Below are 72,089 nucleotides of genomic sequence, written 5' to 3'. Positions count from 1 at the left end.
GAACATGAACCATACTTGAAATATCAACTCTAAATTTGTTAAAAGAAAATAAAGTTACAATCTTGTCAACCACTATAATATATTTCAAGAAGAAAGAGAACATAGATCTTGGTGATTAAAAATAATTAATCTTGAAATCATGAGACAAAAACAAGAACATGAACCATGCATACTTGGAAGATTAACTCTAAACTTGTTAAAGATTTTTTTAAAGTTGCAATCTTGTCAACCATTATATCTTAATAAAACAAAAAAAAAGAATATTGAAATCATGGGATGCAAATCATGCAACCAAGAAAATGAACCATACTTGGAAGATCCCATGGATCATGTTTGTAGATATCTAACTGCTTGATGAGTTCAATGGAGAGTGGCCTTTGTTGGATCTTCCTTTTTAAATAAAACCCAACAAGCTCCTCATCAGTAGGATGAAACCTAAAACCTGGCAACATGATTTCCTCTATTTTCTCACCATTTTCACTTCTCTCCTCCATATTATCAAACTTTCTAAATCCTACTCAAAAATTTAAAAGAAATAATGAACATAAAGATCTTGAACACCAACTACTAAACTAAGCAAAACCCACAAACTAAATGATGATAAAAGTAGTAATATATGATCAGTGTGAGAGATGAACTTGAAACTAGGGTTTCTTTGTTTTAGGGTTTGGTATTTATGAAGCATGAAGACAAGGAGATGATGATGAAGATATGCTTCCTAAATAGGGTTCTACTTCCGAAGGATCAGCCGTTATTTTAGGTGACCTTAAAGGAGCTGGTTTTGCTAAGATCTTGCTGTATTAACCCAAAAGTAGTACGTTTAAGAGAAATGGGAAAATATTATTATTAAAATTATTGTTTGAAAAGAGAAAAAAACAACTACCAAGAAACACTCCATTTAAGTCATGGTGGTTTATTTTATCAATATTTTGTCTTCAAGAACAAGGTTATTGATTTGGAAACCATCAAGTTGAAATTAATGTGACTTTTATGACTTAACTAAATGATTCATAATCTGGTATTCAAATTTATCATGTCTTTTAATTAAATGATTCAGGTTAACAAAACTTATATTATAAGGTAGTCATTAAATGTACTATATGTGTTATGTCATTGAGTGTACTATATCTAGTTTTTAAAAATCTGATTTCAAATATATTAAGACATGTAATAGAGAGAACAATGAAAACAAAAAATGATTTGGACACAAAAACAAAAATGTGTTTAAATATTAAGAACGACTAGAAACTTATAATGGTCTAAAAGGCGTTGTCACGTAAGCAGCTATTAAAACTGCCGTCTCACAACCTAACAAAATCAAGCATAAACTTCTCTCCTCTTTTCTCATTCTTTCACTCACAAGTCACAAAACTCATTCTTGGTTAGTTTTACACAATAACACACATATCCATCTCTCCTTCACATCATGCCGTCTTTCCTTGACATCAATATCTCCTCTCTGAAAATTAACTTAAAAAACACAATAATTTAACAAATATTTGATATTCTAGGCATAGAAACTTTACATCATTTTCATTTTCATTTTCATTTTCAAATAGAAAATTTCTAATTTCTAGATAAAGAAAGTACTATATTTTGAAGACATAACAAATAATACTAATTATTAATCTCTTTGGTCTTTTTGGGAGAAAATCAGAAAAAGACTCCACATCTAACTTTAATGCATGTATCCATGCAACCCTTTTATGGGGTCATGTTTCAAAGTCCAAATTGATGAATCTCAAGGGCTTAGTTTGGTTTGTTGGGATAATGATTTTGATTATAAATTAACTAATTGTCACCAACTACTTAATATTAATCTCATGAAAGTAATAAATATAATCCAAATATATGATAAGCAGATGAAGACAAAGCAAAACTCCAAGAAGAGGTGTTTAATGCTTTGTTTAATGAGCTTTGGTTTGGGGTCTGTGAGTTGTGTAAATGTGGACTTTGGAAACCCTCAATAGCTCAAAATTATATATATATTTACCTGCCAAATTCTATGCACACACAGAGTCTAAATCTTGTATTTTAATTAATGTTTTCATAAAATTTAGGAATCTTTTTTAATGATTTAATAACTCAAGTATCGAATAATGCAGTTTCTATTCCATTCCTTCAAAGCTTCTATTCCACAGATTTGTCAGGATTATATGAATATGTTAAGGGCCATTTGCACCAGTCAAGATTCCCCTTGCATTATACTTAAAACTTATTTTAAGGATTCATTCAATGGGCTACCGCCTATATATCTCAAAGACCTACATGATAATAATAATAATAGAAATAGTAGATTTTATAAATTTATAATGTATACGATGAATTAGTGAATTACTATTTGACCATTTGTTTCTTCACACTTACTATTCGTACGCTATATACTAACACATTAGTAGATGTTGTGGGTTATGGTTAAAAAGTAGAGCAAATGACCCAACAATTACTTGGCATAATTATTGGTGTAACTTTAATTTTTCTTTCTTAATTTTTTGTAACCTTGTAATGTTCTTGAGTTACAGTCATTTCCGTTTCTTTTTATTTATATATACTAGAGGTGTCATTAAAAAAAATAATTTGTTTGACTCTTCTATATATATAAACCCGAAAATTGAAAACCGCATATATTAAGCTAATACATGACGTCCTTATTTATACTTGACTCATACCCGAACCATCTATGAGTCAGGCTATTACTATTAAGCAACACAATAATAAACAAAAATAATCATCACTAACTCAACACAATTCTGACTCGATAATTTATAATTTATGTAGGTCGAGGGTTTGAACCCACAGTGAACATATTGGCGTGGTTTTATTAGGAGTAGATTAATTAGATTCTCGTTCAACAAGTTAATAAAATCCAATTATTAAGGGTACATTAAAATGATTAGTGTGATAGTGTGTGCAATTAGTGGTTTAATTTTTCCCTTTAGTTTTTGACTTTAATATCAAGTAAGCTTAAGTAGTTTCAGTGGCGAAGCTTGGACTGATGTACCGGGGGAGCCGAGCTCAAAATGTATACAAAATTTCATAAATGAGGGGGGCGGACTCAAATTTTCGGTCAAAAAAGGCTAAACTTACACTACGTATAAAATTTTTTGGCCAAAAACGGGTAAATTTACACTACTGCGCAAAAAAGCAGAGGGCCGGGGCCACCCCTGGCCCCAATGAAGATTCGCCCCTGAGTAGCTTTAAACGAATTCTTTTACATCATTCTATCATGTGATTGAAAAAGGATCTATCACTTACCATTGTTTTTGCTACCGGATTAATTAAGTCGGTCATACTTTTTTGTTCATAGCGTGGTATATTTAGTAAGTGTAATTAATTAATTGGATATTACAAATTTAATTTATACTTGGATATACTCGAGTATAGATCAATCATAATGTTTAAAGTTATAAGACCATACGTAGTAAAAAGACTTTCACTAACAAAAAAGTACCACATGCCAATGTCACATAGACGAAGGTGCATTCACTAACTTTATAATATAAAAACATGTAATTTTTTAACTAAATAATTATTATTATTTAATTATTTTATATAAAAATGTGGGTGGGGTCTTTTGCTTTGTTGGAATCGGGTGTGGGCCTATCTTCTTTCTCTTTGGCGTTTTGGCGTTGTTAACAACCTAGCGCCCAAAGGGACTCTACACCCTTCGGCGTCTCCTCTTCAACCGATTGTAATGGTGTAATAATCACAAGTAGGATGGATTGACTGTTTCGAATTGGATGTGGGTCCACCCTCTTTCCTCCTTGGTGTCGTTAACATACCTAGCGCCCAAAGGGGATATACCCTTTGGTGTCTCCTCGTCAACCAGTTGTAAGGGTTTAACAATCGAATGTAAGGTGAGTTAGCAGAGAGTAACCCCACACCCCCGTCTCTCCATTACACATAGTCTAACGATAAAGATGATTATCTTCGCTGCATTACTTAAAACAAATTTAGATTATTCAAGACACTTGACTAAATTTTATGGAAGCATTTATTAAAAGTATGAAATTGACGGTCATGTTGACAAAAATCAAGTGTAACCTTGTAAGTGCATGCAATATTCCTAACATAAGATATATATTGAAAGAATATCAAGACAAACACCAAGCCAAGAAAGCAGGGCCAGTCCAGAAGGTAGTCTGACCTTAGCCATCGTTGAGTGCCCGTTATCAAGAAGGGCCCGGAAATTTTGAATTATATATTGGCCATTTTTATAACTATAATTCTATAAAGCTCACTCTTTTTATAATAGACCATTTTAGGCCCTATAAGTAATAAGACCTATAACAAATATGAGTAAGTAATAAGCCCATCATAAACAAGTGGCCTAGAAATTAGTAAATAAGGGGAAAAAATATCTATGCTTTTTTTAGTATTAGTTCGGTACACCCGAAATCTCATAGACAGCCCTACAAGAAATCATGTTAAATTCTATGTCAAAATCGCTAAAGTGGCTTTAAATGTATCTTAAAGCCTTAATGCACACGTGGATTTTATCTATCCATTTTAACAACTGTGATAAGCGAAATAAAATACCAATCCTACGTACTATAGTCATTTTACGCTAGAAAATACACCCAATTAATTCATTAATTGTTCTACTTTTATAATTTGATAGCCTTTTGTTTCTGATATATTTTTGTTTCACTTAATTTGGTTATTAAAATATTTATATGCCAGTGTGCCACGTAGACTATCATGTAACTCAACACACGTAGATTATCATGTAACTCAATGCCCGCTTATGATTAATCGGGCAGTAGGTTTTCAAAAGGCATAGGTGGAACAAAAATCATCTATATAGGTTAGACTATATGAGGCTAGACCATATGTAGTTTAACTAATTTTGCAGGGATACACATGGTAGATTTAAAATTTTGTAGGGATGTAATATATTTGATATTCTTAATTTTGTAGGGATATATAAGAAATTGACCCAACCAAAGAGTGAAAAAGTAACTATCACATAGACATTGAGACTTTCACTAACTTTTATTAAAAAAAACGGCTTAATGTATTAACTAAAAACACACTTATTTTTTAATCCTTCTTTTTATAAACTTTATGAGTTTGGTGCTTTGATTAGTTAGAAAAAAGTTTGGTCCTACACTCAAGCCCCTCACCCCCGTTAAACCTCTAGCGCTTAAGCTTCTTTGTCGACATGGGTCTTATGCGTTTTAAGGTTTAACATCCCTGCCTAGTGATTTGACAGAGGTGCTAATCGACTACACATGGTCTAATAACATCATTCGTTATAGTTTTTAGAGTTCATTCTCTAATGTGGGCCACATGGTAAATAAAATACATGGGCATTGGATATTTTCTGGCTTCTAGTTTTTTTTATATGAGTCCTTAGTTTTTGTTTGTTCTCACCTATAAAAAAGAACAAATTGTCCCTTCACAAAATAGAAACTTATCAACCGACTAAAAATGAAGTTAATATAGATTAATGAAGCACTAAAAGAATATAAATATGCTTAATTTAGTCCCTTAAAACAAGAGCAAGAACATTTTCCTTCAATTTCGCGTCCATTTTGAAAACAATGATCATGGGTTTCATCAATTTTCTAACTTTGAAAAGTAATAATGCCAAGTGATGTTACCCTTGCTTGATTTTGATAATTTTGTTGCAAATTTATTTTGCTAATTACCGATGTTTACTTGGTGGAAACCCTTAAAGAAAATTTACATTTATTTTTCACAGTTTTCTATTATGTTTATGTAAGTGGAAAGTTTATGCACCGAGACTAACTTACCGGTAGTGTAGAAATACTTAAACAGTAAAACTAACTTGTATCAAAACTGAAAACAAAAAAGATGAATACCGGTAATTGGTTCAATACTGGCTACATAGCTGAGTTAAGTTCGTTTAAAGTTTGTATTGGTTGGTTGCCCGTTGAGCTGGCAAACTAAACCGGTTGTTTGGACCAAATTTGAGTCTTCTATGTCTTTATATATTTATAACTATATATTTTGTTATCATTTCAATTGTAAATGCACATCAAAAGATAAAATAATAACATATTTTATTGTTAATTAGTTTATATATTATTTATAACGCCATCTTACTGTTAAACTGACTTGACTAATGAACGGGTAAGATGACTATTCAATTATTGATCCAGTTATATATCTAAACTCTAGAATCAGGCTCTCAAGTGGCGGTAATGTTTGTCTGTATCCTTCCCTTCTTAGATATTATCAATAGTGTTTGCTATCTATGAGATTTATTAGATACGTTTGTTGTTTGTTTAATAAAATGGTCTTTTAAGATAAAAGGTATGTATGTATTTTGTATTTTTGTAATATTAAAATACAAGACTTTCTAGAGTCAAACATGATATCTTGGGAAGTTGAAAGTTGGTGAAATTTACGAAAACAAGCCCTCGTTATAAACCCTTTTTGTCTAATCTTTGACCTTGGTTTTGCCTCCCAAACGTGCGGCCTTAATGGATCCATACTTGACTCTTTTCATGTAATCACGCATTTGTTTCATTTTCTTAATTAAATTTGTTTTTCTTGGGTTTCCCTTTAATGAGTTTGGTTATCTTAAAACTTTATGGTATTCAATGATAAAAAGATAAGAAAGATTATGAAAGAAATTATGGATAAGAAACCGAGTAAGGTAGGGCTAAGCATGGTTCAGTTCGGTTATTAGGCGAAACCCAAACCGAAACCGAAACCGAAGTAATCGGTTATTTAAATATACAAACCGTTCGGTTTTCGGTTTTCCCGTTTTTCAATTATCCGGTTATTTTTTATTTCGGTTCGGTTATTTTCGGGTTTTTTTCAATTATGTGTAGACGTTGCAAAAAAAAAATTAAAAAATTAAAATGCATATTTTAAGCTTGTATAAGAACGTATTAGAGTACCACATATATATTGAATTAAAAAAACAAAAGTAGACACGTGTTACGTGGAACTATATGAATACAAAGTCGCTAAATAAAGTTTAAAATTCGACAAAGTTCTTAATTTGAAAACCATATAAGTTTAGTCTCAATCTTCATTTATCATCTTCTTTATCTTCAAAGTTTAGTTCATTGCTCATCATCTTGATAATCTTTATCACCGTCAATCGGTTCAGTTCGGTTATTTCGGTTTTTTAAAAATGGATAACCGAATCGAATCCGAAAATTCGGTTTTTCAAAAAAAACAAAAAATTAACCATCGGTCAATGCTTCGGTTCTGTTTTTTCGGTGCAGTTCGGTTAATTCGGTTTCGGTTCGGTTAATTCGGCTTCCTGCTCACCCCTAGAGTGAGGTTCAATTTGTTAGAGTGGTCACTATGACGTAAATTTGATGTTGTATGTAACATGTAATTCTTGCTTCTACATCCTTTCAAATGATATAGTTTTATTCGATGTTAAAAAAAATAATTATAGTATGGAAAATCATCAAAATAGGCATGTAAGCTCAAATAGGCAAGGGAGCTATTGAAGAATCGACTCACTACACTAATGGCTATGAGAGCCAGGTGGTACCAACACTTCTAGAATCCGGCTCCTTCATAGCCCACACACTTCAAAAATCCGGCTCCTTCATAGCTCACTTGAAAGTTAATGCATATTTGAGCAAAATCATGGTCCACAATGTATTTACTCCACATTAAGGACAAGTTTGGAACAACACATGTATTTGTATTTATATCCATATATGTACACAATTGTATCCGTACAAAAAAATCAATAAAAACATGTATCAATATATCAAATTTTTCGGTATGGTACGGGTATTTCGGTACGTACCCGATTTTGTACCACTTCGCTTTTCTATTTTCAAATCTTCGACAATCTTGAAACCAGTACCAGTACGAATAACAAACAACCTGAATTAGTCCGGGTACCGGTACTTGCACAGGTACCAAATTAGTACAAGTACCAAATTCGTTGTCGATTTAATGATGAGATGGTACTGAAGAACCATAATTCGGTCGTCGAATTTAAATGATTTGTTTGTTGGTTCGAGTCTTGGATGTTATATTATTTAATATTGAAGAAACGTTTGGTACTTGTTCAATAATAAAATATGAAAATCCCAATTAATCCCCTATATATTTCAGACATGTACAAAATACCAAACGTACCCGTACATGTACCCGATTGTATCGATACTGAAATTTAATAAAAATGAGTACCAATACCCGTACCAAATAAGCTAAATCGATACGGGTACTGGTACAGGTACATGTACAGATGCGGTACGGGTATTTGGGACAAAATCCCTACTCAACATGCCTATTTTGGTGATTTATATTTGTTTGGTGATTTTATACTTGCTTGGTTTTTCTTTTTTTGATAGTCGTTATTGACTGTTAAATTGAAGATATTTGTTTGTTCACAACACCCGTTTTCTTTTTATGTATTTTGAGTGAAGCTGTATACTTTTTATTAGTCTTATTCTTATTATTATTATTATTTTCGTCTTACACTACATAATTACTATTTAAGGAAATTACATTTTATCATGTTATACCGACCATGTCGCTAAAAAATTAAAATTCATTTTCATTAGAAAAAAATAACAAAATATATAAAAGGCGATAAACAATTTCACTAGAAAATATATAACAAATAGAATGTCATTATAAATATAGCTTTTCTTTACGTGTTTTCATCTTTTAAAATGATCCATTGCATTTTCTTCATGACGAGCTCCACAAGTCGAATTCTTCTCAACAACTCATGAGATGATCTCATGATTGCATCTAGTAATTAGTAGCCATCATATTCACTCTTCCTCTATCCTCGCTCTTCCCTTAAAATAATCAAACGCCATTTTCAATTGTGTGTTCCAAGTGTTCAATAAAATGTCTATCCAAGTTTTTCATCCTTTTGCCTTATTTTATGACAACTCTTTTTTCTTCTTTGAAGGGCTCATGGTCGTGTCTGATCCATATGATTCATTGTTATTCGGATGGTCGAGCGGGAAATAAGGGGATTTCTCACTTGATATATCATCTCAAGAGTTTACACATTTCAAAAGAAGAATGTAGAAACGTGTTGTGGGAGGCGATTACTATGGGTCATGGGTTGTTTTTAACAGTATGGAAACATTGAAGGTTCATGGTCAATGGTTATATGGGGAGTGAATGAGTCTTCATGCCTTGTGCCATGTTTGTCATCACACTGATGGCCTTGTACGATTTACCGTTTGTGCAAATGACTCGGGTGGACACATTATCAGGATTTTGAAACTTTCTACCAAGGTGAACGAGGCCACTGTTCAAGAGTACTTCATATTGGATGTTTCCCTCTTTGATCGGGTCGTTAACGTGTCTATTGTTACCGTCAAGAGTACCCCTCATAGTTGTCGTTAGGCTTTCTCACAAGCGTTGAAAAAACACTCTATAAAGTGGTTGCCCATCCAGGATTTGTTGGAAACAACACTGATATTCAAAAGGAGAGTAATCTTGGCAACGGGAACATTAGGTAGTGTCTTCGGAAAGTTGCAGATGGTCATTTTACAGCGGTAGTAAAGGTGTTATGCTCGTCTAGTGGTGCACCATACAATGGTGATACCACAAAAGCTTTAGAGGCTAAACATCCGCACAATCAACCTCAATCTATACCAAGCATGAGATATCCTGAGCCTTCACTTGTGGCAGAGGTTAATAGTGTCCTTGGTTGCATTAAATTGTTTACTAAAGGAACCCCGTGTGTAAGCCCGTTACCGGTAGCCCTACTTTGTATGTTGGATTTACTCATGAACGCAGTTCTAAATTTCAGAGTTAATAAAAACTTTCGCGGAATAATAAAACTTCAACCATAACATTTTACATAACCATCAAATCATGTCTTATAAAACATTCGTAGTCAATTAAAACAAAACGTAATCTTTAAAATATCACAACATTTCTCCGAGATGCCAGCATCTTCGATTCCATGCCATGTGTCTTCAGTCACGCGAACTGCCTCAACCTATTTGCCTGCGTGCATACTAAAAGTCAGCTATGCTGAGTAAGTTCTAGTTAATCACATAACTTACTTTTCATACACATATACGTGCCCGAAGGTACGCATTACATACATATCAAGATCAGCATTCGTCCATACACATTCATATTTAACCATACATTATAAAGGGCGTTTCACCCTACATAACTCAGATATTATTAGGGTCCGGTACCCTCCATCCTCGGATATTATTAGGGTCCGGTCACCCTTCATCCTTGGATATTATTAGGGTCCGGTCACCCTTCATCCTCGGATATTATTAGGGTCCGGTCACCCTTCATCCTCGGATATTATTAGGGTCCGGTACCCTTCATCCTCGGATATTATTAGGGTCCGGTACTCTTTCTTCCATAGCTTTATACTATACATGTCCTTAAATACTTTTCCTGACAATACGTGCAATCTCCGAAGAGCGTTCACATACCATTAACATATCATTCGTACATTATGCATACATCATGAATATTCATACATGCATCTTATCTTACATCATACATAGCAATCACGTCTTTAGCTACCACCTGACGGTACATGCAATATCCGAAGATCGTTCACGCACCGTCAAGCAATCATCATACATAAATCGTACAAGGCATACACTTACCACTTAAGGTAAGTGTATTAACTATCACATCGAGTATGCACACAGCCCCGAAAACATAACAAGGAAGTGGGGCTAGAAACTCACCTCAATGCGGTTGCGTTCACCGTTTACGGTTATTCCCTTCTTGAGCTGTGCACGACTAACTGTATAATAATTATACGCTTCAGTAAACTATCACTACACATATCGCCTTTCTAGTTTAATTATTACCCTCAGCGAACGGGGGTCCGAGGGGAGCGCCCCTGGCAGCGGGGTTCTAGGGGCGGCGGCCCCTAGTGGGGTCCAAGGGGCAGAGCCCCTGGCTGGGGCTAAGCGGTGTTAAGTTTTTTTATTTAGCTTATAAATTTGTCTTTAATTAGTTTTTTTTACTCCAGCTTTTAAATATAGATCTAGATCGAAAAAGGTTTTAGGGGACATGGGTATTTGGGTTACAATTGAGCTTATTCAAATTGGGCTCATTTTAGTTTTAGTAAAAAAATTGTCAGTTGGGCTTAGCATTTTCAAATAAAAACGGGCCCCTATTTTTAATTTTTTGGCATTTGGGTGTCATTTAATTTTGTAGGGCTTAAAAAACATTTATTAACATAAAATAAAAACCAGATGGGTTTGTCCCAATGGCCAGAATCATGATGGATGACCCGGATGCTCGTGTTCGAATCCTGATTCCGACCGGATTTTACCAGAGCATTAAAATCTGTCGTGCCTTCGGGCGGGGTGAGCCAACTGGGTTTTACCGGGAACGCCAAGCCAAACTCAGATGCCAGCGTGGATCCCGATCATGTCAACATAGTTGGCCTGAGTGGGGTGGCGGGGCGCAACGTGTTCGCGCAGTGAGATAGCTTAACTGTGAAAGTCATCGTTTGAAAAAAAACATAAAATAAAAATATAAAAAAAATTAGTTGAGTCATAATTTTTTTTCATAAAATCATAGGAGTCTTCAATGATTTAAAAAAAAAAACAAACAAACAAACGCTAATGTGATTTTCGGTAATATATGCAAATACATGAGTTACTAGTAATCACTAGGGACATAAATCGAATAAACAAATGCATATAACACTAGCAATGCTATTAATATTAATTATGTTCTAAGTTAATTATGTTAATATGTGATATTATAATAACTTAAAATGTGAGTTTGAGTCTAATCAATAAAACAAGAAGCTCAACTATTATACTTAGGTCATTCGTAGTGACTTCACTAAAAATATAAAACATGTTCGGTCACGTCACAACCATGTAAATGAAAAATGTCCAATAAAAAAGATGTGTAACGGTTTTACTAGATCACATTAAATAAAATAAAGTATGTATGTATGATGATGATTGATGGAAAGCGGGAATCAAGATAGGGCAACGCCCATTTTCTTGGGAATGTGTACTGGTATTGGGGCGTTTTTGTGATGACACGTACATGGCAAACACCTCATTATAGTTGCTGGGGCAAATTTATCCGGTTCTAGTTTTTATTGTATTTTGGAGAATTCGTGCAAGAACAAAAAATAAATTGTGAAAAATCATTAAGTTCTGAATCATGTCTTGAAGATGAAGTTTGGTGTGAACACAACCATGATATTAATGTGTATCAATACTTTTAGCCATTCGAGAAAAATTGTCCTTTAAATTTATTTATATGTATGAAATCTAGAAGTGATAACTTTGATCCATTTACTTATGACAAGAGTCAATTGTGGTTATATTTTGACATTGTCTCCAAATATTCAAATAAGAAAGGCTAGCTAAAAAGTAAACGGATTAAATGTGCCGAACATATTCAAAAAGGCCTAAAGTGTAATATTAATGCATAAAACCTTATTTTATGCAAGAAACCAAAATATTACTGAACTTAATTCGTGACAATCAAATTCGACAAGCTAGTTATGTTTATAGATAGGTAAAACTTGGATGCGAAATGTTTTGGAACAATTCAACCTCACCCATAAAGAACGTACCGATTCTGACCCAAATTTGTTTTGACTCTTTAACCAGCTTGTCCGTATTTTGTGACATCCGGTTTAACCCCTAAATATTTTAAACAAGAAATATTGCGGGTCAATCCAAACCAACCCACATAAAAAATAATTAAAAAAAAAACATGTCCTACCTACTATTGTTTAAGTTGAATAAAATTGCATGCAAAGTTAAAAATGTTGTTTCTTAATTAAAAATTAAAAAGAATTGCATGGTATTTGAATGTGTATAAACTGTCTTAACACATTTTCCATTAGGATTTTGAATCATTAAATAATTTGCTACTTAAAATCTAAGGGCTTCTTTGTAATTAAATCATTCTTTTCTAAGTCCAGGGACTGTTCTGTCATTCTATCAAACTTCTGGTTCGTTACTTGGTTCTTAACGAATTGTGTTATCTTAACGAACTGATCCATGCAGCGAATTGAACCCTTTAACGAACTAGTTATTAAGCGAACTGGATCTTATAACGAATCAGTCCATAGCGAACCAGTCCACATAGCGAATCAGTCGAGGTAACGAATTGGACCTTCTAATTCGTTGTTTCCTTAACGAATTACTATAACGAATTGGGGGTTAATTCGTTATCTTCTCCTTAACGAATCTGGACGCGAACTAAGGCCAGTTCGTTATTCTTTCCTCAGCGAATCAACTTAACGAATTGAACAAGAACTGTAGTTAGTTCGTTATGTTCCCATAGACGAACCAGCTGGCGAATCACCTTTAATTCGTTAAATACTCGTAGTGAACTAGGGTTAGGTCAGGGAATGTCAGAACATTCCCTGACATCCTCGTATTAACTTTTCCGGCGCCGCCGCCGGAAAGCCACTGGAAAACCGCGAAGACGTCGGAAAAACGAGTTTTAACTCGTTTTTCACCGTTTTTCGTCCCGTTCGATCCAGATCTGAGCTAGGGTGACCCCTAAGCTCATCATAGGTTCGGATTATACCCGATTCCACCCGGATCTCGTGACTTAAACGGTTTAACGGTGTCGGCTCGTCGTTTCGTGACTCTATCTAACGGGTTTAAGCTCATACAATAATAAACTATCATTACCTCGGGTCGGTGCTCGGATTCTTTCTTGGTTTCGGCTAGAGAGAGAGAGAGAGCTTAAGTATGTGTTTTGAATGGTGTATGGAATATGTGTAAATGAGGAATTTAGTGGTGTTTATGGTTTACATATTTAGGGATCATGGGCTTAAGCCCATGGTCTTTCCTTCTTTCTTTTCATAACCCAAGTCCATAACCCATATCCATTCACCCAACACTAGCCCAACTCATATTCTAATCATCTAAACCGATAACGACCCACTATCAAATAAACGAAATTTATTTTATCATTATAACCAAAAGCAGGATGTTACATCGTGTGGGAAGGTCGGTTTGAGGGCGCAACATATTTTAGATGCTCTTTGTGAAGAAGGGCCTGATATTGCCACTGACCTTATATGTGCTATCACTGCAGTGGTTAATTTATGGTTAGGAAGGAGATGCACTTCAACTTTGGCAGAGTTGGTTGTGTCTGCTCCTCTTAATTAGCTTTTAAAACCCGACAACGACATCGTCCTATTGCAGTGAGTACTGTATGGAGGCGCCTGATTTATATGGTTACTATGAAATATGCTGGTAAAGAAATGACCAGAAACTTTAATGACTTCCGGTTTGGAGTTGGCGTGTTGGGTGGCGCAGAGGCCAAATTAGATAGCGCCTACAGGGTTCTGAGTGAGTACCACACAAATGGGTTCCTCCTGCAATGCTTGCAACGGATTTTTCTAATGCATTTAATATAGTGGATAGACCAACTTTACTTCATGAGGTAAGGATCAAGTGCCCTTTTATTTCCCGATGGGTAAAATTTTTATACGGTAAGCCATCGAGATTGTATATTGGAGATGGCACATTTGGTCCGTCTCGGGGGGTTTCAACAAGGAGACACATTAGGACCACTTCTTTTCGCCCTTGTTTTACACCCCCTTTTTGCATCAGATTCAAGACTACTACAAGCTTCTTGATGCACAAAGGTAGGTGTTAGATGATGGGACTGTTATTGGAGATTCAGATGAGGTAGGTGTTAAATATCATTAAGGTGATGGGTCCAACTTTGGGTCTTGAACTAAATATTAAGAAAATTGACATATTTTGGCCTTCTTGTGACGGTAGGAAGTCTCGTGACGATTTATTTCCTGTTGACATCGGGAGACTGTCATTAGGAATAAAGCTCCTACGGGGAGCTATTAGCAAAGAAACCGTTTTATTAGGGGGTTGGCAAAGAACATAAATGCTAATGTTGTTGATTTGATGTGTCTTCTCCCAACACTTGGTGACCCACAAAGTGGGCTACTTTTTCTTCGATCGTGTATGGGTATTGCTAATCTTTTCTTTGGCTTGAAAACATGTCAACCTATACACATGATGGAGGCATCGTTGTTCTTTAACAAAGGAATGCACGAGGCAATTGAGGACACTGTAGTTTGTGGAAGTCCTTTCTTTGAAGATCTCAAATGGTGACTTGCTTCCTTGCCCATTAAGAATGGGGCGTTTAGGGTTGTATTCGGCAGTTTTATGGCCTCGATGGCCCTATCGTGGGTGCTTCAGGACCACATCCTACGAGACAGTGTATATGTGGTATGAATTCTGATTATTCTTGTGCTTTGGCTTGTTTTCATGATATGATTCCAAGCTTCAAATTTAGTGTTTATAAAAATAAGGAAACCGTCTCCTAAATCCCAACACGCATTGGCGAGTGCTCTTTTTAGTAAAAATGTTCACGACTTGGAAACACACTTTGACATGACAAGTAGACAAAAAGCCTTTTTTGAGTGTCTACGAGCAAAACATGCTCAAAATTTTCTTCTTGCTATCACTACATACAATGAATTGATGGTGGTATGAATCACATTTTATTTAAATCCCTTAGACATTAAATTAAATTGTAAATGTATAAAAGGAGTATTGTACTTGAAAGGAGTCGTGCCACTAACTCGAGTGGTTCAGAGTAACATTGGTAAAAAATGATTAATTAGCAATGCAATTGCTAGCACTGCTAGTTTCCTTAGAAGAATAATCAAGTTTCCTACTTAGGAGATGTTTGGGATTTCTTATTTTTGCCTCCTTATGAATTATAGCAATAAGTTATAAGTTTGTAAATTATCAACTTATCCTCTCACATAATAAGTAATCCCATGCACCTTTTCTAACTTTTCATAAGTTATAAGTCATAAGAATGTAAAAATAAGGCTTCCCAAACACCCCCTTAATTGGTTGGTATACAAGTACTATCAAGCCACAATTAGGTGTCTGTTGCGATTTAATTAATTTTCAAACCAACCAGCCAAACTTTTCTCCTATATATAGTACGCATAAAATATTGATGAATCACACTCTCTGGAGTCTTTACATGGAAATGGAAAGCATGATCGAGTCTTTCGCAAACAAAAATATTTTAGTCACCGGAGCCACTGGATTTCTAGGAAAAAGTATCCTTCTGGGCTACTAATCTCCCTAACAATCTAAATTGGGATCATGGTTTCATACACCTCTTTTAGAAATTATACACCCTTGTGTGTGTATGACAAAGACAAATGTTGTTCGTCTTTTCCTCTTTGAGTGTGTATGAACCCCATATCCCTTTTTTATTAATAATTATTTTGATCCGTATGTATAATTTATGTAGTTTTTGTTGAGAAGATACTTAGAGTACAACCAAATATAAAAAAGCTCTATCTACTTATAAGAGGTTCAGATTCAAATTCGGCCATGCATCGGTTACACTCAGAGGTACTATATTTACATGTAATATGTATAAATGTGATAAAAATTTTGACATGGAGTTTAGTTGCATTTGCAAAATTTTGAACCTAATATCTCAAATTTAGATATCATACCACTCGACCAATAGGTCATTGGTACAATGTATTCGAGTACGTGATGTGATCAGCCATATATATAGGTAATCGGAAAGGACCTATTTAGGGTCATAAAACAGAAACTTGGTACGCATTTCCATACATTAATATCCGAAAAGGTAATACCGGTGGCTGGAGATATGGCCATGGAAAATTTAGGAGTGACAAACATGGAATTGTTAAATGAGATGCGAAGACAAGTGGATATTGTTGTTAACTCTGCTGCCAATACAAACTTTGATGAAAGGTATCCCTGACATGTCTTGTAACTAAGTTTTAGAACTCGCGTGATACACAGGATTATTCAAATAATGAAAAGTTAAGCAATAAATACATAATGTATGTGGAAAAAAATTACACTCTTGTAGATATGACGTAGCATTCGCAATTAACACTCTTGGAGTTAAGCATGTTTCCAGCTTTGTCAATGAATGTACTAACATCAAGCTAGTTCTTCATGTATCCACAGGTATGTATGCTAAAGAAAAATTAACATAGTTCGATTTACTGACACTTTTAAAAAAAATGTTTCATAAATGGTCTAAACACGTTTTATGGCGTACTCGCTTAAATTGATTTTTAATTTCCTGTGATAAATGGAAACTTGATTTTATTTCAGCTTATGTCATGGGTGAGAAGTCAGGAATCATTATGGAAACGCCATTTAAAATGAGTGAGACGCTTAATGGCAAAAACGATCTCAACATCAACGAGGAGAAGAAGATGATACAAGAAAGACATAGGCAACTCATCATTGATAAAGCTAATGAAGAAGCCATTTCATCTTACATGAAGGATTTTGGTATTCAAAGGTTTCTCACTATTTCTCTTCAATATCATTAGACATTTTTCCAATAGTGAAGAGAGAACATTAATTGTTGTGTATTTTTTTATAAACGACAAACTAGAATACTCCTAAATTACATAGATCAAACAAGGAGTTCATCAATAGAATAATTATTTTGAATTCACTTTTTAAAGGGCAAAATTTCATGGATGGCCCAATACGTATACATTGACAAAGGCGATGGGGGAAATGTTATTGCTTGAGGGACGAAGACAAGATGTGCCATTCGTCATACTACGTCCTACCATCATTACCAGTATCTATAAAGAACCCTTTCCTGGATGGATCGAAGGCATCAAGTAATTTAAATTTGATCTTGCTATGGACATGTTTTTGAATAGATATATCGTGCTTTAGCTAACCTTTTTCGCCTAAATTCGTTCTAGAACCATCGACAGTTTCAGTGTTCCATATGGTAGAGGCAGGACTTCTACCTTTCTTGGAGATCCTTCCAAAGTACTTGACTTGGTAAGTCCCATTGTCATCATCAAGTTTGGTAATTTACAAAACATCATGATACCAACTTACATTTTTGTTATTGAATTTACATGTAGATTCCAGCGGACATGGTGATTAACGCTATGCTCGTAGCAATTGTAGTTCATCTCAATAAACCTTACTCAAGGACCATTTATCATGTGGGATCATCCATGTCAAACCCATTGCAAATTTCTAGACTCACAAATTACATATGCGATTACTTTGCGAAGTATCCATTAATAAATCGGCAAGGAAACCCCATCAGACCACCTAATACATTTACCTTGTTGAGTTCCATGTCTAGCTTCAACATATATATGGCAATCAGATACATGATCCCCTTAAAGGTGTCCTCTTGTTACTTTAAGATTTATAGTGAAAAAAAAAGCCAACTAAAATATTTTTTGTTAACATTTTACTTGTTCTTTTGAAGGTAGTCAAGTATGCAAACATTGTACTTTTGGGCGCTTTTAATGCTTGGTATTTCAATGCTGACCGAGAGATCAAAGTTATACTAAGACTTGCAGATCTTTATAAACCATACGTTCTCATCAATATGATGTAATTCAATAGTTCTTTCATTCATAGTATATTTAGCAATTTTTGAAAACTATAAGTTCCACCAAATTTTTTTAAAATGAAAATGTTATTAAAAAAAGAACTAGTCTAGCAAGGAGCTCGACTAGAACATTTTACACACCATATAACACACCCGAAAACAGTTCCGCACCTAACAATATTACATTAAAAACGAAATTGAACACCTTATAACACTCCCAAAAAAAAAAAAACAGTTCCACTAACTGATTAGGTGTAATGGTGTTGGTTATAATTAACTAGTTTGAGGCCCGTGTACTACACAGGCAGTTCTTAAAAATACAATATTTAATAAATAATCAGTATACAAGAAACAATAAACCTGTTAAACGCTATTAACATAATTGTTGTACAATATTCTTTAAAACAATTTTAAAGTAAAAGATAATTATAAATATCAAATGCTTGAAAAAAAATATGAAGTAAATATTAAATTAACAAATTTTGAAGCAAAAATTCTAAGAATTGTAACTATTATTTCATTAATATAAATTTGTTAAAAATGTGGAATTTAATGTAGGAGTGACAAGTGGCAAAACTTGTAGGCTTTTATTAGAGAGTATAGATACTGTTGGAAAAATTGAATTGGTTTTAAAAGAAGTGATGGAAAGATGACCAAAAATATAGAATACCTTTTATTTTTTATTATCAAATTCAGAAAATCCTTTCTAAATTAATAATCCAGAGATTTAAACCATACTTCCAATTAGGGTATCAATCATACTGGGTTGATGGGTTTCGGGTTGACGGAATGGCGGGCAATTAGTGTGTTGAGATTCTTTAACCTTAACCCAACCCATATATTTATTTGTGTCGTGTCGACCCATTAAATTTGTGTCACTTTCAGGTCGTGTTTTGGGTCAACCCATTTTACGTTCATTTACATATGTGAGTAATACCTAATGAGTTAGTAATAAATTAAACAATTAATTACTCTTATTCATATAAAACATTTTAATAATTTGTGATAGATCTAATTGTTTTTGTGTATTAATATCTCATTCCCAGTTAACAAACTTAAATTCACATAATTAGCTTAAGATAAAAATAAACGAATGAATATAATCTGAGAATAATCAGTTAGACCTAATAAAATAAAAATATTGAAAGTAAAATGTAGATAAAAGTAGTTTAAAAAGAAATTATTTTTATTTTTAAAAGTTAATTGATATATGAATATTAAAAATCAAAGTATTTAACTTTAAAATTTAAAACTTATAATCTATAAAATCAAATTTTTAACTTCTCAAAAATTCTTAAAAGGATTAACAAGCCAACCTTTTTTTAAAAACATGTCGGGTTCGGATGTTGTGTCAGCCGACTTGAAACCTACATTTTTTCGTGTCAGGTTTCGGGTCATGTCAGGAATTGACACCCCTGCTCCCAAGTCCCAAACTTGTAGTGGAACTTAACTAATTTCCTAAAGTCTCAATAAGCATTGTGTTTATATATAGATGATCTTTTTGAATAATTATATGTTTCACAATATATAGTTTTGATGATACCAATCTCAACAAATTACTTTGCATATACAAAGAGAGCTTCAAAGATGGGATGGAGACGTTTTCTTTTGATACCAGGTCTATTGACTGGAAAGACTACTTTATGAATATACATTTCCCTGGCTTGGTGAAACATGTATTAAGCCGCCCATAAGTAATAATTTTATTAACCATGTGTTATTTAATATTTCCATGTATTTCTTTATCTTCTCTTGTAATAACAGAATTTAAATGTAACAAAAAAAAAACTCTAATAATAATATTCATATACACTATGTGTTACATAGCTATGGAGCAGTGAGTTTCAAAAATGAATTAATTAGGGTAGACAATTTCAAACTAAATTGGAGATGTTTTCAATTAAAAAACAGTACGCTATAAGTACTACTTTAGTTACAAAACTTTTACCAGATTCTTCACAAAACCCTTTCTATATACTAGATTCTTTCGAAAAAAAATATGTAGTCCATGGATCCAATCAACCCCTATTAATTTTTATTTATTTTAATGTGTTAAGTTTTTTTATTTAGCTTATAAATTTGTCTTTAATTAGTTTTATTTACTCCAGCTTTTAAATATAGATCTAGATCGAAAAAGGTTTTAGGGGACATGGGTATTTGGGTTACAATTGGGCTTATTCAAATTGGGCTCATTTTAGTTTTAGTAAAAAAAATGTCAGTTCGGCTTAGCATTTTCAAATAAAAACGGGCCCCTATTTTTAATTTTTTGGCATTTGGGTGTCATTTAATTTTGTAGGGCTTAAAAAACATTTATTAACATAAAATAAAAACCATAGGGGTTTGTCCCAATGGCCAGAATCATGATGGATGACCCGGATGCTCGCGTTCGAATCCTGATTCCGACCGGATTTTACCAGAGCATTAAAATCTGTCGTGCCTTCGGGCGGGATGAGCCAACTGGGTTTTACCGGGAACGCCAAGCCAAACTCGGATGCCAGCGTGGATCCCGATCATGTCAACATAGTTGGCCTGAGTGGGGTGGCGGGGCGCAACGTGTTCGCTCAGTGAGATAGTTTAACTGTGAAAGTCACCGTTTGAAAAAAAACATAAAATAAAAATATAAAAAAAATTAGTTGAGTCATAATTTTTTTTCATAAAATCATAGGAGTCTTCAATGATATAAAAAAAACAAACAAACAAACGCTAATATGCTTTTCGGTAATATATGCAAATACATGAGTTACTAGTAATCACTAGGGACATAAATCGAATAAACAAATGCATATAACACTAGCAATGCTATTAATATTAATTATGTTCTAAGTTAATTATGTTAATATGTGATATTATAATAACTTAAAATGTGAGTTTGAGTCTAATCAATAAAACAAGGAGCTCAACTATTATACTTAGGTCATTTGTAGTGGCTTCACTAAAAAAAGAAAATATGTTCGGTCACGTCACAACCATGTAAATGAAAAATGTCTAATAAAAAAGATGTGTAACGGTTTTACTAGATCACATTAAATAAAATAAAATATGTATGTATGATGATGATTGATGGAAAGCGGGAATCAAGATAGGGCAACGCCCATTTTCTTGGGAATGTGTAGTGGTATTGGGGCGTTTTTGTGATGACACGTACATGGCAAACACCTCATTATAGTTGCTGGGGCAAATTTATCCGTTTCTAGTTTTTATTGTATTTTGGAGAATTCGTGCAAGAACAAAAAATAGATTGTGAAAAATTATTAAGTTCTGAATCATGTCTTGAAGATGAAGTTTGGTGTGAACACAACCATGATATTAATGTGTATCAATACTTTTAGCCATTCGAGAAAAATTGTCCTTTAAATTTATTTATATGTATGAAATCTAGAAGTGATAACTTTGATCCATTTACTTATGACAAGAGTCAATTGTGGTTATATTTTGACATTGTCTCCAAATATTCAAATAAGAAAAGCTAGCTAAAAAGTAAACGGATTAAATGTGCCGAACATATTCAAAAAGGCCTAAAGTGTATTATTAATGCATAAAACCTTATTTTATTCAAGAAACCAAAATATTACTGAACTTAATTCGTGACAATCAAATTCGACAAGCTAGTTATGTTTATAGATAGGTAAAACTTGTATGCGAAATGTTTTGGAACAATTCAACCTCACCCATAAAGAACGTACCGATTCTGACCCAAATTTGTTTTGACTCTTTAACCAGCTTGTCCGTATTTTGTGACATCCGGTTTAATCCCTAAATATTTTAAACAAGAAATATTGCGGGTCAATCCAAACCAACCCACATAAAAAATAATTAAAAAAAAACATGTCCTACCTACTATTGTTCAAGTTGAATAAAATTGCATGCAAAGTTAAAAATGTTGTTTCTTAATTAAAAATTAAAAAGAATTGCATGGTATTTGAATGTGTATAAACTGTCTTAACACATTTTTCATTAGGATTTTGAATCATTAAATAATTTGCTACTTAAAATCCAAGGGCTTCTTTGTAATTAAATCATTCTTTTCTAAGTCCAGGGACTGTTCTGTCATTCTATCAAACTTCTGGTTCGTTACTTGGTTCTTAACGAATTGTGTTATCTTAACGAACTGATCCATGCAGCGAATTGAACCCTTTAACGAACTAGTTATTAAGCGAACTGGATCTTATAACGAATCAGTCCATAACGAACCAGTCCACATAGCGAATCAGTCGAGGTAACGAATTGGACCTTCTAATTCGTTGTTTCCTTAACGAATTACTATAACGAATTGGGGGTTAATTCGTTATCTTCTCCTTAACGAATCTGGACGTGAACTAAGGCCAGTTCGTTATTCTTTCCTCAGCGAATCAACTTAACGAATTGAACAAGAACTGTAGTTAGTTCGTTATGTTCCCATAGACGAACCAGCTGGCGAATCACCTTTAATTCGTTAAATACTCGTAGTGAACTAGGGTTAGGTCAGGGAATGTCAGAACATTCCCTGACATCCTCGTATTAACTTTTCCGGCGCCGCCGCCGGAAAGCCACTGGAAAACCGCGAAGACGTCGGAAAAACGAGTTTTAACTCGTTTTTCACCGTTTTTCGTCCCGTTCGATCCAGATCTGAGCTAGGGTGACCCCTAAGCTCATCATAGGTTCGGATTATACCCGATTCCACCCGGATCTCGTGACTTAAACGGTTTAACGGTGTCGGCTCGTCGTTTCGTGACTCTATCTAACGGGTTTAAGCTTATACAATAATAAACTATCATTACCTCGGGTCGGTGCTCGGATTCTTTCTTGGTTTCGGCTAGAGAGAGAGAGAGAGCTTAAGTATGTGTTTTGAATGGTGTATGGAATATGTGTAAATGAGGAATTTAGTGGTGTTTATGGTTTACATATTTAGGGATCATGGGCTTAAGCCCATGATCTTTCCTTCTTTCTTTTCATAACCCAAGTCCATAACCCATATCCATTCACCCAACACTAGCCCAACTCATATTCTAATCATCTAAACCGATAACGACCCACTATCAAATAAACGAAATTTATTTTATCATTATAACCAAAAGCAGGATGTTACATCGTGTGGGAAGGTCGGTTTGAGGGCGCAACATATTTTAGATGCTCTTTGTGAAGAAGGGCCTGATATTGCCACTGACCTTATATGTGCTATCACTGCAGTGGTTAATTTATGGTTAGGAAGGAGATGCACTTCAACTTTGGCAGAGTTGGTTGTGTCTGCTCCTCTTAATTAGCTTTTAAAACCCGACAACGACATCGTCCTATTGCAGTGAGTACTGTATGGAGGCGCCTGATTTATATGGTTACTATGAAATATGCTGGTAAAGAAATGACCAGAAACTTTAATGACTTCCGGTTTGGAGTTGGCGTGTTGGGTGGCGCAGAGGCCAAATTAGATAGCGCCTACAGGGTTCTGAGTGAGTACCACACAAATGGGTTCCTCCTGCAATGCTTGCAACGGATTTTTCTAATGCATTTAATATAGTGGATAGACCAACTTTACTTCATGAGGTAAGGATCAAGTGCCCTTTTATTTCCCGATGGGTAAAATTTTTATACGGTAAGCCATCGAGATTGTATATTGGAGATGGCACATTTGGTCCGTCACGGGGGGTTTCAACAAGGAGACACATTAGGACCACTTCTTTTCGCCCTTGTTTTACACCCCCTTTTTGCATCAGATTCAAGACTACTACAAGCTTCTTGATGCACAAAGGTAGGCGTTAGATGATGGGACTGTTATTGGAGATTCAGATGAGGTAGGTGTTAAATATCATTAAGGTGATGGGTCCAACTTTGGGTCTTGAACTAAATATTAAGAAAATTGACATATTTTGGCCTTCTTGTGACGGTAGGAAGTCTCGTGACGATTTATTTCCTGTTGACATCGGGAGACTGTCATTAGGAATAAAGCTCCTACGAGGAGCTATTAGCAAAGAAACCGGTTTTATTAGGGGGTTGGCAAAGAACATAAATGCTAATGTTGTTGATTTGATGTGTCTTCTCCCAACACTTGGTGACCCACAAAGTTGGCTACTTTTTTTTCGATCGTGTATGGGTATTGCTAATCTTTTCTTTGGCTTGAGAACATGTCAACCTATACACATGATGGAGGCATCGTTGTTCTTTAACAAAGGAATGCACGAGGCAATTGAGGACACTGTAGTTTGTGGAAGTCCTTTCTTTGAAGATCTCAAATGGTGACTTGCTTCCTTGCCCATTAAGAATGGGGCGTTTAGGGTTGTATTCGGCAGTTTTATGGCCTCGATGGCCCGATCGTGGGTGCTTCAGGACCACATCCTACGAGACAGTGTATATGTGGTATGAATTCTGATTATTCTTGTGCTTTGGCTTGTTTTCATGATATGATTCCAAGCTTCAAATTTAGTGTTTATAAAAATAAGGAAACCGTCTCCTAAATCCCAACACGCATTGACGAGTGCTCTTTTTAGTAAAAATGTTCACGACTTGGAAACACACTTTGACATGACAAGTAGACAAAAAGCCTTTTTTGAGTGTCTACGAGCAAAACATGCTCAAAATTTTCTTCTTGCTATCACTACATACAATGAATTGATGGTGGTATGAATCACATTTTATTTAAATCCCTTAGACATTAAATTAAATTGTAAATGTATAAAAGGAGTATTGTACTTGAAAGGAGTCGTGCCACTAACTCGAGTGGTTCAGAGTAACATTGGTAAAAAATGATTAATTAGCAATGCAATTGCTAGCACTGCTAGTTTCCTTAGAAGAATAATCAAGTTTCCTACTTAGGAGATGTTTGGGATTTCTTATTTTTGCCTCCTTATGAATTATAGCAATAAGTTATAAGTTTGTAAATTATCAACTTATCCTCTCACATAATAAGTAATCCCATGCACCTTTTCTAACTTTTCATAAGTTATAAGTCATAAGGATGTAAAAATAAGGCTTCCCAAACACCCCCTTAATTGGTTGGTATACAAGAAGTACTATCAAGCCACAATTAGGTGTCTGTTGCGATTTAATTAATTTTCAAACCAACCAGCCAAACTTTTCTCCTATATATAGTACGCATAAAATATTGATGAATCACACTCTCTGGAGTCTTTACATGGAAATGGAAAGCATGATCGAGTCTTTCGCAAACAAAAATATTTTAGTCACCGGAGCCACTGGATTTCTAGGAAAAAGTATCCTTCTGGGCTACTAACAGGGGCGGACCCATATAGGTCCGATCGGGGTCCCGGGACACCGATGTTTTTTAAAAATTACTTAGAGACGGTATATTAAATTTTGTAAGGACCCCATAAAAAATAATACTTGGAACCCATACTATTAGGATTGAACTGGTACAGTGGAAAGTCCCTTGTTTTACTTGTGAGAGGTTGTAGATTCAAGCCCCACCATACTCCTTTTTTGTTGTTTTTTTAATATCCTAGTCTTAGTTATTCAGTTAGGGTATTTGTGCTTTTTGTTAGTTTCTCTCATATAGTCATTATCACCATGCAACATATATAATGTTAACATGGATTTTGCATATTCTTTTATTATTTACCTTGTGTATGTATATTTTAATTAATCATTTATTTGTGTTAGAGTTATTTTTTCATGTTTTGGTCAATTATGTAAGACCATATATATAGATTACGTTCATGTTTTTCGGGTATGAATTAAAAGTGTATGTTTCATCTAATTTCTAATTTAGATTCTTTCTACTTACTCGTTTCCAATGACACCATAGTTCCGTGTTTTATTATGTTCCTCGCCTCGACCCAACCCGAATAACGACCGACCCGAAAAATTTTGTAAACCGAAAAAATTGGGACCCCATTGACAAAAAATCCTGGGTCCGCCACTGGCTACTAATCTCCCTAACAATCTAAATTGGGATCATGGTTTCATACACCTCTTTTAGAAATTATACACCCTTGTGTGTGTATGACAAAGACAAATGTTGTTCGTCTTTTCCTCTTTGAGTGTGTATGAACCCCATATCCCTTTTTTATTAATAATTATTTTGATCCGTATGTATAAATTATGTAGTTTTTGTTGAGAAGATACTTAGAGTACAACCAAATATAAAAAAGCTCTATCTACTTATAAGAGGTTCAGATTCAAATTCGGCCATGCATCGGTTACACTCAGAGGTACTATATTTACATGTAATATGTATAAATGTGATAAAAATTTTGACATGGAGTTTAGTTGCATTTGCAAAATTTTGAACCTACCATCTCAAATTTAGATATCATACCACTCGACCAATAGGTCATTGGTACAATGTATTCGAGTACGTGATGTGATCAGCCATATATATAGGTAATCGGAAAGGACCTATTTAGGGTCATAAAACAGAAACTTGGTACGCATTTCCATACATTAATATCCGAAAAGGTAATACCGGTGGCTGGAGATATGGCCATGGAAAATTTAGGAGTGACAAACATGGAATTGTTAAATGAGATGCGAAGACAAGTGGATATTGTTGTTAACTCTGCTGCCAATACAAACTTTGATGAAAGGTATCCCTGACATGTCTTGTAACTAAGTTTTAGAACTCGCGTGATACACAGGATTATTCAAATAATGAAAAGTTAAGCAATAAATACATAATGTATGTGGAAAAAAATTACACTCTTGTAGATATGACGTAGCATTCGCAATTAACACTCTTGGAGTTAAGCATGTTTCCAGCTTTGTCAATGAATGTACTAACATCAAGCTAGTTCTTCATGTATCCACAGGTATGTATGCTAAAGAAAAATTAACATAGTTCGATTTACTGACACTTTTAAAAAAAATGTTTCATAAATGGTCTAAACACGTTTTATGGCGTACTCGCTTAAATTGATTTTTAATTTCCTGTGATAAATGGAAACTTGATTTTATTTCAGCTTATGTCGTGGGTGAGAAGTCAGGAATCATTATGGAAACGCCATTTAAAATGAGTGAGACGCTTAATGGCAAAAACGATCTCAACATCAACGAGGAGAAGAAGATGATACAAGAAAGACATAGGCAACTCATCATTGATAAAGCTAATGAAGAAGCCATTTCATCTTACATGAAGGATTTTGGTATTCAAAGGTTTCTCATTATTTCTCTTCAATATCATTAGACATTTTTCCAATAGTGAAGAGAGAACATTAATTGTTGTGTATTTTTTTATAAACGACAAACTAGAATACTCCTAAATTACATAGATCAAACAAGGAGTTCATCAATAGAATAATTATTTTGAATTCACTTTTTAAAGGGCAAAATTTCATGGATGGCCCAATACGTATACATTGACAAAGGCGATGGGGGAAATGTTATTGCTTGAGGGACGAAGACAAGATGTGCCATTCGTCATACTACGTCCTACCATCATTACCAGTATCTATAAAGAACCCTTTCCTGGATGGATCGAAGGCATCAAGTAATTTAAATTTGATCTTGCTATGGACATGTTTTTGAATAGATATATCGTGCTTTAGCTAACCTTTTTCGCCTAAATTCGTTCTAGAACCACCGACAGTTTCAGTGTTGCATATGGTAGAGGCAGGACTTCTACCTTTCTTGGAGATCCTTCCAAAGTACTTGACTTGGTAAGTCCCATTGTCATCATCAAGTTTGGTAATTTACAAAACATCATGATACCAACTTACATTTTTGTTATTGAATTTACATGTAGATTCCAGCGGACATGGTGATTAACGCTATGCTCGTAGCAATTGTAGTTCATCTCAATAAACCTTACTCAAGGACCATTTATCATGTGGGATCATCCATGTCAAACCCATTGCAAATTTCTAGACTCACAAATTACATATGCGATTACTTTGCGAAGTATCCATTAATAAATCGGCAAGGAAACCCCATCAGACCACCTAATACATTTACCTTGTTGAGTTCCATGTCTAGCTTCAACATATATATGGCAATCAGATACATGATCCCCTTAAAGGTGTCCTCTTGTTACTTTAAGATTTATAGTGAAAAAAAAAAAGCCAACTAAAATATTTTTTGTTAACATTTTACTTGTTCTTTTGAAGGTAGTCAAGTATGCAAACATTGTACTTTTGGGCGCTTTTAATGCTTGGTATTTCAATGCTGACCGAGAGATCAAAGTTATACTAAGACTTGCAGATCTTTATAAACCATACGTTCTCATCAATATGATGTAATTCAATAGTTCTTTCATTCATAGTATATTTAGCAATTTTTGAAAACTATAAGTTCCACCAAATTTTTTTAAAATGAAAATGTTATTAAAAAAAGAACTAGTCTAGCAAGGAGCTCGACTAGAACATTTTACACACCATATAACACACCCGAAAACAGTTCCGCACCTAACAATATTACATTAAAAACGAAATTGAACACCTTATAACACTCCCAAAAAAAAAAACAGTTCCACTAACTGATTAGGTGTAATGGTGTTGGTTATAATTAACTAGTTTGAGGCCCGTGTACTACACAGGCAGTTCTTAAAAATACAATATTTAATAAATAATCAGTATACAAGAAACAATAAACCTGTTAAACGCTATTAACATAATTGTTGTACAATATTCTTTAAAACAATTTTAAAGTAAAAGATAATTATAAATATTAAATGCTTGAAAAAAAATATGAAGTAAATATTAAATTAACAAATTTTGAAGCAAAAATTCTAAGAATTGTAACTATTATTTTATTAATATAAATTTGTTAAAAATGTGGAATTTAATGTAGGAGTGACAAGTGGCAAAACTTGTAGGCTTTTATTAGAGAGTATAGATAATGTTGGAAAAATTGAATTGGTTTTAAAAGAAGTGATGGAAAGATGACCAAAAATATAGAATACCTTTTATTTTTTATTATCAAATTCAGAAAATCCTTTCTAAACTAATAATCCAGAGATTTAAACCATACTTCCAATTAGGGTATCAATCATACTGGGTTGATGGGTTTCGGGTTGACGGAATGGCGGGCAATTAGTGTGTTGAGATTCTTTAACCTTAACCCAACCCATATATTTATTTGTGTCGTGTCGACCCATTAAATTTGTGTCACTTTCAGGTCGTGTTTTGGGTCAACCCATTTTACGTTCATTTACATATGTGAGTAATACCTAATGAGTTAGTAATAAATTAAACAATTAATTACTCTTATTCATATAAAACATTTTAATAATTTGTGATAGATCTAATTGTTTTTGTGTATTAATATCTCATTCCCAGTTAACAAACTTAAATTCACATAATTAGCTTAAGATAAAAATAAACGAATGAATATAATCTGAGAATAATCAGTTAGACCTAATAAAATAAAAATATTGAAAGTAAAATGTAGATAAAAGTAGTTTAAAAAGAAATTATTTTTATTTTTAAAAGTTAATTGATATATGAATATTAAAAATCAAAGTATTTAACTTTAAAATTTAAAACTTATAATCTATAAAATCAAATTTTTAACTTCTCAAAAATTCTTAAAAGGATTAACAAGCCAACCTTTTTTTAAAAACATGTCGGGTTCGGATGTTGTGTCAGCCGACTTGAAACCTACATTTTTTCGTGTCAGGTTTCGGGTCATGTCAGGAATTGACACCCCTGCTCCCAAGTCCCAAACTTGTAGTGGAACTTAACTAATTTCCTAAAGTCTCAATAAGCATTGTGTTTATATATAGATGATCTTTTTGAATAATTATATGTTTCACAATATATAGTTTTGATGATACCAATCTCAACAAATTACTTTGCATATACAAAGAGAGCTTCAAAGATGGGATGGAGACGTTTTCTTTTGATACCAGGTCTATTGACTGGAAAGACTACTTTATGAATATACATTTCCCTGGCTTGGTGAAACATGTATTAAGCCGCCCATAAGTAATAATTTTATTAACCATGTGTTATTTAATATTTCCATGTATTTCTTTATCTTCTCTTGTAATAACAGAATTTAAATGTAACAAAAAAAAAACTCTAATAATAATATTCATATACACTATGTGTTACATAGCTATGGAGCAGTGAGTTTCAAAAATGAATTAATTAGGGTAGACAATTTCAAACTAAATTGGAGATGTTTTCAATTAAAAAACAGTACGCTATAAGTACTACTTTAGTTACAAAACTTTTACCAGATTCTTCACAAAACCCTTTCTATATACTAGATTCTTTCGAAAAAAAATATGTAGTCCATGGATCCAATCAACCCCTATTAATTTTTATTTATTTTAATGTGTTAAGTTTTTTTATTTAGCTTATAAATTTGTCTTTAATTAGTTTTATTTACTCCAGCTTTTAAATATAGATCTAGATCGAAAAAGGTTTTAGGGGACATGGGTATTTGGGTTACAATTGGGCTTATTCAAATTGGGCTCATTTTAGTTTTAGTAAAAAAAATGTCAGTTCGGCTTAGCATTTTCAAATAAAAACGGGCCCCTATTTTTAATTTTTTGGCATTTGGGTGTCATTTAATTTTGTAGGGCTTAAAAAACATTTATTAACATAAAATAAAAACCATAGGGGTTTGTCCCAATGGCCAGAATCATGATGGATGACCCGGATGCTCGCGTTCGAATCCTGATTCCGACCGGATTTTACCAGAGCATTAAAATCTGTCGTGCCTTCGGGCGGGATGAGCCAACTGGGTTTTACCGGGAACGCCAAGCCAAACTCGGATGCCAGCGTGGATCCCGATCATGTCAACATAGTTGGCCTGAGTGGGGTGGCGGGGCGCAACGTGTTCGCTCAGTGAGATAGTTTAACTGTGAAAGTCACCGTTTGAAAAAAAACATAAAATAAAAATATAAAAAAAATTAGTTGAGTCATAATTTTTTTTCATAAAATCATAGGAGTCTTCAATGATATAAAAAAAACAAACAAACAAACGCTAATATGCTTTTCGGTAATATATGCAAATACATGAGTTACTAGTAATCACTAGGGACATAAATCGAATAAACAAATGCATATAACACTAGCAATGCTATTAATATTAATTATGTTCTAAGTTAATTATGTTAATATGTGATATTATAATAACTTAAAATGTGAGTTTGAGTCTAATCAATAAAACAAGGAGCTCAACTATTATACTTAGGTCATTTGTAGTGGCTTCACTAAAAAAAGAAAATATGTTCGGTCACGTCACAACCATGTAAATGAAAAATGTCTAATAAAAAAGATGTGTAACGGTTTTACTAGATCACATTAAATAAAATAAAATATGTATGTATGATGATGATTGATGGAAAGCGGGAATCAAGATAGGGCAACGCCCATTTTCTTGGGAATGTGTAGTGGTATTGGGGCGTTTTTGTGATGACACGTACATGGCAAACACCTCATTATAGTTGCTGGGGCAAATTTATCCGTTTCTAGTTTTTATTGTATTTTGGAGAATTCGTGCAAGAACAAAAAATAGATTGTGAAAAATTATTAAGTTCTGAATCATGTCTTGAAGATGAAGTTTGGTGTGAACACAACCATGATATTAATGTGTATCAATACTTTTAGCCATTCGAGAAAAATTGTCCTTTAAATTTATTTATATGTATGAAATCTAGAAGTGATAACTTTGATCCATTTACTTATGACAAGAGTCAATTGTGGTTATATTTTGACATTGTCTCCAAATATTCAAATAAGAAAAGCTAGCTAAAAAGTAAACGGATTAAATGTGCCGAACATATTCAAAAAGGCCTAAAGTGTATTATTAATGCATAAAACCTTATTTTATTCAAGAAACCAAAATATTACTGAACTTAATTCGTGACAATCAAATTCGACAAGCTAGTTATGTTTATAGATAGGTAAAACTTGTATGCGAAATGTTTTGGAACAATTCAACCTCACCCATAAAGAACGTACCGATTCTGAACCAAATTTGTTTTGACTCTTTAACCAGCTTGTCCGTATTTTGTGACATCCGGTTTAACCCCTAAATATTTTAAACAAGAAATATTGCGGGTCAATCCAAACCAACCCACATAAAAAATAATTAAAAAAAACATGTCCTACCTACTATTGTTCAAGTTGAATAAAATTGCATGCAAAGTTAAAAATGTTGTTTCTTAATTAAAAATTAAAAAGAATTGCATGGTATTTGAATGTGTATAAACTTTACAACCATAATAGTAATAATTATAAACTACCAAATAACAAATACAATAATATTGGTAGTGAGATTAAAAGTACAAATTTAGCAAGTGACATAAACTTGGATCTAACTACAAATTTAGCAAGTGACATGTTTTTGTCCTTACATTAGCGACACTTTTATCATATGTATCCAACAGTATAGTATGTCTAATTGTCTCCAAGACTGCAATCATGCCCAACCTTTTACTATAGCCATCATGCATCTTCGAGTTTTCAACGATGCATTAGAAGTCGTACATCGCTCTAAATTAGGTCATTCGATCTCTGGAAAAACGCCAACGAACAGAATTCATAACATTTGGCCAAGTAGGGTCACTAGTTTGTGACATGATCCTATCGTAGATTAAACAGATAGCGTATTTAATAAAGTCGATATAGGTGATTTGAAGTCTCATTAATGTTGGATTGGGAGTTTTCAAATGTATTTAATATCGATGAACTAATAATTTCTCGAATGGATAATTGTTTTGTCATGAATTGTATTAGTATTCATTGTCGATGAATATTCGTTAAGGTTTTTAAAAACAAACCTTTCTCGTCAATGAAGCTAATAGATGTTCGAGCCTTGGCGCCCATGCACGTATGTGCAGGTGGGGGTTGGGGATTTACCCGGTCTATGCATGCTTAGGGTTTACGAGTCACACATGCAGTGTCAAATAATTGGGAACGTTTGAAATCTTGTCACAAATTGACTTTGAATAGTCCTATTAAGAAAAATAGATGATACTAAAGCGGCCTATGAATAAAAAAAATGACATAACTATCTACCTTAGAGCATGTGTCGGTTCAATTTTGGTGGCTAAAACATAACTTTCGGTTTTTAACCTTTTCAGTTTTTTAGTTGGCTTCGTTTCGGTTTTGCTTTTTTTTTATCGCTTTCGCCATTTGGGTTTAAAAACTTTGAGCCGAAAAAAAAGTGGGACAAAAATAATGAATTTAGATTTAAATTTCTTGGTTAGTTAATAATTATTTGATTATTATACATTTGAGCTAAATTATCTAGGTTAAACTATATATCGATGTATCATAAATTACTTAGACTAGCTACAAAATGAAAATCAAAAATGTATAAGTTCGGTTTAGTGTTTTCGGTTTTAATTACACGCAAAACCGAAAATGAACCCAAAGTTATGTTTTTACAAACACATAAAAGTATAAAACCAAACCAAACCGGTTATATCAATTTGATTACTTTTTGTTTTTCCAGTTTCAGATCAGTTTTTCGATTTCATGCACACCCCTACCTTAAAGTTGTTCATGTGGCGAACGCTTGATACCTGCATACTTAATATGTAATGTATCTATATTTTCTTGATGTAGTTTAAGAGTAGATAGGTGTGTGAGTCGTCGTTAAAAACCCTAAATATTATTATTAAATTCACAACGAAAACGAATGATACACAATATTATGTAAAATAACTATAAACAAACGTTACCGCTTATTCATTTTTTTAACAGCTAATAATCTACTCCTAAATCCAAACCTTATACTCATCTCCAGCAACTCTCACCGCTTTATGACTAGTACAACCCGACAGAATACCCGAACGTTTCTTCTGCTCGTCTTTATTATCTTTAACCCGACCATTCCTTCCGAAATTTCGCCGACCACCGCCACCCGCTCGTACCTCCTCGTAATCCGCGGCACTCGCAGTCACCACGCTCCATTCGATGCTAACCTCACTAGGCGCGTAACAATTTGACTCCGCCTTCCCATGACCAAAAACCGAGCCATCCCCAACCGGCGAAAAACTCTCGATCTCAAACAAATCCGAACTCGAATCACTATCCGCATCGCTGTTGTACATTCTGCTCGACGAGTTGTACATTCCATCAACTTCAACTTTACCCGCCAAATTCCCAAATTTTGAATTCGAATTGGAATTCGAACTCAAACTCGAATTCCTATCATTCGAATTCAATACTGGGAAGCTAAAGTAGTCATTTCTCGTCTTCGTCTCGACTACTTTACTCGACAACTGCTCGGTCTTCATCTGGGTATTGCCACTAACATTTGATCGAACACTTGGTGTGCCTATATTACTTCGACCCCCTTTCGAGTAAACGAGCATTTTCTCATCGATTCGAGTCGATTTCTTGTTCATACAATCACACCCAAATCTACCCAGAAACGTTCCAGCTATACTCTCGTTTCGCGGGAGCAACGAAATGCGACTATCACAATTGACATTTGATCGAACACTTGGCGCGTGCATGTTTTGCATGTTTTTTTGATCAAATTCATCAACTTTCACATCTTCTTGTTGCATATTCTTTATTTTATTAATAATATTAATAGTATTGATACTATTAGTACTATTAATGAACCTTAGCTCATTCTTGTTACACCCATCTTCGATTTCGCCTTTAAAATATTTTTCGGCCCCGAAAACGCCAATTTCCTCGTCGTTTTCGTCGTTTTTCGAACCATGTTTTCGTCGGCTTTGTTCAAGTACGACGAGAACGAGACGTCGCGAATGTTGTTTCGGGTTTGGATGGTAAGATTGGGTTCAAAAGATGAAGTATTAGTATTAGCATACATTTTATAAATGTTGTAACAATAATAATAATATTGGTAATGAAACTTATAGATAAAGATGATAAAGTAGTTATTATGATGATATATGCAAGTTGGACAAATGACAACCATTGGTGTTGCATGAAGGAGTTATTATGAGAAAAAGATTAGTATGGTCCACATGCATATGTTGTTTCATTAACTCATATATTGGTCAACTTATGTTTTAATGGTTATTCTTGTTTAGAAGATTATTATTCTATCATCAAAAACTTACCTTTCTATTGTATCTATATCATTCTATTTATGAGTTAATGACTTAACATGTGTAATGTGTAGTAGGGGTGTACAAACCGGTTTAAAACTCAAAACCAGTTTGGGTTGAAATCGGTTTGGTTTGGTCAATAAAAGTCAAAATCGGTTTATTATCGGTTTTGGTTTGGGTTGAAACCGGTTTCTTTCCATGTTACGATCGGTTTCAGTTCAGGTTTTTATCGGTTTCGGTTTGGGTTTTGACTATTTTCGCCCGGTTTTGGCCGGTATCGGTTTGGTTAACTGGTTTGGAACCGGTTTTGGTGAAGAAAATTACAAATCGGTTCCAAACCGATTTCTACATAATCGGTTTTAAACTGGTTCGGTTTGATTTTCGTGTCGGTTCGGTTAATCGGTTTATTTGCCCACCTCGAATGTGTAGCGTCATCACCTTCTACTTCATTGGCTGAAAAACGCGTAGACCCACTTTCTTCTCTAATATGGCACTTTGCACAAAACACCAGAGACATTTTAGAAAGCCCAAAACGCTCAGGGGGGCGGTGTTTCAGGCTCTACGGGACGCTTTCACGCTCCAAAGCTCCCATTACATACGGTCTAGCTGTCAAAAGGTGTGTATGTCAGCTTATGACCGATTTTTATACTTGTTGCGATTCAGATTCTAACTCGGAAAAAGTTTGGAATCTGACAACGTGACTACATGGCCCAATCCTCATGGTGGGTTGTGGGCATGGGTACGTGTGTTGGTATTAAGGTGGGGGGGGGGGGGGGGGAGGTTGTTGATTTTCCTTTAAATAGACCAAAGTTCTCACTAATAGAAGTATCCAAGGTCGTCATTTTCTTAGAGTTTGACTTATTAAATTATCGACGGCATGATACTTAAAGTGGATGCTAAAACTAATTTTATATCTTGCAATCTCGATAATTTTCTTTTAGAACTTTGAAAGAGAATTTATATTAAATAGAAAATATTAACCATACACGTTTTTGGGTTAAAACCATCAACAAACTTATATAATCAGCTATCACATTAGATTTTAATAAATAATCAAAAGAATCAATCTTTCGGTTACACTAAAAACACTCGTACAAATCCTTGCAAATCCCACATACTAGTTTTTACATATTTTTTTATATAATTAAAACTTTTTTTATACCAAATCAAATTATTTATTAAAATTTATATAGCTTAGATTAAAATGTTGTTTCGGATTGGGTAATTTGGTATTCAGTTTTCGGTTTCGCCAAATTCGGATATGGTTCAAATTGAATACCAGATATAAATCTAGGGTCGAGATACTGTACAATAATGCATTAACGTATGATAGGTACGCCAGACTCTTAAAGGCAAAAATACTAAAACGCTAAGCCGAAACCTAAAACGCTCAGCCAAAAAAACAAAAACGCTAAAAACGGTTTTCATGAAGAAAGGTAAAAAAATTGATCGATTAAAGATCCAAAACCGTTTATTTCGGTTAACCAATGATTAATTGGATATATATTGACGATTTCGAGATCTTGTGACGTGATTTCATGGATCGATTTCATGAAATATAAGTATTCTTGTATTCTTGTGCGTTAAACAATTATTATATTCCATCTTTTCTTTATAAATCTAATAATAAATATTGGTTATTTGAAATTAGTTATTTAGCCCAAACCCAAAATAGTAATAAGTTTCCTATTATTTAATTTATATTTAACTTAAATATTTACAAAACATGTGAAAAATAATATAATATTGAATTTTAAGTGTGTATGGTTAGAAAAAAAATTTAACTGCTTAAAAAAATTCAGTTACCTTATCTTATTATTACACAATAATTAAATGTAACAAACTTTTATGTAATATGAGCCGTGTATTGAAGTATATTGACAAACTAGTTTTTATCCCTTTTATAACGGTAGTTGTTTTATATTTTTTGTTCTAATATTTATTTATTTTTTGAATTTATATTTTTTTTATTGTATAAAAGTTAATAATATACTTATGGTTTGATGATAAATTGTTTCACAAATAAATGAGATGTTATAATCCGGTTTAAAAGCTATATGGTTTTGATGAGACCCATGACCCGTTTATTTTATTTACTATAAAAATGGTTTTTTAATTATAAATAATATTTATGAAAGTTAATAATATACTTATGGTTTGATGAGACCCAATACCCGTTTATTTTTTTACTATCAAATTGGGTTATTTTAATTTAAATAATATATATATATATATATTAAAATAAATAAGATACTAATTTTTATTATATCCTATTTTATAGGATTTTTATATCAATAATTTGGTGAGAATAATTTTTAATTTAATGAGATGTTATAACCCGTTTAAGGAATATCTGGGTTTGGTAAGACCCATACCCATGAATTCGGATCAAATGCATGAGAAGCCTCTATTTAAAAATCAAACAAATCTGATGACTCCAAAAAAAAAGGAAGCAACCACATCACGACACGTAAAATTTGTATGTCTTCGTTTATATATATTATAGATAAATATTGTCCGAGACAATAGTGGGCGGTGACTCATTGAGTCCACTTAAACATGACCCACTAGGTATCATTTTGTTTGAAAATATAACATATATTTTATTCACGAACTTTTTATATTGATGCAAATCTAATATTTTTATATTTTATATTGTTAAATATTTAATTAATAAAATTAATTTATTTTGTTAATCAACATTATGTTTTAAACGGCTACATTTATTTTTCATTCATTAAAGCGTAGTGGTCATAACGAAATAAAAGACAAACGAACAACAAACTACTTTATTAGCTCTTTTAGATAGCAAAACTAAGTTGTATAAAAATTACATTCATATATATATATATATTGGGGTTATTGATGACCGTCGTTTGAGTTAATCAAAAACCTAATTATTCTACATAGTTAGAGCAAGTAGGGTATCGTATCACAAGGAGTATGTGGTCAATGAATTCGTGTAACAGATTTACTATTATAAAGTAACTGGTTTTTAGTGCTGATCACACAAGCAAATTTAGTGAAAGTAGAGAACTAAGCAACAAACAAATAAACGAGTTGTAAACAGTTAACAAAGCAAATCACACCCGGGAATTCAAGTAAGCAACCAACAGTATCTCATGCAACCTAAACGATTAACTATTAATTGAAAACTGATCAATCAGACAAAACCTTATACATCAACAATTACTTTACACACGACACTGGTTATCAAACAGTCCTTGCCAGTGTGACTCAGTTAAGGGTAATTATATGTTTTATCGTATTCAATCTAACCAAACAGTTATATGATTAATTATCTAGCAACTGGTAACAGATCGTTCAGACCAACGTAAACCTAAACCGACCGAACACTCAGAAATACCAAACATCAATAATCATATATTAATCATCAATAACAAAACATAAGTATTCTTAATCACATGAGAAAAACTGTAAAAGGTTACAAACTATACATCCCGGGTGCGATTATAGGAGATTAGCCGAGCCGTGACATCATCAAATATTCGATACGAATGATATGGATCATGCGGAAGGTCTTGGCACAAGCTATAATGGTGGAAATCGCCTCTTCGAGCTGCTGGAATCGCCTATGGTTCGTAAAAACGGAGTTAGGGTTATTGTTTGATGAAGAATGAGATATAACCTATTTTTCCCGTCTGCACACCCGTCGCGGTACGCGATTGCTATATCACCATCTCATCGCGTACTACGACCTAAGAAAACCTCATATTTGGATTCCTCTCGTCGAGAAACCCAAAATTCATATATTATGGCTCCCGTAACTCATTTTCTAGCTCAGGATATGCTCGTTTTACTTCAAGGTCGCATTTTGTCAACCCATCTTGTTCAGTTTTAGCATTGGCTTATGATTTCTCATCCATACTCTTCCCGAATCCTTGTAACACTTCCCAAGACATCAAATCATGCTTCGGTCTTCCCGAGATATCATTCCATGCTCGTACAGGTCTCGTATTTAGCATCTTTAACGATCAATTACCTGAAATACAAAAGCACGTATGAAGTACCAAAGTTCTAACAATATACTCAATAAAACTACATAATTAATACACTAATATATATACAAAATACCCAACCATCACATCCCCACACTTATCTTTTGCTTGCCCTCAAGCAAAACTCTAAAGTAAACATCGACCTCCATCATAGGTATGTAAATTATCGTCATTAATAATAGTAAGGTTTAAAGTCATACACAGTTTCCCAGACTGACACTTTCTAGATTGACATCCCACAAATAAGGTTAAATGATATTATAAAAACAATAGAGCCGCCCAGACGAGTGCACTTTGTATCCGGTTAAGGCATACATGTCATACCCCTCACATTATCAACACTCCTCTCGGTTTAATATCTGGACTAGCAAAAGATGTGCCAGTATATGTCTCTGCCCTCAAATACCAAATATGAGTTACAACTTAATAAGCTTGCAGGTCAGTCTTATCTCCACCCATTACCCACCGGTTGCATAAAGACTCAGACTAGGGTTTTGTTGAGGCTTAGGTTGGGTGCGGAATAGGCATATTTAATGACTAAGGTGAATGAAACCCAGTTTACAAATACACAAACAATTAATCAAAGATAAACATACTGCTAATTACATAACTGAATAAGAACTGACTTTCTTTTTGACTTTTTGTTGATTTTTTTTATATAAACGAACTTCAATGAACTACAGAATACATAACTGAATATAAACATACATCTTTTTTTTCACTTTTTTTTACCAATAGATAATACACTGAAGCAAATAATTATAAAACTCTGACAAACACATATTTACAACTAAACCGAGACATACGTACATTGTGTACTATGCTCAACAACTGACTATATACAACTCCTTAACGAACTGGATTTCATCACACAGGGTTAAAATATAATAAAAGCCAAGGCTGAAATGGTGTGTAATGTCTGGTTTAGCAAATAAACAGGAATGAGGTCCAAACGGGCTCCTAGGGGGATAATGTCGGGTAAGGAAATTTATTAAGTGGAGGAAAAGTGTATGTAAAGGTTTTCTAAAGTCCTAATCTCCATACAGGTGGTGGTATTAAGATCTCGATAAGCATGTGACAAGCAAGTTCTAACTCTGTAAAACATACCGGTTTCCCTCAATCAATGGTGTAAGACATGTTTTATATCTATTATATAATATGTGTATTAAGTATAGGGGGCATCTCACAATATGTCTGGAATAATGGGCTGCCGATATGAAACATGTATACCCGTCCCCTTGACTCGTTATCCCCGCCTAAACGACCCCATTTTCAACTTCTCTTTTTTGAAAATATTTGTGATTAAGACTATCGAGAAGCTGAAAAACCAACCATGACCAGAAACCTATAACTTGGCAATAATGACAATAAATAACAGTTAACAACTTTGGTTTCTGAACACTCTTCGAGGTACTATCGGGCTAAAAATTTTCAAATTTCCCCCATCCCCACATTTGAGGTTTACATTGTCCTCAATGTAAGAACACTTAACATTGTCCTCAAAGTTAAAAATGATAAAACAATTAATGAACATTTGAGGGACGGGGTCGAAATTGACTTTTTGACTATTAAGCAATTTTAAAATTTTGGGGCTCATGTGTGGCGGTTCTACTAACAATTATACAATTACACTTTTAACGTTTAAAATAATAGAAACAAAATTAAATTATGAAACTGAAATCACCTGATATCAACGTAATAGGAGAAGGACCAGTCGGCTCGTGAACTCTCGTAACACTCGTATACTCTCATCTCATTCAATTACCAAACTTACAATCAAACTTGCAAAATCTCGAGATGTGTAGAAGCAAGCTTCTCACAAGTGTAAGACATAGGTATTTTAAGAGTTTCGAAAATGAATAATTGTTGATTTTATTAAAACAATTACCGAGCCAAATTAATTCGTTTCATAATAAATTCTGTTAAATTAGTTAAAAACGTTAAAAGACCTAACTCACTTTCGTAGGAATCACGATTGCATTAGCGTATGCAACAAGCCCTGTAAACCCCCCGGTAGCCCGGGAGGACGAGTGGGGTCTCGTGAGGGTTTATAGTGAACAACACCCACAAAGTTCGGTTACAACAAAATATACACGTACCTGGATTAACCAAAGCAAAAACAACATGAAAGAACTCTGGGTAGCTAAACGGACGCATCAAAATTCCAACTTTTCTCGTGGTGCGGTATCCCCATACTTTGCTTTTGCTATGATAGTACGCTTGAAATACAATTAGTAATATAAAAAAAATTCAAAATTTAAACTAAAAATATACAAAATGTACAATTACCACCCTTTTGAAACTTTTATGGCATTCAAGGTGGGCGTTTGGCCCGCTCCCGCGCAACCTTCTCATTATAAGCACGCTTTTCTTCAATCATTTGTTGCCAGTCTTCCGATAGGCCATGATCTGGCCCGAACATCCTCAATCTCCACTCTCGATCATTTTGGTTGGGTGGATGTCTAACCTTCTTCTTCCTTGGTCGGTTACCTTTCTCTTCCACATTCTCACTCTATAGTTTCTCAAATCACTTCTTATCTATCCTGTCAATCACAAAACATTCCTCTTTTCTACGATCCTTGTCCAAGGATACACACTTGTCAACAAGAGGGTTAGTAGAATTTTCAAACAATAATAACCGTTTATCATGGTCTCCACACTTGATTCCCAAAACCCCCTTAGCACAATCAATTACCGAATGTGTTGTGGCGAGGAATGGCCTCCCCAATATGACTTGTGGTTGTGTATTATTCCCACGTTTAGCATAGTCAAGTACAAGAAAGTCAACTGGGTAGAGAAATTCCTCCACCTGAACCATTACATTAGTCACCATGCCCCGGGGAAGTGTATGAGTTTGGTCTGCCAACACCACGGTGGTGTCAACCCATCTTGTTCAGTTTTAGCATTGGCTTATGATTTCTCATCCATACTCTTCCCTACTCCTTGTAACACTTCCCAAGACATCAAATCATGCTTCGGTCTTCCCGAGATATCATTCCATGCTCGTACAGGTCTCGCATTTAGCATCTTTAACGATCAATTACCCGAAATACAAAAGCACGTATGAAGTACCAAAGTTCTAACAATATACTCAAAAAAACTACATAATTAATACACTAATATATATACAAAATACCCGACCATCAGTTATAGCATCACTATTTATGAGAATTATGACCCGTTAAACACGACTAAGTAGCTACAATCTCATCAGACGCAAGAAAACTAAAATTATATGTAGTAAAATCACAAGCTTACAGTCGTATTTACGCTTTTAGTTGCATACCATTTTTACTCGATAATAGTATACAAACAATAAATTACACAAGTGACAAGTGTATCGTTTGTTATGAGCTGAAAAAAACGTTATTTAAATATAAGTGTGTATAAAAAGTAAATATTTGAATCTAAAGTGTTTGTACGGTAAAAAGTAGATATTTGAATCAGATTCGCATATGGTTTATCATATGTAGACGAAAATGTATCTTTGTAGCTTTAGGAATACCCGAGCATAAAAAGTAGATACTTGATATGTTTAGTGTATATTATATATACTACTTCTTGTATTAGTAGCTAATGAACTCTTATGTATTATTTATGTATAGCATTCATCTAGTGTACCTTCAACATGTAACAAAATATAATGTACATGTTATGAAAGCAATATATTTTATAAGATATAACTATAGACAAATGTTTAGTGACAAGATGTCCAATGATTACTGACCACATGTTGTAACCAACCATAAACTTTTGGACAAACTTTTAACACAAAATTTGATGTTTAAATATCACATAAATTTTAAATTCGGTCCACCTAAGTCGACCCACTAATTTTTATGTCTACATATATAGTTTTTAGAAGTAATAAAAGTCAAATTAACTTTTATTTGTTTTATTAGAATTGTTACTGTTGAGCTTGGATCCAAAATCTTTTATGCTACATGTTTAGTTATACACATTTTAAAAAAGTACTATACATAAATAGAGGTGCATAAATCGGGTATTAGAAAAACCCAGGTTCGGGTATAGAATCAGGTTCGGGTATAATCGGGTATTGGAAAATCGGATATTAGCAATACCCAGGTCGGGTTCGGGTCCGGGTATTGCCTCTAAAAACCATACCCTATGTATCGGGTTCGGGTCGGGTATAGAACCGGGTATTTGAATACCATATTTTCGGGTATTGAAAAAACCATAATTGTGGTTTTTTCGGGTTTAGATTGAAAATTTTTTAGGGGTTGCACTTTTTAGGGGTTTTTTCGGGTATTTTCCAGTTACTTTTCGGGTAATTTCGGGTATAGATAGGGTATTTGAAAAACTCGGTTTCGGGTATTGGAAAAACATGGTTCCGGGTATGGAACCGGTTCGGGTTTTCGGGTATTACCGAGTACAAATCGAGTCTGGTTCGGGTACGGGTTTTGGTATTAAAATGCATACCCTACGGGAAGGGTCATGTACGGGTTCGAGTATTAAAAACCCGAGTATAAAAAAAATTGGTTCCGAGTTCGAGTTTTTTGTGCAACTCTATACATACAATTAGTGTGTGATACTATGTTATATAAGAGAATGTTATATGAGCTCATTAATTTTATATGTATGAGTAAAAATGTGAGATTAGCACAAAGTCGTATATATCTTTTTAGTCACTACTTACTTAAGATCAATACTTTTGTACTTATTAGAAGGTGAAAAATAAATGAAATGTCACATCATCCATGACAAACGAACATAGTAGTGTCCACGACAAATTTAAAAGGAGTGAATGTAGTATCGTAAATTGTTAATATAACGTTAAAAGAGAAGTTATTTAAAAGGAGTGAATGTAGTATCGTAAATTGTTAATATAACGTTAAAAGAGAAGTTTTCGTAATAAAAGTAAGAAATAACACGTTGCTACAACGGCAATATAGTATTAGTAACTTAGTTTTTTTTCCGATTATAGTTAAGAACTGTGATTCAGTAATTGTATTAATAAGCTATAAGTTACTTGTAATGATCTTAAAAGGTGTGGACGTGTCGAACTATCGTTATTCTAGAAATAAATAACAACACATATAGAAACAATAAGGAACTCGACAAATGTGAATTTGTTATTTGAAAATGAATTGATGATCGTATCATTAAAAATAAAGATAGGTCTTGGACAAATTTGATGTAACACATCGGTATGAAAAGTATCCTATCGACATTTTAGGGATGGTATTGTTGGTGATTACTAGACAAGTAGGGATTATTGATGACTATACGTACATGTGTATGTGAGCTTATAGATGAGTATTAGACCATCTGTAGTGGATGGAGCTTCATGGGGCATTTTGTGTCATGTGTCGTCATGTTATCATTGGGGCTTTTTGTCGAAAATGATGTAGTGAATGAAGCATCTCTAATTATTACTTAGCTATTGTAATCTAAATTAAATATAAATAAGATAAATGTGTGATTAGTTGAAGTTTGTTAACATAAATGATTGGTTCAATGAATTAATGGAGGCCGCTATCTACAAATTGTAGAGCCCCAACCAAAAAAGCCCCTCAAAGAGCCCTTGGGGGCGGTGTTTGAGGCGCATTGAGGCTCTTTCACCCCTTCGAAGCGCCCACTACAAGGAAATATGATTAGTTATTAGGGATTGTATTGTTGGTGGTTAGTAGACAAAGTAAGATTATTGACCCAAAATACAAAACAAGCTAACCTTTGATCAAATTTTTATTACAAACTATTGATAATAAACAAAACATATTCTAACACATGTTGATAATGTCCAAGTAACTTTTAACAATCCAAAAACTTCATGTGTGGTAACATACAATTTTTGTGACAAAAGAAAGCAGGCAAATCACATGGAGATGGGCTCTCACACTTTGTGTTTTAGCTCCCTAATTCCCTATTTCTACAACATATGGCCCCCTCTTATCATCATTTTAAAATTTGCCAAATTAGTTTGTTCTAATTTCTCTATTTGTTCTAAGAAATGTATTGGTCCATTCAATAATACATTACAGTAACATTTTGTACTTAAATATATTTTGAGACTTTGTTTGTTAGGAAATCTTGTGACATAAGACTTAATATAGTAAAAGATGCTTATCTCCATATGTTATAAAATTAAAGTTACTTTTTCCTTGTTTTTTTGGAATTAAAATGCAAAAGAGAGAAGGAAGGAGTGAAGAGCATGGATTATAAATTCTCACTTCTCACTTATAATATAACTTATGGTTTTGTTAATTTGTTATAAAAATAGGTAAGTCATAGGGGGTGCGATAAACTGACCTTCATGAAAGTCACAATAGGGGGGCGACTTTCTGAAAAACTTACGAAAAGCTAAATCGCAATAGAGTGTGACTTTTCTTTTGTCTTTTTAGTTGTCACGCATGCCATTTTCGTCGCCCGTCCTCCTTCTCTCTTAAACAACACAAGCTCTAAACCACCGAAAATACCTTTTTATGGTCATAATCACTTTCTCAACCTAGCCCCATCCTCTTAAAAACACTCAACTTAATATCTACTTAATACCTTATGATCATAATCACTTTCTCATAAAATCTCTCTCTACTTATGTACTCAAAATATCTTTTTTTATGTTTTAAACCACATCCTCTTAAAAACACTCTACTTAATATATGCTTGCAAACACTTCATGTCACTTGGTCTACTTTCTCAATGATCATAATATCATATCCACACTTTTCATTTACAAATCCATCAAAATATTTTAAACTTCTCATACATACATAACCACTTCATTTCCTCATTTTCTCCAATTCCTCTCTTCTTTTTCGGTTACTTATCATACAAGCAACATGATCGCCTCCAATGCCTCGCCCTCCCACTCGAACAAGGACACTACAAAAGAACGGTCCATGCCCAAGCTCGCTGAAAAGAGCATAGAAGACGATGAACTTGGGGTTTTTGAAGCCGAGAAGTACTTCAAAGGAGTAATAGATGAAGAACATTTAAGAACATCCAATAACATTGTTCATCATCATTCAAACCGACCACGCTCGTCACCTAAGTCGAAATCCATGTCAAGGGCATGTTCTGAATCGAGCTCGAATAGTATGAGAGGCTTATTGGTTAGTAATACTGGCAACATTAAACCTAGCAAGAAACCCTATTTCAAAAACTTGTTAGCTAGCATTGGTTGCAATTGCAATAACAAAGATTCTGTAATGATTACAAAGTTGAAACACCCTTTAAAAGGTAAGAACAAGAAAGGGGAAATTTTAGAACTTTCTAGAAAGGGGGGGCATGAAGCGAAAGGCGAAATTCTAGAACGTTCTAGAAACAAGGAACAAAACGACACGGGAAGTGATGCAAGTTCGGATTTATTTGAAATCGGTAACTTTTTGACTAACGAAAATAACTTGTTTCTAGCTCGACAAGCAATCGATGATAAAGGGTATGCACCAAGTGAGGTGAGTGTCGTTTGGAGCGTTGTTACTACCAGTGTGTCTAGTTTCCCGAATGTCAGTGGTGGCAAGAAGGTGGCAGTTGTGACAACCTCCACCGGGCGAGATTGGTGCCACCGGTTGGATTCGGTCACACCGGTGGCCAAAATTCAAGCCCACAATAAATTGATCTGCAAAGGGGACAAATAGGAGTAGATTGTACGTGTGTTTGGGATTTAATATTATATTATGCATGATCACCAATTATTAAATTGTATGTAATGTTTAAATATTTATAATAAAAAATTGAAAGGCTTTATAAAAAAAGAAGTCTCACAATACTTTTTATACATGTTAAAGCGATTGAAAACAAAGAATATTTTTTACATAGCCTCCGAGTTTGTCAGCTTTTGAGGAAATGGTAGCAAGAAGAATATCACTGTCTACATTAGAAAAAATCAAAAAATCTAATCTGATAGACTACATGTCGAGTGGCTTTATACCAATAAAAATGAAATTTACAACTTCATAATCATGTCATTAATATGCTTTTTATTATAGTTTAACTAGTAAACCAATAGTATGACCCATTTTTCAAAAGTTTGCATGTATTGGTGACATAAGAACACCCATTCCTCTCTTTTTTTTAACACAATACAAGATTTAATCCTAATTTAATAAAACATATTTTTAATAACAATTTTTGTTTGGTTATTTTATCAATTAATCAATCAAATAATTAAATTTGCTACTCTTATAAATGTGATTATCTAAACTGTTACAACTTACAAGTTTTAAGCAATATGCAATTATGTATTCAAACACAAAACAAAGTGACACAACGCTAATACAGATTATCAACTCGTTTAAGATCATCTACAATGAAAGGACACTGGGGATCTCTGTGAAAGAGGGACGCAGGCGTGGCTGAGAGAGGCTAAAGACTTTGAAGAAAGAGTGTGAAAAGTTCATGGCCACGAACTTTGGTTTAGGGCGACGAACGAAGCATGTGAGAAGGATAAACCATTTTTGTGTTTTCCTCCACAGGTGTGGCTCCATCGATGGAGACCACCGATTATAGATGCCCTAAATGTCATTATATTATTAGATAGCTTCATTTGGAACAAGTGTGCTTAGCATGATGTGCATATTATGATAGAGAAGATGCATGAGCACTAATAAGTACTAACATTTACCATCAAGCATCACATGTCAAAATGTCATTGTTTTCTCTTATTTGTATATTTGAATTATATGGTATAACTATGTTACAAGGTATAATCCTGTATGCTACATCCATGAAAACACAAATTTGTTCCTCCGCACAAAAATAAAATTTATAACTAAAAATAAAACGAGTTTTAAATGAGTTGAAAATATCACAAAGTATACTTTCATGCATATAACCTCTTGTATAATGTATAATGTTATTATAACATCTAGATTAGTATTGTAATAAAGTTGTATTTGCAACTGTATCCAATTCAGTGAGTTATTAAAAGAAGTTATAAAAAAGTTTGCTAAAATTTTTACCTAAAGTAATCTCGCTCGTACAAATTTGCCCGAAATCTACCACGTTTTGGCAACTTAACCAACCTTACCCCACCCGTCCATCCTATCACTTCGACTCTAGACCGAAAAACCCAACTTGCGTACACACATACACGGTGCAAGCACATGTGAGTGTCTAAGATCAATATGTCAACAACTTGAGCAATCCAATGCAAGAAAGAGAAAGAACAAAACTTTTTTTTTTTCAAATGCAGTTAATATGTTAGAAAACTTGAAAGTGAATGTCTTGAATCACACCAGGAGTGTAGGGACTTCTATAGTCTATGTGTGTATGTATGGGGGACAATGACAAATTAATACACATGTTGTCACATTAAATCCAGCCACAAAAGCTAAGCCTTAAGAAGCATATCTTTAAGTTTGATTTTTATAAATCATGTAATAGACATCAAGAAAATGATTTGAGGTATGGAGATGGTGATTATGAATTTAACACTAAGGAATAATATGATAGTTACTTTATAGAGTAACCAGGCAGGGGTGGAGGGTCAACCGAACCCATTTTCGTTTTATATGTTACGCATAGTATCGAAAATAGAGAATATGAAACAAAGATGTTTTAAGGTAGAGTGGTAAGTTGCCTTTTCTGTTAGACTAAAAAACCTACACTGGATCGACAGATGGTACGCTAGCGTTGTCTATATTTACGTTGAGTCTTGGAGCTTAGGTTTAACTACTCGTTTTTATGGGTTTCAGGCATGTTATTTTCACTTAAATGGTGATAAAGCTTTCATTGAAGATGTTCCAACGTCATGAATTCTATGAACCAAACAAGCCTGACGATAAAAGTCGTTCATATACCTAAACGTCTTGCATTTCCAAAAACCCGAAAAAGTCCTAATTTGGAAACTGAAAGTCTCAATTTGAGGACAATAGAAACCTAGATACTGTACATTAAGCTATTGGACTACATAGCCACAAAACTTTGCTGCTAACATATTGATGCAACAACTTGAACATAAGCTTACACTCCAACTTCAGTTCCCGGAACTCGCTTGAAAAAACTGAGTTGTGATTGCTTGGTCTTTTTAACAGCAACTATAAAGAGAAAATGATAGATTTAGAATCAGGCAAAAATCGTTCGGTGGTTCAGTTGGATAACGAGTCAAAACAATTGAACTTTACAGGTTAAATATGGCCCGGGCTTGTTTGACCCGAAAACACTTTAAAGGGATAGCTGCATAAAATATGCAATGTGCATTCACAATCTAATCAAGATTTTCAAAATATGTTGATGTTAAAGAAGAGATACATGTTGCTGTTTTTATAACTTTCAAAATATATTGATATCAAAGTGTGAAGCATGTTGCCATTTTGCACAAGCATCCCTTTAATAAATCCTTATTTATTAATTATTTATTAATAAATAGGTTGTAATTACCTTTATCCTTGTTTTGCTTATTGGATTCTACTACAACAGATTTCCATTCTTCATATTTAGGGTCCTCTTGACGCTTACGTTTCTTGCAGGGCGAAAGCTGCAACACATTACAAAAGGATATATAGAAGTTAGTTCCAACATTATGAAATTTGTTAATATAAAACGGGCCCAAATGAGAAATCATGAGAAAAATGTTATTACATCTTTGCTTTCATCAGATGAATAACCACCATCCTCGTCTTGTCGTTTCTCGGGTAAGACATCCAACAAATCTGCAATATTTCATCTTGTTTATATTCCTTTTATCAACTTGTAAACACACAACATGAAATGGTAACACTATTTTAATTACCTCGGTTCACTTTAACGGACTTTGGATCCTTCTTTTCCTTAGACACCCCGAAAACATCATGACAAAGATCCTTCATAGAAGTAGATACCTGCATTGATTCATAACAGTATCTCAATATATGTAAACTAATGTTTTAAGTGACATTTGGGTATATTATAAAAATAATTCTTACACTTGAAAATTCATCTTCGGATGTGCCAGAAAGTTCAATCAACTTACTCTTGTCCACCTTAAGCTATGCAAGTAAACATAATTACAAATCAGTGCCAAAGAAAAAACTACAACAGATAAAACTTATATTACTAAGTAATTACAAAGATGTCATACCTTATGCTTTTTTGCACATAAGTAAAACCCTGTGGCTGTAAACACAGGTCTTGTAAAGTCAGCAGACGCGCGACGGGAAGGAGGTAACGATGCGATAAACCGTTGTTTGTATCTGTATTTAAATCACATTTAGCAATCTAAAACTCTCGTATTACTTGCATCAATAAGATATTGAAAAATATAAATATAACTTACAGTGATAAGCCTTTTTGAACAAAAGGAATAAGTCTAACACATCCAAATTGTATAGCCAATTCTCTAATATCAAGTGTGTTCCTATAAATTATCATAAGCTGAATTTAATGTATATTTCGATTTGATATGCAATTTATGATAAGAGATTCAGTTTAAATGTAACATAGAACATATAGAAAGAATATTAACATACTTGATACCGATTCCGTTTTGCATCACGTTGAAAGACCGAATGTACGCCTTCTCGGACATCCCGCTTAACCTGATTGCAGTCTGGCGATCAAATAGAACTTGCTTTCTGTAGTAATTAGGGGCAGGTAATAACATTAATCAAATTGCAAACATGTAACCACGCATACACGTTTACATTTTTATAACATGTGCATAGGGGTGCAACGAGCCAAGTCATTTGCAAGGTTGCGAGCTACTTGAGATCGACTCAATAAAGACCCAAAGCAAGCCGAGCTTTCGAGATTGACCCAAGCCCGAGCCTCAAATAAAGCTCGTTTAGTCATCGAGCCATGTATGGAAGTTCATTTAGGCTCGTCAAGCGTTAAGTATTTTAAGTTTTACCTAGGAATGTAAACGAGCCAAGCTGAGACCCACTAAGCCCAAGCTCGGCACAACTTGACTTATGAGAGATCGAGCTTGGCTCGTTTCGAGCTCTTTATCTAAATATCAAGCTCGGCTCATTTATTATTAATTAAGTAATTTACATGTGTTTTTAATTATTTTATATATTTTGAGAAAAAAACCTTAAACGCGCCTCAGCTCAGCTGGAGCTCATCTAGGACCTTAAATGAGCCAAAGCTCCATTGTGCATTGTGCAGTATGAAATTATTACATAGAAGTCCCAAAAAAAAACTTATAAATACACAAAAATAATTAAGGCTCGACGAGCTTCCCATACAAGGCTAGAGCTCGGGCTCAATAACTAAACCTCCATAAGAGCTCAAGCTCAAAAAAGCTCAGCTCGTTTCCGGCTTTTTATTAATTCGAGCTCAAGAAGCTTGGCTTGTTTGCACCCCTAAACCTCTTTTGGACTTCTATGTATTAAACTTCAAACTACACAGCGTAGCTTTGAAAAAAGAGCCGAGCTCGAAACAAGCCAAGCTCAAGCTCTCATAAGTCAAAAGTCAAAACCAGCCTAACGTATTCCTAGTTTGCCTCATTGTACACCTATAAGTGCTTATCAGTTATCAATCATATAAACTATGATAACATTATATTAGCGATCCATGCAATCGACATTGTCAATATATCAGTGATATATCGGTTATCGGTCCCTTGGCAAAATATCAGTACGATAATATTTGACTGATATTGGACTTATATTTGACCGATACATCACCGATATCCGTGTTTTAAGTCTTAATTATCAAATTTTAGTGTTCAATATTAGTGTTTTAAGTCTTAATCAATTCTTACTTGCTACGATTGTTCGTGCTTTGCAATTTGCTAAAGGTTGCTTTTTTAATGATAGGAGCATATACTGAATTATTAGTGTTGAATTGCTATATATATGAATTTTACATGATATTAAAATTACCGATATCGGTCCTTAATCGATATCCGATATTGCGATTGCTATTACACGGATTGGTTTTCGGAACAAATCAACAACAGAAAACCTAATTGCATCATTCTTAATACGTACATATTAGCAGCAATCTCCAAACAAATAACCGCTTTGCAAATCTCGCCCTGTAATCACCAAACCAAATATCAATTACAATAAATCAAAACTCAAAATAATAATAATAACAATACCAACAAATGACTTACAATTCCGGCACTGGATGAATCGAATTGAAGATCGGACATGCGGCGAAGCTCAGCAGCTTTACGGACGACTTGTTTCGGTCCGGATAAGTCTAACTTCCGTGCAATGTCCGTCAAATCCATTTGGAATAATAAGATACACAAAATTCACACAATCGGTGTGTGTGTGTCTTCTGTGATTGTTATTATTACTGTTATTGGATTGAATTGGAAGATGATATTGATGAGTAATAATAATAAGAGTAGTCATGGCGGGAAGGTTGAATCTGGTGTGTGTTTCTAATTTTCGTTTGGCGCCAGTTGTGGGTTATTTATACTTTTGTGTGTGGGCTTGGGCTACTACCTTCATGAATATGAATGCTCACTGCGGTTCGGGTTCCAGTCTCGGTGTGACAAGGTATTGGAAAATCGAATATTCGCAACACTCGGTTTGGGTTCGAGTCAAGGTACTATTTTTAAAATCCATACCCTATGCACCAATTTCGGGTCGAGTATAGATTAGGTATTTTGAGAGGCCATCAGGTAATTATGGGCATAGATTAGATATTTGGAAAACCATGTTTCTGGTATTGAAAAAACCCGGTTTTGGGTAGGGAACCGGTTCCGGTGTTCGGATATTAATTGGTACAAATCGAGTTTGATTCCGAGTACGGGTTTTGGTACTGAAATGATACCCTATCCGTACCCTACAGGTAGGGTCGGGTACGGGCTCGGATATTAAACTCGGGTATAAAGAAACCCGGTTCTGAGTTTTTTCTTGGTCCGGGTTCGGGTTTTTTGTGAACCTCTACCCAGTTGCTATCGAATTCAAACTTAAGACCTTGAAATCTGCGACCCAAATCTTCAATTCTCATCCAATATTAGTTGACCTAAAGGTCAATGACGTGTTACTACTCACTTGTTTATTTTTGTTAAAAATATTTAATAAATGGAATAATATATTTCTTCTATGTACATACATATGTGGTTAATTAAGACGGGTCTATTGTGGTTTATTTATTAAAGTCGAGTTATTTACTATAAAACTTTTCTTCTTATTTTCAAAAAAGAAAAACTCTAAGATAATATGTTTATTGATGAAATGAAATAGATATATATGAATATGAAATCTTCCAAAACGCCAAGCTATTTACTGTTTACAAAGTTTTTTTTTTCTTATTTTCTAAAGTAACTAGTTATACTTTTATTTTTTAAAATAACTATACACTTTTTCCCTTCTAAAGTAACTATAAACGTTGCATTGTCAGTTTAGTAAGTTATCTATATAAATCAATCTTGTAGATTCTATTGAGTTATGCATCAAATATAGTTTAACACAGATAATACAAAATTGAAGTGTAACCCACATATATAATTTCATAAATCTAATAAGGCTATGTGTAGTGGGCTAACATCCAAGTCTACATCATCTAAGTATGAGTACCAAACATCATTCTAGATGGGGCGCAAAGGGCGTTAAGGTGTCGATCGTAAGGGTAGTAACGAGTGTGAATGTAGATTGTATGGCTATTTGTGTTGATTTAATGTTTTCACCAATTAAAATTCATTCCACATGGGTCTAATATGGTTAAAATGTATTTAGAGTAAGAAGTTTAAAAACAAACTTGAGAAGTTTGATTCCTTATAGTTTTACCACTAAAGTTTTAAGCAATTATCTTTTGGCACATAGAGATTTAGTTTAGTTTTTTAGAGTTTTGTCACATAAGTTATAAATATTTACCTTTTGGCCAATAGAATTTTACTTTAGTTCCTTAGAGGCTTACCATCTAAGACCTATAGTAAGGACATAACAGTAGTCATATTTGGTCTTTTTGATAAGCTGATAATGTTGGATTGGTGTGTTGTATCGATGGTTGCAAACCGGATTATGAGGATAGGGTTTGATCACCAATCACTACAGAGGGCCGAATGAATTCAAACCATAAATCAAGCACAAAACTAGACCGTTTTCTCGGTCATGCGTGTACTTTTAGGCTTTAGCTATGTTGAGAACTTTGAACCACTCGGCCACTCCCATAACCACAAGACTATTTTCTCATTTTCGAAACTGTGGATTATTCTATTATAAAGGGCAATCATCAAAGCATGTTTAACTTTAAGCCGGGGGAGTTCTTATTAGAGAAATCACTAAGATTTAAACTGAGAAGAAAGTATGTTAATCATGTTAAAATGAAAACATTCCAATTCTGTAATTTATAAATTAGTCACATAATATATAACAATATAACAAAGGTTAAGTTATTATACAAAGGGGAACGAAAATGAGAATGATGAGAAAGATTTGTAGCAAAAAAAAAAAACCTTTAAAAAATTTAAATATAATTATAAAAAAATCATAACTCAAAGTTTAATAAAAACGAAAAAAAGTAAAAACATAAAAATGTTTTCACCGTCTTCTTGTTCTCACTAAAAAAAGGCACAATGGTGAGTGAAAAATATCATTGTGTTTGTGTTTATTTTCGTCATTAATTGTGTCTTTTTTACTTGGCATATATGTGTTTTTTTATATATTGTTATGTATTACTTTACATTGTTTTATATTTTGCAATATATTGTGTCTTTTTTTAGTTATAATTGTGTCTTTTCATTTTCATCATTGTGTCTTTCATTTCGGCATTGTGTCTTTTCGTCGATTTATTTTTTCAACGGGAATGACCGAGGGGGGATATTTTAGTTTTTAAAAATTCTGCGTTTTTTATTTATATTTTAAGTTATGATTTTTTATTACTTTTTTTAATCTGTTCTTAAGATGTTTTTTATGTAAACAGAACTCATTCTTACGCTTCTCATTTTCATCTTTCCTAATTTAAATTTGCCCGTACAACAAAAGAACAATAATAATTTTAATCTCATCTTATTCATTTATTAATGTTGTACATCAATGCTAAAAATGGAGTACCATTTTGTAAATTTGTGTCCAGAATAGTGCCCCGCATACGTGGCATGCTGAACCAAAACGTGGAGTCATAAATCATACAACTTTATTAATGTACCACACAACTCCTTTTGGATCAAGTAATGTAGAATGGTAGGTAGGTTAAATATAAGGTGTTTAGTAGAGAGACGTATCTCACATTCTCACCTTAAATTTCTTTACTTATTAAACAATTATAAGTACGTGAATATTAATGAAAAGAATTAATTAAACGTACCTAACGTCCTCGAAACCTTTTATATCGGGTTCTTTCTTAAATAGTTTACCTTATAATTTACAATAATGTAACTTTATTAAAAAATAACCTAAAAGTAAACGATTCAATAATAAAAAATAATCAAAAAGTTATTTCATATTAAAAAAAAATAATGCAAAAGCACTCAATTTTTTTAAAAATAGTCCTAAAGTTTACATGTTTAAATGTAAATTGTTGGCTTAAAAGTAATTTTGAAAAAATATGGGCCGCAAATATCAAACAATTCTCGGACATAAAACCGGTTTGCCGGTAAAAACCAGTATTTTAGAAGAAAAAGAACTGACGGTAGTATGTTCTAGCAAACCGGTCAAATATACCAGACTCAAAATACTGAGCTGTTGTACGAAATCCAATTTAATTGATTCAAGCGGTTTTTAAAACACTTGAATTACTAACAAAACAATGTTATAAATATAAGTTTAAACAGTGATGGATCTTGAACATATAGTATGGATGGGCCGAAATCACGAGACCTAATTTTTTTTCCTATTTCTAAGTTTTGGGTCGGAAAACCGGTTCGAGTCGGGTCGAATAATAATTCCAAACCCTAGCCCACCAAATTGAAACAACAAATATACAAAATTGTGAAATGCAAGTTATCGAACCTAGTCTTCGCTTGCTTCTGTTGATTGTTTCGATTAATAAATTTCACACCTCACAGGTCAGTATGTCACACAGCGGCTAACGCACAACGAAAATTCCATTTATTGTTGTGTTCGAACATCGACCAGATGGTAGAGTTGGATTTTGGGCTTAATTCTTGTTTGTTTTAATTTTTTTGGTTTAAAATTTATTTGGGTTCGGGCTTGATTTTGGTCTTATGGAGTTGTATTTCTTATTCTTTCTTTATCTTTATGTTTATTTCGTAAACAATTTCTCATTCTTTAGCTTTGAACAGACTTTATTTTTTAAAAATTCAAAGTTGGTCCGCACTTAAATATATATAAATTTGGTTGGGCCGGACTCAGTATATATAAATTTTTTGTTTTGATTTTTCTTGAAAAATACACTACCGAGCCAAAAACGTGGTGGGGCCGTGGCCCGGTTTGGCCCAAGAGAAGATCCGCCGGTGAGTTTAAATGTTGTATTAAATAAGATTTTTTAAATATTTATAAATTATAAAATTTTATTTATTATTATTGAGCTATATAGTTATATAGATAAAAAAAATTAAATAGAAATACAACAAACTCGATCGGTTGACAAGAGCGGTGGGTAGGGAATTATAGAGGCTGCATTACCCCCCCCCCACCCCACCCCACCCCACCCCAACAACACATATTCACGTGTGGCAGCTGAAGTCTTGAAACTCTAACCTACCCACCATTCATATACCTTGACCTTTTAAAACCCGGTATTTTATTTGTATCGTATTTAGTTAAAAATGATACAATCAGTTAAACCGGAATATACTAAAAGGTTCAACCGAGTTAAATAATTTATATTATAATTTTATATAAATACAGTTTTAACTCAACATAACCCAAAAATACATTAATAAACATCATACTTAAACCAAATACACACATGAACAATGGCCGAGACAAACAGAAAGTTTGTGCTTTGTATACGTAATTAGTTAATTACAAAAGACGTACATAAACCAACATTGGAATTACATGATACAAATTTTGCTGATTAACAAATCGTCGTTTACCGTGTTTACTCGTTTCAACTTTATATGTTACGTTAAAAGTCATTTTTAAAAAGGGGAAAATTCTCAAAATAAGCGTTTATGAAAACGTATTCCTGGTTTTAGGTGTCATTTGCAATAAATTCTCAAAATATATATTATTAACTAGTCGTGACGAGTAGTTTATGATTACACACGAGTAGTTTGTAAAACCAGTTAAAACTTGACACGTGCCCTTAAACTAACCGTAATGAGCAGGTTTACGATTCATTTGCTCGTCACGACTAAATAAGTTTCATGCATCGTAATCAACGCTCACGAGTCATTCATAACTCATATAGACGCAACGACTAGTTTACCTGGTTTACATTCCCCACACGAGTAGTTTATTAGTAGTTAACTCGCCACGACTATTTTAACCTTACAATCTACTCGTCACGACTAAATAAACTTATGAATTACTCGTGGGCGTTGATTACGAGGCATAAAACTTATTTAGTCGTGACAAGTAAATAGTTAGTAAATCTGCTCGTTACGATTAGTTTAAAGAGACGTGTCAAGTTTTAATTGGTTATACAAACTACTCGTCACAACTAGATTATAATACCTATTTTGAGAATTTCTTGCAAATGACACATAAAACCTGAAAAACGTTTTTATAAACGATTATTTTGGAAATTTTCCCTTTTAAAAAACACGGGCATAAAAAAATATTAAAAATCTTTCAAATTTAAAACCGACAGTTTTTGAAAACCTTAAAAAATCAAGTTGCAACCGGCTAGTACGTACCGGTTTTTAAAACATTGTCTACATCCAACACTATAAATGTTATTAAATACCACCCCCCAAACACTCACACTCACACTCACACTCACACTCACACTAATGGCACCAATGTCCATGAAATGGGACGAGACATCCATGCATGAAAACCGGTTCGTCCGAGACGAGGACGAACGTCCAAAAGTGCCATACAACAAGTTTAGCAACGAGATTCCGGTCATATCCCTTGAAGGGATCGACTCGGAATCTCGTAGGGTGGAAATTTGTGAAAAGATTGTCAATGCTTGTGAAGATTGGGGGATTTTTCAGGTGGTGGATCATGGTGTCGACACCAAACTGTTGTCCGATATGACGAGGCTAGCTAGAGAGTTCTTCGCTATGCCGCCACAAGAGAAGCTCCGGTTTGATATGACCGGTGGCAAGAAAGGCGGATTCATCGTCTCTAGTCACCTTCAGGTAACGACTCAAAAAATTTTCGTCCTTGTGAAAAAATTTTATGGATCCGTCACTGATTATTATACGTACATATCATAACTATGATTATTTGTTTATTTTTTATTAATAAAAATAGTAATGATAATAATAATAATAGTAATAATTATTATTGTCATTATTATTATTACTTGTACTCTAACTAGTATACTATCAATAAGAACATAAAAATTATAACTACACACTGTTAGTTAGTCGCTCAATTATTTTAGCATGGTCCCAGTTTTATGTGTATAATCAAAATTATAGCTTCTGTGACAAGTATAATAATAACATTTATTACTATAACAATGAATTTTGATCAAATACAAATAAAATTAACATGCTAAACATGAGAATCAAGTAGAGTAATTATATATACAAGTAGAGTAATTATAATAGAGTAATTACTCTACTTGATTCTCATAATTACTCTATGATAATTACTCTATTTGAATATATAATTAATCTACTTGATTCTCACGTTTAGCACGTTAATTTTATTTGTACGTTAATCTTTCCCTACCAACAATAAAAAAAAATCTTTTTTTGTTTGTTTACTTTTTTAAAAACTAAACTTAATGCATAATATGTCAAATATTCCCTTTTTCAAACTGAAAGGGTTAAACACGTGAAATCACATATATCAAAAGCTTGATATGTTTTATTCAGTTATTATTATTATTATTATTATTATTATTATTATATTGTTCACTACATTCGTACCTTACTATTGCGAGTTTGCGGTTATCATTCAAGATGAGTGAACAATAAGACATCAAATGTGTTTCGGGAATGATCGTTTTAAACTTATTGGTTTTTGTGTTTTGTTTCTTACCATAATTGTGAAATATAGTACTTTTTTATTTTATGTTGAAATATGATTAAAGATGTCAAATAATAATAATAATAATAATAATAATAATAATTCTGCAATAAATTGGTGTAAATGTTGATTTCTATTACGGACAGCTATAAAAGTAAAAGTCAATTATAGGCAATTACGCATGGGTTGAAACTTTCTCAATAAATTAGTATGGTTGATTGGTTGAATAGATAGAACTACTTGTTATCCGGCGTGTTGCGCCGGTGTTTTTTTGTTGTAGTAGTTTCTCTGTTCAGCTAGGCGATTGCGTCAGTGTACCTTTGTTGCTCTATTTAGTTAGCAGTGGATGTGATTTGTTAATTGTTACAAAAGTTCCTTCCATTTATGGTGCTACGTTTAGCTAGGCAATTCGGTGTACATTTAACACCAACGCTTATCATCTATCTCACACCTTGCAACAATCGCACCGGTCGCACGATTTAAACACACATAAAACATAGTACGTTATAATAACTTTACCACCACACCACTTTACTTTTCCATTACCTGATTTAGTAAGAAATCTATAAATACAAAAATTTTTGTTTAAAATATTTCTATTTAAAAAAAAAACAAAAACAAAAAATTAAACAACAATAAAAAAAACTAAAAAACCGGGTGTGAGGAGAATTGAACTCGTGACCCACAACTTCCAATTTTGTTAATTTTGTTGCTTTCAAATATTAAATACTAAAACAAATATTATTTTTTTTAAAAAGTAACTTAATGACTACACATGATAGCCACTGATTGGACCCCCCCCCCCCTCCAAAATCTCTGTAGCAATTTAGGTTTCCTTTGATATATAGTATAATTATAGAATACAATTGATAATATTGGGCCTAAGCCCACCATTGTATTGGACTGGGCTAACTCAAATAACCATATTTAATTTATGGGTCGTTTGATGCATGCTATAGGGTGAAACGGTGCAAGATTGGAGGGAGATTGTAACCTACTTCTCGTACCCAATAAAAGCAAGAGACTACTCACGGTGGCCCGATAAGCCCGAAGAGTGGAGGGCTGTTACCGAAGAGTACAGCAAGGAGTTAATGGATCTGGCCTGCAAGCTACTAGAGGTGTTGTCTGAGGCAATGGGCCTTGAGAAAGAGACCCTTAAAAAAGCCTGTCTTGATATGGACCAAAAAATCGTGGTGAATTACTACCCGAAGTGTCCCCAACCCGACCTGACATTGGGCTTGAAACGGCATACGGATCCGGGAACAATCACATTGTTGCTTCAAGACCAGGTCGGCGGGCTTCAAGCGACACGTGATGGTGGAAAGAGTTGGATCACGGTTGAGCCCGTTGAAGGTGCATTTGTTGTTAATCTTGGCGATCATGGACATGTAAGTGTTTATTATTTGGGTAATTATGCAATAATGTTGTTACACATTTTATAATTATGCTAACATTGAAAATTAATTGAAACAATGTACTTTTATCCTTTTACCAATCACAAAACATATTTTTTGTCCATACTTTTCAAAATACTAGTAATGACCAATACAAGTTAAATTGTTATATATCCTATCATCATCATATTTTGATTTGAAATATTAACAAAATTTGGTATTGAGATAGTATTTGAGCAATGGACGGTTCAAGAACGCAGACCATCAAGCCGTGGTCAACTCAAACACAAGTCGGCTATCCATAGCAACGTTTCAAAACCCTGCACCAGAAGCAATAGTGTATCCATTGAAGGTGAATGAAGGAGAGAAGCCAATAATGGAAAAGCCTATAACATTTATGGAAATGTACAAGAAGAAGATGAGTACCGATCTAGAGTTGGCTCGGCTCAAGAAGCTAGCCAAGGAGACACAACAAGCTTTGGAGAAAGTGGACACAGAACCAATCCCGGAGAAAGTGAAACCGATCGAAAATATATTTGCTTAAAAGCTCTTATATTTCCCTTTTCTTATTTGATGCGCTGGGGTTAAATAATAATGATGTGTTTTGAGTCCTTATGGTTTATTTGATATTTTCGTTGTGTTGTTTTTAGTACGTGTTATAAATGTAATTTATAACTATTAGATCATTTACATTAAATTTTCTTCTTTGATTGTAAAATAAATTAAGATGCTTCGCTAGTGATTTTAATGATAAAATCACTTAAATATGTTTGATATCCAACTAAGAGTATTTTTGTGCAATTCGTTTTATTTTAAAATCTATCCCTGAATTAATATCCTATCTTTTGATTAAATTATTATTTTTTTAGGGTTAATATGAGATATATAATCTGTCAAATTGCCAAATGGATTCAGTTACAACAGAGAGACAGGTAAGCGGGCAACAAGCTGCGCTGCCACCCACTTTTAAATGGCAAAACTGATCCCCTGAAAACATAGTTATCGTTGACCGGCGTGGACAAGGCTGATGATCCATTTTGGTGTTTGTTTTGTACTTCTGGACATGCAACTTTGGCGATCTTTTGGTCATTTACTCGTGTAAGGCCCCGTTCCCGGAAGCCCTACTTTAGCGTCGGATTTACTCATATACACAGTTCTTACAATCAGAGTTAATAAAAACTTTCGCGGAAACGTCAACTTAAATAATTCATTACAAAACATTAAATCTTTTCTTTGATACTATAACACAAAACATTATATTTAAAACATCTTTTCTTCCATCTTAAGATGTCAACCGTTCAATCCATGCCATGTGCCATCCTCATGCTAGTTCTTTGGTCTGATCACCTGCGTGCATACTAAAAGTCAGCTACGCTGAGTGAATTCTAGTTAATCAAGCAACTTATCACACAACCACTACATGCATCATATACGTATCCGAAGACACGTAGTCCACTATCTAACCAGCTCACCTTACCACTTAGCCTCTTATTTACACCTACCACTTTGCCACTTTAATAACGTATAACGTTATGCCACTTTGCCACTTTAATGACATAGTCAAGTATAGGCTTACCCTACCACGTACTATCGTCATGCCACTAACACTCTTACTAGACTCTTGCCACTTCTAACACACTCTACCTCTACTTGTCTACAACACGCTTCATATCATTTACATAATAAGCAAGTCACATCATAGCATTCATACACACTAATAACCACTTGGCAATCACTATCATTGGCGATGCGTGCAATATCCGAAGATCGTTCACGCACCGGCAAGTATTATATATTAGCTACCTTGTATAACATCTATAGCATACACTTACCACTTAAGGTAAGTGTATTCACACTTCACATCGAGTATGCACACCGCCCCGAAAACATAACAAGGAAATGGGGCTAGAAACTCACCTGAAGTCGATTACTTCTTCTGCTAACGGTTACTTCTTCTTGAGCTGTGCGCGTCTAACTGTTTAATAATTACAGTGTTAAGTACCGCTCTAGTCATCTCATTGCTACTTAATTAGTCTTACACGTCTAAGCTGTTTTACTTCATTAAATCATTACCTGGTTAGTTAATCGTTACTCATTAACCTTTAAAGGTATCTTTCATAAATTGCCAAACTCCAAGGGCTGTTGTGTAATTATATAATTCTTTTCTAAGTCCAGGGACCATTCTGTCTTTATATTAAACTCCTAGTTCATTACTTTGCCCTTAACGAATCGGGTAAAGAATCATCCTCTGATTCGCTAAGCTCCCATAACGAACTAGCTAACGAATCACCCTCTGATTCGCTAAGCTCCCATAACGAACTAGCTAACGAATCACCCTCTGATTCGCTAAGCTCCCATAACGAACTAGCTAAAGAATCACCCTCTAGTTCTCTAAGTTTCCTTAGCGAACTAGCTAAAGAATCACCCTCTAGTTCTCTAAGTTTCTTTAGCGAACTAGGGTTAGGTCAGAGAACATTCCCTGACACCTTTATCTTTTCCGGCGCCGTCATCGCCGGAAAACCGCGTTTTCGCCGGAAAAACGAGATCTCACTCGTTCTTCCACCGTTTTCATCGTTTTTCGTTCCGTTTGATCCAGATTTGAGCTAGGGTGATCCCTAAACTCATCTTAGGTCCGGTTTATACCCGATTCCACCCGGATCTTGTGATTTAAATGGTTTAACGGTGTCGGCTCGTCGTTACGCGACTATAACTAACGGGTTAAGCTCATACAATATTAAACTATCGTTACCTCGGGTCGGTGCTCGGTTTCCTTCTTGATTTCAGCTAGAGATAAGGAAGAACTAGAGAGAAATATTAAGTGTGTGTTTTGGTGGTGTGTGAAATATGTGAGAATGAGGATTAAATGGTGATTAATGGTATTTATATTTAGGGATCATGGGCTCAAGCCCATGGACTCTCCTTCATTCTTTCATAACCCAAGTCCATAACCCATATCCATTACCCAACACTAGCCTGACCCATACCAACTCCTACTCTATTTATTTATTTCCCGATAACCCGAGTAAACTTTCCCTCTATTATTAAATAATATAATTAATATTATTTTGGAAATTTCGGGATGTTACAACTCGGCTGTTGCGCACTTTTTAATTAAACGTTTCTTGCTATTGTTAAAAAAGAATAATTCTAAGATAATATGTTTATTGAATATATATGAAATCTTCAAAAACGCCTAGCTATTTACTATTTATAAAGATTTTTTTCTTATTTTCTAAAGTAACTAGTTATACCTTTATTTTTAAAGTAACTATACACTTTTTCCCTTCTAAAGTAACTATAAATGCTGCATTGTCGGTTTAGTAAACTATCTACATAAATTAATCTTGTATTTATGCTTTTAAGTTATGCATCAAATATAGTTTTACATAATTTATATAAAGTTGAAGTGTCGACCCATAAATATTAATTTACAACATCTCATAAGGTCATGTACAGTGGGATAACATCTAGATCCACATAATCAAAGTATGGGCACCAAACACCATTACGGAAGGGGCGCCAAGGGCTTTAAGGTGCGGAGCGTGAGGATAGTAACGAGTGTGTGTAGATTGTATAGATATTTGTGTTGATTTATGGGTTGATCAATTAAAAGTTTAAAAAAAATTGAGATGTTTGATTCCTTTATAATTTTAGCACTGAAGTTTTAAATATTTATTTTTGACCTATACAATTTTAGTTTAGTTTTATTAGCGTTTTATTACCTAAGTTTCATGCATTTATCTTTTAATGCTTTAAAGTTTTGCCACCTAAATTACAAATATTTACCTTTTTGACCCATAAAGTTTTACTTTACTCGGCCCAGTTTATTGTGTCATTTATTACTCGTCTGTTTTTTTTCCTTAACTACTTGTTGGACTGTGATCTACTCGGCCCTTTCGGCCTAGATTTTTTGATATCCTTTACTACTTGTGGTTCATGATCTGCTCGTGTTTCAAGATCTACTCGACATGGTTTTTTTGATTCATGATCTACTCGCCCCGACAATAACATTAATGCAATCGCCGAGCCTACTGCTTTGTTTGCGCCTAGTTTTGATTTTGGGTGAGTGTATCGTTTAATGACAAGTGTTTGGTTTTTATTGGCTATACGATTAGTACTAGGGCTGTCATAACATGTCAGACAAGACACGACACGATAAAACACGATGACCTGTTGTACTAAACACGAACACGACACGATAACTAATCGTGTCATTTTTTCTAAACATGAGCATGAACCTGTTTAGTAACAGGTTAACCTACTAAGACATGTTAAGAGACATGTTTAAACATACAATATGTGTAATGAAAACAAAATTTTCAAAACAAACATAAAATTAGTTAATGCAAAATTCATAGCATATTTGAAACAAAAAATCATAATCCTTAACATATATGAAACAAAAAATCACAAATCCATAACATACTTGAAACAAAAAATCATATAAGCAAATAATAACATTCATTATAAATATAATAACGAGTTTTAACGAAAATAAGTGTAATGCCGTATATAATCTCGTGTCATGTTAATAAGTTCTTTGTCATTGACAGCCACTTACTATTACTCATCTTTAATTTTATACTTTACCTTGGTTAACAGAACCCAGATCACAACCGGTAACAACAACCTAGTACCAACCGCCATGGACACCGGCTGTCTTCTCAGAGCACTAAAACCATCAAACACAATCCTTAAAAAAACAATCAATCTCCGATGTTCATCCTCGTATTCCACCTCACCCACCAATTTGTTTTACACAGGTCAATTAATTAATATTAATAATTAATACTAATCACCAAATTTCATTTCCAATTATATATACCCACCACATTAATTTAATTACTTACAAACAAACCCATAATTTATTAATATGAATTTGTATTCAGGAACAGTGAAGAAGAGAGTGTACGATGGGTTATTGTTGGATGCAGGTGGAACTCTTCTGCAGTTAACAAAGCCGGTTGAGGAAGCTTACGCGTCAATCGGTCGTAAATACGGTCAGTATACGAACCGTGGAAGGTCATTTATGTTCGTTTATTTAATAAGCGGAAGTTTGTTAGTTTATATTTATGTTCGATAATGTACATTTGTTTAAGTTTGTTCGTTTATGTCAGTTTAGTCTAGTTTTATTAATTTGTATAGGCCTAAGTACCAATGTTGTAGAAACCGCTAGGCGATAGTCGGACGGTGGGGTAGGGACTAGCGATTAATCAGAATTAATAGGGATTAGTCAGATTATAATTTATATGTAAATTTTCAAATATACGATATACCAAATTTTATATATAAATTTCTAATTATGACCAACTAGCGATTAATTAGGCATTAATCGATGCCTAGGCGTGAATTTTACAACCATGGGCCTAAAAGATTGATATTCACGTTTACTTTTAATTTTTAATTCTTTGGACTTCTATGTATTGATTTCACACCGCATAACTAAGCTTCAGCCGAGCTTTGGCTTGTTTAAGGCATTGCACATGAGCTCGAGCCGAGATTAGGCTCGTTTAAGGTTTTGTCAAAATATATAAAAATAATTAAAACTGTATATAAATTAATTTATATATAATTAGCGAGCCAAAATTGAGCTTGAACAATTGACTCACAAGCCGAGCTCAAAACAGGTCGAGCTCGAGCTTGAACAAACAACTCACAAGCCAAGCCAAGCTCAAACTTTAGAAATAGAGCTAGAAACATGCGATTGATGCTCTGATTCGAAAGACCTCTGATATATTTGGATCACTATAATTTTAAAAAACACACACAAAAATAAATGACGATTTCTCTGCATTTGTATTTAAATTAGTTATGAATTAGTGATGCTTGTTGTCTAAACTTATGCCTTAAATATCAAACCCTGCACAGAGTAAAAGGAACCTATATGCGAATCCAACTCGTGTTTGTATTTAAATTTATCATCTGAAAAATGCATACACGAGTTCTTCTCTTATGACGTGATTCTTTAGCTTGATAGGACTTAACTCTGCTATGCTAGAGAAAGTAGATACGCGAACATGGCTCTGCATATCTCATGGCTATAGGCGTAATTAATATCGGTTTAACACACCTCGCAAAATGGCTACTTTCTTGATTTTCTCTTATAATATTCGATCTAAATCTTTGCATATAGGTTTAAATGCAACTCCTGCTGATATAAAACAAGGGTTTAAAAGAGCCTTTTCTTCTCCATGGCCCGAAAAACTTCGTTACCAGGTACCATTGTTATTATTATTATTTACATGATTTATCAGCATGTAATAAATCTTGATTTTCTTCTTGTAAAGGGAGATGGAAGACCATTTTGGAAGCTTGTTGTTTCTGAAGCCACCGGTTGTTCTAATAACGATTACTTTGAAGAAGTTTATGAGGTTAGTCACCTAATGACTAACAAGTAACAACTAATAATAATTTTGTTTTACTTGAAAGTTATTAATTAGCATATTTAAGTATTTAACTGTTACTCATTTGTGTTTTTACTAGTACTATGCCAACGGTGACGCGTGGCACCTTCCAACCGGCGCGCATAAAACACTAACGGATTTAAAAGAGTCTGGAGGTGATAATCAAGTATTTATTTTAGGGGTGTCCATGGCTCGGTTTGGGCTAAAACCGAACCAAAACTCGAAACTTCGGTTGCAGTTTATTTCAGTTTTGCTATTTCAGCTTGAAATTTTTTGGTCGAAAATTTTTTTAATTAATATTCGATTGATTATTTTACATTTGGGCTAGAATATTTTAGTTACATATTGATTAATTCTTATAAATTATTTAAATAAAAAAAACAAAATATTAAAATCTATAGATTCGGTTTGGTTTTATTACATGCAAAACGAAAACCAAAGTACCGAACTATAAGTTTGGTTTTTGCAACAAAACACAAAACCAATCTGTCGGTCTTGTTTCAGTCTTTTAGGTTTTGGATCGGTTTGTTTATTTTCATGCACACCCCTATTTTGTTTTATTTTCTCATATTTTTATTTTCTAAGTTCTCATATTTTGTAAGTAAATAGTTTTTATTTTTTTATTTATCGTATAGTTAAACTGGCTGTCGTGTCCAACTTCGACACTCGCTTAAGGAAGTTGTTACAAGACCTCAACATTATAGACTTGTAAGTATCAACTACCAATATTAATATTATTAATCATATTGATTATTTACTAAATATTTGTTTTTTTGGTTAGGTTTGATGCTGTCATAGTATCTTCAGAAGTCGGGTACGAAAAACCGGATGCAAAAATATTCGAAACGGCTTTAGGTATGTAATGTAACAATCATTATTTATTAATACATTTAATTTTTTCTAATTATATAGTTATGTTACATGATAAATAGATCAGATTAATGTGGAAGCTGCAAAAGCTGTACATGTAGGAGATGATCAGAAGGCTGATAAGTTAGGAGCAAATGCTGTTGGAATTGATTGTTGGTAAGCTTAATCTAATATTCTAATTAGTTATGGAGGTGTAAATCGTAAACGAGCCGAGCCTGGGCTTGAGATCGGCTCATTTCAAGCTCTTTTTCTAAAGCTCGAGCTCGGCTCGTGAGTCTTTTTTAGGTGTGGGCTCGGCTCGTTTATTATTGATTTTAGTTAATTTATATACATTTTTAATTATTTATATATATTTTGAGAAAATCTTAAACGAGCCCAAGCTCGACTCGAGCTCGTATAGTACCTTAAACGATCGAAAGCTCAAATCGAACTCGGCTGTGCAATGTCCATCATCATCATCATCATCATCATCGTACTCAGTATATCCCACCAATAGCAATGCTATGGTAGGGTCTGAGGAGGGTAAGATGTAGACAGCCTTACCTCTATCCCATAGGGATAGAGAGGCTGCTTCCGGTGAGACCCCCGGCTCGATAGTAGTTTTGCATCAAGCCTTGGACATAAGGCACATAGCACTCAATCATCGGGACACCGGCTGATCGGTGCATGTGCCCTTGTCTTTCGGCTATCAACGCCACCACATGATGCCTGATTAACCTTCCGCCACTTTTAACGTTATTTTCACGAGATTAGTAAAATAACGTCAAAATTAGTGCAATTTTACTTTTGCCCACCCGAGGGTTCACACATATATACATTATATGCGCGCACCGCAAGCAGGGCGTGGCTGTGCAATGTGAAATACTAAAATTAATACTTAGAATTCTGAAAGAGGTAAAACTTAAAAATAAACAATGATTGATGAGCCTAAATGAGCTTCTCATACAAGGCTCGAGCTCCATAACTAAATGAGCTTTACTTGAGGCTTGGGCTCAGCTCGAGCTCGAAAAAGCTCTCGTTTTGAGCTTTTTATCGATCTGAGTTTGAGTAGATTATGAGCAACTCGACTCGTTTGCTCCCTAGTGTAAATATACATTATTTTAAATATATTTTTGTATAAAAATATTACTAAGATTTATCTGATGAGCAGGTTATGGGGAACGGAAGTGAAGACATTTTCAGATATTCAGGACCGTATTCTTGTACATGACTTGTAGCTTGTATACACAAATTATTTGTTTGAATTTGTGGAAATTGTTTTTCTTTGAAGAATTGGACTGATGTTATTAAGAATTATAGAATGAAAAGTTGGTTAAATTGTAACTTTTTTACCTCATTCCATTTAGATATTTCAAATTCACTAAAGAAAAAAAAACATATTTTACATGATTCATTCTATATCTACATGATTGTAATACACATTTTTTACTTGCCCAAGTCCCATCAAATTCTTAAAAATTTTGAAGACGACCCTGATATAAATACTAGAATAATCAAATATATATTCTTAAATATTTCAAACCGCTCAATAAAGTTAAATAACGAGGCTTAGATGTCAAGCCCATATTCAATTCTATCATAATTTCCCTCCTAATATTTAATCTCTTGTCTTATTCACCTTAGTTATTTATGTTTAATTGATCAAAACCATTTCGGCAATCGAGTTATAAAATAGTCAATTTTCGTCATAATCTTCTAATCTTTCATCTCAATCATCATAGCTATTCATGGGTCATTGATCAAAAATCATTTCGGCAATTGGGTTATAAAATAGTCAGTGAATTAAAAAGGGAAATATTATTTGAAGATCAAATAAGTAGAAATATGAAATTAAAATATCATTCATTTTAGACTTCTTATTATTTATATTAAATATTTCATTTCCTTTTTATCATTAATTTTGTTTCTTTATTTTAAATAACAGACCTACTTTATTTTTATTATTTAACAAATTCTTTGTAATACACATGTTCAAAAACTAGTCTTCTCTAAAGTTAATTCACACAATACAACATAGTACAATAAAATAAATACATAAAATAAAAATTGGAGCTCTTTCCAACCATTTCCCCTCAAAATTCAAAAGACGCGTGTTCAAAACAATCGAAATCATTAGAGTCGGCTTTTTTTATACGTGTTACAAACATAATATTTGATGGTAGTTTTATCCATTTTATTTTAGTTTTTTTTCCTTGCGTTACTGTTTTCCATAAGCCAGTCTAAAATTTTGGTATGTAGGAGCATAAATGTTGATGCTTTTGGACATCTAACTGTTTTATATGCTCAAAATAATTTCGTTAGCACCTTCGTTGTTATGATATGGAACCACAAGTTGTTTAGTACTACATGCATTTTGGAGAGGCATAATGTGACTTATAAGTTTAAATGGTTGCATTACATGCCCTTAATGATGCGCCCCTCACAATTGATAGCACATCTTTTATATGATGTTTAGTTAAGTTTATATACTCTTCATTAAGCTATAAAATTGAATAGGAGATCCCCGAGCAGGATCGTGTTCTTGAATTGAATGTTTTGCTTCGCATATTGCCCCAACTTATTTGTAATGCTTTTAGAATATGTTAGTAGAATAAACATGTTTAGTCTATCGATTTCAAGTGTTTTGCTTTATGGTCTTACATGTTTTGACTTTGGTTAGTTAGTAATTTATTGTGTTTTTGAGTGTGTTTATAGGCTAGTGAGTTATGTATAGTTGATGGTTAGTAATTTATTCTGCGAGGTGTATATGCTCTTTATATATAGAAGTATCACTCCACTCACCGTGTGATAATATTATGAAGCTAAAATGATGTTGAGGACAAGAATGATCATGAACATGTTGTGACACCCGGTAATATAAAAAGTATTATTATATTTTATAAATGAGATTAAGATATGTTTAGACTGGGTTATGTGAGAATTAAGATCCATAAGTTAAATATAGTATTTTATGCTATGAAAGAATGGAATATATATTTTTTAAAACACTAGAGAATTTAGACGGAATAAAGAAATGTTGGCGTAAGTTAAGAAGAAACGAACGTTTTTGGTTAAACGTGTGAATATTCAACACGACATTCGATAAAATGACCATGGATGAATCCATTTGAATATTGTAAAGGATTGAAAACCGAGAACGCCGGCGAAAACGTGACTCAATTTTGAGTTATAACGAAACGAGAAAATGCAAATTAGTATTTTCAAACACGTTCCTTAAAGCACATGTACCGATGAACTTGTAAAAGTTAATACCGTCTCCGTATTTGGGGTTTATCATTTAGAAAAAATAAATCAAATAAACACCATAAGTTTGGATGAGTTGTTTTTGAGAAAAACAACTACACTAGTTTTATTAAGTTCGGAGTAACACGGAACCGACACCGGGTAACGATCGTCAAAAATATATTAGCGGAAATCATAAGCTAGTGAGACAATTTTAAGTCGAGATTGAAATAAATATTTTGACGAAATTATATTTGAAAAATATAACGTCACTTGAAGTAGCGGGTTCGTTGGAGCGAGAGACCGAAACGCGATCGCAAAACGCGTTTAAAACCGCACTATATATGGTGGGTCACCTCACTTTACATTCATTTTAACATCATATTACTGCATTTTAGAGAGAGAAATGTAAAGAGAGGTTAGAGGATTCCGGCAAGGTTGCCGGCGTCCGGTGGTGGTGCACGGTGGTCGGTGGTGGTCCGGCGCGGTGGTCCGGTGGCGGCCGAAACCCGTCTTCTACCCGGAACAAAGACTGGTTTCAATGTGACTTTTGGTTTCGTTCCAATAAGGACGGATAAATATTTTAACAAATGAATTTTGCTTTTAAATATTCTTACGACTGTAAGTCGTTAATGCTATTTTTGTTATTCTAACGAACGCTAACTTTGGGCCGTATGAGCGAAGTGGTATTTATGAAACCAAGAAAATCTTTGTTTTAAAATATAAGTTTTAAAATTGAAAACTCATCAACAATTGTGTTGACGTATTTTGAACGCGTGTTTTTCGGGTTAAGAAAAAACCGGTGCTTCTTTGGAGATGATGTGGGAAAACAGGTGTAATACCTGAATATGGCTAAACGACGTCTGTCACTGTCCAAATTAATTGATTAAGTCTTCCATTATTAAATTAAGGTTTTTTGGGTGTGACACATGGTAACTAAAAGAGAACTCACTACATCAATAATAAAAGATACTCTTGTGGTGGGTGACCACACGTTGAAATATTTTTGGTTAAGAGCCGAGAATTTAAGAGGTAAACACTTGACG

At 33.8% G+C, this 72,089-nt stretch overlaps 7 protein-coding genes and 1 pseudogene across 8 annotated transcripts in view; 5 read left to right on the top strand and 3 right to left on the bottom strand.

Moving 5' to 3' along the window:
- LOC143533083 (uncharacterized) overlaps positions 1 to 826 on the bottom strand; it is a 2,473-nt gene extending 1,647 nt beyond the window's left edge. The window contains exon 1 of the mRNA XM_077027957.1: positions 311 to 826. Within this exon, the coding sequence (XP_076884072.1) occupies positions 311 to 494 (184 nt within the window). The 5' untranslated portion in view covers positions 495 to 826. The remainder of the gene's footprint in view (positions 1 to 310) is intronic.
- A 14,963-nt stretch (positions 827 to 15,789) lies between these two features.
- LOC143533082 (putative fatty acyl-CoA reductase 4) lies at positions 15,790 to 20,083 on the top strand. Of its 2 annotated transcripts, XM_077027954.1 has the most exons (10): positions 15,792 to 16,009; positions 16,207 to 16,310; positions 16,483 to 16,685; positions 16,807 to 16,907; positions 17,058 to 17,250; positions 17,420 to 17,584; positions 17,672 to 17,753; positions 17,840 to 18,112; positions 18,199 to 18,326; positions 19,856 to 20,083. In XM_077027954.1, the coding sequence occupies exons 1-10, from the start codon at positions 15,904 to 15,906 to the stop codon at positions 20,016 to 20,018; spliced, it is 1,518 nt and encodes a 505-aa protein (XP_076884069.1). In that variant the 5' UTR covers positions 15,792 to 15,903; the 3' UTR covers positions 20,019 to 20,083. The 2 variants fall into 2 exon arrangements, with proteins under 2 accessions (XP_076884070.1, XP_076884069.1); XM_077027955.1 differs by lacking the exon at positions 17,840 to 18,112 and having other exon boundaries at positions 15,790 to 16,009.
- Positions 20,084 to 25,412: 5,329 nt separating this feature from the next.
- Positions 25,413 to 30,235, top strand: LOC143533114 (putative fatty acyl-CoA reductase 4). The gene is made up of 10 exons (XM_077027980.1): positions 25,413 to 25,505; positions 26,359 to 26,462; positions 26,635 to 26,837; positions 26,959 to 27,059; positions 27,210 to 27,402; positions 27,572 to 27,736; positions 27,824 to 27,905; positions 27,992 to 28,264; positions 28,353 to 28,480; positions 30,008 to 30,235. Exons 1-10 carry the CDS (start codon positions 25,427 to 25,429, stop codon positions 30,168 to 30,170), a joined length of 1,491 nt encoding a protein of 496 aa, XP_076884095.1. The 5' UTR covers positions 25,413 to 25,426; the 3' UTR covers positions 30,171 to 30,235.
- A 3,565-nt stretch (positions 30,236 to 33,800) lies between these two features.
- LOC143533067 (protein PHYTOCHROME KINASE SUBSTRATE 1-like) lies at positions 33,801 to 34,992 on the bottom strand (annotated as a pseudogene).
- An 11,060-nt stretch (positions 34,993 to 46,052) lies between these two features.
- Positions 46,053 to 46,850, top strand: LOC143533066 (protein PHYTOCHROME KINASE SUBSTRATE 1-like). Its single transcript, XM_077027938.1, has one exon. It carries the CDS (start codon positions 46,053 to 46,055, stop codon positions 46,848 to 46,850), a length of 798 nt encoding a protein of 265 aa, XP_076884053.1.
- Positions 46,851 to 48,782: 1,932 nt separating this feature from the next.
- Positions 48,783 to 52,376, bottom strand: LOC143533081 (origin of replication complex subunit 6-like). Its single transcript, XM_077027953.1, has 10 exons — positions 52,253 to 52,376; positions 52,125 to 52,171; positions 50,661 to 50,765; positions 50,468 to 50,548; positions 50,273 to 50,384; positions 50,118 to 50,180; positions 49,946 to 50,033; positions 49,795 to 49,865; positions 49,594 to 49,690; positions 48,783 to 49,250 (listed from the first exon to the last, which is right to left on the bottom strand). Exons 1-10 carry the CDS (start codon positions 52,370 to 52,372, stop codon positions 49,177 to 49,179), a joined length of 858 nt encoding a protein of 285 aa, XP_076884068.1. The 5' UTR covers positions 52,373 to 52,376; the 3' UTR covers positions 48,783 to 49,176.
- Positions 52,377 to 57,940: 5,564 nt separating this feature from the next.
- On the top strand, positions 57,941 to 61,213 carry LOC143533113 (naringenin,2-oxoglutarate 3-dioxygenase-like). Its single transcript, XM_077027979.1, has 3 exons — positions 57,941 to 58,312; positions 60,113 to 60,541; positions 60,777 to 61,213. The coding sequence occupies exons 1-3, from the start codon at positions 57,959 to 57,961 to the stop codon at positions 61,089 to 61,091; spliced, it is 1,098 nt and encodes a 365-aa protein (XP_076884094.1). The 5' UTR covers positions 57,941 to 57,958; the 3' UTR covers positions 61,092 to 61,213.
- A 3,944-nt stretch (positions 61,214 to 65,157) lies between these two features.
- On the top strand, positions 65,158 to 69,122 carry LOC143533080 (uncharacterized). Its single transcript, XM_077027952.1, has 9 exons — positions 65,158 to 65,310; positions 65,437 to 65,547; positions 66,681 to 66,763; positions 66,835 to 66,918; positions 67,031 to 67,106; positions 67,587 to 67,659; positions 67,733 to 67,806; positions 67,884 to 67,977; positions 68,972 to 69,122. Exons 1-9 carry the CDS (start codon positions 65,193 to 65,195, stop codon positions 69,036 to 69,038), a joined length of 780 nt encoding a protein of 259 aa, XP_076884067.1. The 5' UTR covers positions 65,158 to 65,192; the 3' UTR covers positions 69,039 to 69,122.
- The last annotated feature ends 2,967 nt before the right edge of the window (positions 69,123 to 72,089 follow it).

The sequence above is a fragment of the Bidens hawaiensis genome, unplaced genomic scaffold (assembly GCF_021521415.1).
Source record: "Bidens hawaiensis isolate Kalapana, Puna unplaced genomic scaffold, B.hawaiensis_p1.1 tig00009618_1, whole genome shotgun sequence".
Taxonomy (NCBI): Eukaryota; Viridiplantae; Streptophyta; class Magnoliopsida; order Asterales; family Asteraceae; genus Bidens; species Bidens hawaiensis.
Note: the sequence above shows the minus strand (reverse complement) of the source record. Positions and strands in the feature narration are given on the sequence as shown.

Excerpts from the sequence above, each read along its gene's own strand:
- LOC143533082 (XM_077027954.1), top strand. The coding sequence starts at position 15,904 with ATGAATCACACTCTCTGGAGTCTTTACATGGAAATGGAAAGCATGATC. Across the intron at positions 16,311-16,482 it reads TGCATCGGTTACACTCAGAG|GTAATCGGAAAGGACCTATT; the intron begins GTACTATATTTA and ends CCATATATATAG. Across the intron at positions 16,908-17,057 it reads AGTTCTTCATGTATCCACAG|CTTATGTCATGGGTGAGAAG; the intron begins GTATGTATGCTA and ends ATTTTATTTCAG.
- LOC143533114 (XM_077027980.1), top strand. The coding sequence starts at position 25,427 with ATGGAAATGGAAAGCATGATCGAGTCTTTCGCAAACAAAAATATTTTA. Across the intron at positions 28,265-28,352 it reads GATACATGATCCCCTTAAAG|GTAGTCAAGTATGCAAACAT; the intron begins GTGTCCTCTTGT and ends GTTCTTTTGAAG. Across the intron at positions 28,481-30,007 it reads TACGTTCTCATCAATATGAT|TTTTGATGATACCAATCTCA; the intron begins GTAATTCAATAG and ends CACAATATATAG.
- LOC143533066 (XM_077027938.1), top strand. The coding sequence starts at position 46,053 with ATGATCGCCTCCAATGCCTCGCCCTCCCACTCGAACAAGGACACTACA.
- LOC143533081 (XM_077027953.1), bottom strand. The coding sequence starts at position 52,372 with ATGGATTTGACGGACATTGCACGGAAGTTAGACTTATCCGGACCGAAA. Across the intron at positions 50,766-52,124 it reads TTGGAGATTGCTGCTAATAT|AAAGCAAGTTCTATTTGATC; the intron begins GTACGTATTAAG and ends TAATTACTACAG. Across the intron at positions 50,385-50,467 it reads GTTCAAAAAGGCTTATCACT|ATACAAACAACGGTTTATCG; the intron begins GTAAGTTATATT and ends ATTTAAATACAG.
- LOC143533113 (XM_077027979.1), top strand. The coding sequence starts at position 57,959 with ATGGCACCAATGTCCATGAAATGGGACGAGACATCCATGCATGAAAAC. Across the intron at positions 58,313-60,112 it reads TCGTCTCTAGTCACCTTCAG|GGTGAAACGGTGCAAGATTG; the intron begins GTAACGACTCAA and ends TGCATGCTATAG. Across the intron at positions 60,542-60,776 it reads ATCTTGGCGATCATGGACAT|TATTTGAGCAATGGACGGTT; the intron begins GTAAGTGTTTAT and ends GTATTGAGATAG.
- LOC143533080 (XM_077027952.1), top strand. The coding sequence starts at position 65,193 with ATGGACACCGGCTGTCTTCTCAGAGCACTAAAACCATCAAACACAATC. Across the intron at positions 66,764-66,834 it reads CCGAAAAACTTCGTTACCAG|GGAGATGGAAGACCATTTTG; the intron begins GTACCATTGTTA and ends CTTCTTGTAAAG. Across the intron at positions 67,807-67,883 it reads AATATTCGAAACGGCTTTAG|ATCAGATTAATGTGGAAGCT; the intron begins GTATGTAATGTA and ends CATGATAAATAG.